This window comes from Tyto alba, unplaced genomic scaffold (genome assembly GCF_018691265.1).
Source record: "Tyto alba isolate M040663 unplaced genomic scaffold, T.alba_DEE_v4.0 Super-Scaffold_21, whole genome shotgun sequence".
Taxonomy (NCBI): domain Eukaryota; kingdom Metazoa; phylum Chordata; class Aves; order Strigiformes; family Tytonidae; genus Tyto; species Tyto alba.
Window position 1 is genome coordinate 19671747 of NW_024881295.1, and position 72089 is coordinate 19743835.

The 72089-nt window shown below is 38.5% G+C and overlaps 1 protein-coding gene and 1 long non-coding RNA gene across 2 annotated transcripts; one reads left to right on the top strand and one right to left on the bottom strand.

The window, feature by feature from the left end:
* Positions 1-2250: 2250 nt before the first annotated feature.
* On the bottom strand, positions 2251-43415 carry MTPN (myotrophin). The gene is made up of 4 exons (XM_042795492.1): positions 43199-43415; positions 18523-18636; positions 17276-17359; positions 2251-5556 (listed from the first exon to the last, which is right to left on the bottom strand). Exons 1-4 carry the CDS (start codon positions 43268-43270, stop codon positions 5470-5472), a joined length of 357 nt encoding a protein of 118 aa, XP_042651426.1. The 5' UTR covers positions 43271-43415; the 3' UTR covers positions 2251-5469.
* Positions 43416-43874: 459 nt separating this feature from the next.
* LOC116960028 lies at positions 43875-50481 on the top strand. Its single transcript, XR_004406154.2, has 3 exons — positions 43875-44524; positions 44979-45544; positions 46233-50481. It is a non-coding gene; the product is annotated as an uncharacterized LOC116960028 (long non-coding RNA).
* Positions 50482-72089: the final 21608 nt, after the last annotated feature.

The following is a 72089-nucleotide window of genomic DNA, read 5'->3' on the forward strand; positions in this document are numbered from 1 at the left end:
AGCTTACAGCACAAGCTTCTCATAACACTAAGTTTCTCATGTTACTATTTCTGATTCCTGTTGACTTGTTTTCGATACACGACAGTACCGTAACACAATGTTTCTCAGACCACCGTTACCATAACACTGGGTTTCTCAGACCACTATTCCTAATTCCCCTTAACCTGTTTTCGACACACCACAGTACACAGGGCTGAAGCGTCCTTGACATTCCTCCTGTATCAGCAGCTGCAGGCAAACCCTAGTGAGGCCCAGCATCAGCAGCTAGAGCAGGCTCTGATCATACAATTGCTCGGGGGGCTCAGGACCCTTGTCTCTGAGCCATTCTCCAACAGAAAAGTATTAGAAACACATACAAAGGAATGTTTCAAAGGTAAATAATTTTATATATGTACCAAACTTGAGTTTACTGTAGGTCATGAAATTATTTTTGAGTCTGAGTTTTGGATCTTTCAAATTTATGGTCAGCTTGAAACAACTGAAATATATTTTCTTTTAATGAATTCTAAGTTTGATGGATGAATTGAGACATGCATTCTGTTGTGGTTTTGGCTCACTGTCCTGCCTCTCAACCTTAATGGCCATGAGATGAACCTCAGGAAGAACCTGCAGAACACAGGAGAATGATGTGCACACGGGTGCTTACCAAATGCACGTTGAAGAGTGAAGCAGCAAGAGATTCCAGAACTTCTGTTTGAAGGAAGGCTCTCCAAATTGACATTAGATCACAGTAGCAAGCAGTGGCACCTAACTTTTCCTAGTATAAAATTATTAGAAACATTGTTCTGACTGCTAAGGCAGGGAGAGGGGAGTGCTGCTCCTAGGAAAAAAAAAAAAAGCTCATTCACTTCCCGAGCAGGCAAGCACTACATGCTTCTGAAGCCTTTCAATGCACCCCATGAAACAGTGGCTTTGCAAACCATGCATCGAGGAAAGTTATGGCATAACTCAGCTGAAAGCTGTTCTGAGATGTCAGATTATGAATAAAACAAAAATATACCGATGAGAGCTTTGAGAATGTTTGTCTTTGTTTTGAGAAAATGATAATCAAGTGATGCAATTCAACAAATTGCTTTCTTGGGCCAACTTCCTTTTCGAAGGGAGCTAAGAAATCCATTTGTTCCAGAAGATCACCCTCAGACAAATATTAGGAAAAGTCTTTGGCTGTATAGATGAATTTGGCTAGCCAGTCTGTGAGGAATGCAAGTGAAAGAAACCTGCATTCTGAACCTTAGCTAGTATTTCTTCCTACAGAAAAGCTGTCCGTTAAAAAAAAAAAAAACAAACAAACAAAAAAAACCCACAACAAAAAAAAAAACAACAAAAAAACAAACAAAAACAACAAAAAACAAACAACAACAACAAAAAACAACCAAACAAAAAAAAAAACAAAAACAAAAAACAAACAAAAAAGCCCCAGTAAGATGAACACAGGAACAGAAGTACACACAACAGCTGCCAGTGGCCATTGCACTATTTGAACTGCTTTGGTATTTACGATGAACATGTCCTTTTCTCCAATATTTGACTGAAAGGTTGTGCATACAGCATTAGAAGACCCTGTTTTCAAATTTTAGCACAGGAAAACAGAAAAATTATTTTTCTTTGGAAATATTTTTTCCATAAATACAGTTTTCCCACTGTGACAAAACACCTTCCTGTACTTTCTTCTTTAGAAGTGTATATTTTAAAATAAATCATAGCAAACAATTCAAGCAATTGGATCTAAATATCTACTGACAAGCAAAGTTATAAAAGGAAGTTCTGACAAAGTCACTGTAAAGATGCAACAAGAAAAATAAATACATGTTTCCATACAATTTTATTTCTATTTCAGCTGTGCTTTCTGTAAATAACTGTTTCAAATTCTTTGTTGAAGTAAAGGAGAGAATAAATTGCTTTAGTCTTCACAGGTAATGGGAGGAACATTCCCCTACCTACAAACTGTCTCTGAGAATTTAACATGAATACGAGATCTTCAATGTTATGCATTGCCATTTAAGCACGAAATGCAGACTGCAAGACCACAGAATTAATAAAAAACTCTTTTAAATTAATGTAATTTAAAAACTCAAACAACTTCACATATTTAGTTCTCAAAACAGCTTCCATTCCACATTTAAGTCTTAAGTATCTGAACATTTTAATCACTGTACATGTGAGCTGGAGCTTAGATTCCTTCCAGGCAAATAAAAAGTTGTAGCCAGGAATTAATAAAACACAGGAGGCAAAGGGAAATAAAACTCTACATTCTCGTATCGCACAATTCAAGTTTATTCCATTCATTCTTGCAACACAAACTTAAAAATACAGTATCATTTAGCATTCTGATGTCTATGAACCATGATAACAATGAACCCAACTGTGTCAAAACAGTTAACAATGGTGAAGTCTAATATATCAAAATGCACAGAGCACTAGTTTTCTTCTGTCACTGCGTAGAAAGATGATTGTTTATCCATTTACAAAATAGAATTAAGACAAGTTCGTTTTGAAATTTTGCATGCAACACTGCAATTGCTTGATCTAGGACACTCCATTCTTACCAGCCTCTTCTACAAATAATTCAATGTTATGTTCAAGGATAAAGTTCCATTTAACTATCGTACTGCTTTTCCCATTTGCTCCCCCTTAAGAAAAGGGAGTAGAGGGTACAAAATCCAAAGTATACTTAAGGTTATAACTTATTCAGCACAAATTTCAAAGGAAAAGGTTTAAGAACAGAGTGGACATCCAAGTATATGTGATTCCAGTCTGACAAAGTATTTAAATTCTGTTTATAGAATGTAAAATAATTTACAGTTTGGTATTTTCATCTAGTTAGGACATACTCAAAGATAGAGGCAGCCACCCATTATTTTTTCCACAATATAGCTAACAAGGGAACAAGCCCAGTTTCTAGACAATTACAAAAGCATAAGCTTTTATTATTATTATTATTATTTTTTAAATCCTGGGCAAAATGATCAAATCACCTCTTATGTAGTGCAAAAAGCAAAAAAGTATTTCTTCTTTATGAGCCAAACATTAAATGCCATCTTTTAACTATCTCAAAAGGCAGCTTGGGTATATATTACAGCCAAATTAACACTTGTCTCACTGAAGTTTGTTTGCATTTTTTTTTTCTCCCCTCAAGTGAAGTAAGAAAAAATAAGGTGTCCACATAACTGTAGAAAAAGGGAGGCAAAACCGCCTCAGTGAATCACCAGAAGAGTTAGTACAAAGATGATGTTTCTTTACTTTGATAATGCTCACTTAAATGAGAATTGAAGGGAAGGGCAGAAAAGGACGTGGAGAAAAAACCTCAGAAACCAAAAAGACTATGGCCAGACAACTCGAGACTAATCAACACAAGAACTTGAATAATCAGGTTTTTCACATAAAAACACATTGCAGTTTTCTAGACTAGTAGTTTATTAGCTAAGTATTCAATAGCATAATATGGAGGCAAATTTATGCCAAAGATGGTTACTTTCATAGCTGAATAAAGAGTTAAACCTATAGTCTGTGTTCACACTATTACAATAACATGACAATCCAGCACTGATCATAGATAAGATTAAAGAGTTCTCTTTAAATAGTCATTAAAAGCACTGTTCACCAAACATGCTTGTTCTTTTATCAGCAGCTCATCAATTGATTTATCACTGATTTCCAACCTTTCTGTTCTTCCTTGCCACCCATCTCCAACAATCAAAGAGTAATTGCACTGTACAGTTTATGGCCAGAACTGATTGTTGTTCTTCATTGCTTTTCTTATGGGATGTGTACATGTAAATCAGTTTCTGCTCTCATTTTACAGTCTAAATGCAAGGCTTTTTATAGCTGCGATATTCAATCACAATATGCAACATGATTCAAGTAAAACTAAGTCTCCATTAAATATGAGTGGTAGTCACCAGCCTACTTCTACATATTCTCTCAATTTCAACAGTGATATCAAAATAATATCAGCTATTTTTGTTTAAGAATTCAGCATGAGACAATATATACATTTGTTTGCTGTACTGTGTGTGTTATCAGAAAGTTTGAAATCAGTATTCCAAAAGAGGCAGATGTATAGTTTGTGGTATACACTCTTCTGTTACAAAACCTGTTACTTGGTTTTCGGTGAATCAGCAATCTAATGAAAATTTTCAAGATGAAAGCCAGAAGCTCAGACATTCCTGAGGACCATAAGATGTGACGGGAATCCCTACAACGTCATTAAATACCTTCCCATGACTTATCAAAGCTGTCATAGTAGTCATACATACTGGTATAATAAATCTCATCTAAAAGTCAACAATGTGGGATGGTTGCACTGGAAACTTTCAGAATAAGCCCCATGCCTTAATGAAATTTAAGAGGTTCATCTAGCCAACAATGAAACACTGACTCAAAGATATGCACAATTGAAAGTTGGGGGGTTTTTTTGGTTGGTTGGTTGTTTTTTTTCCCCTCCAGTAGTTAGAGCAAGTTAAGACTTCTACATGTACATCTTCCTGTTCCTAACACCTGAACTTAGAAAGCTTACATATACTTCAAAAGTTTACCAGAAAAGTTTAGCAACAATATGCGCCTGATATGAATGTCTGAATAATTACTGTTCATTTTCCACATTTGACTTGACTGTCCTTGCGTAGCAAACAGCCTATAGCTTTCGCACGTGTCTATAAATTTTATGCTGACATAGTGAGTGAAGAAATTCCATTTTACAATAATTTTGGAAATAACCACAGTGACTTTTTGAACTCTTCAAAAAACAGTTGCTTAAAACATCTGTCCTGGACTAGAATAAACATGGGAAAGAAACCTCAAATTCAAGCATCCAAAAGTACCTTGGCAGATGTACGGGAGTATAATACCACCATGCCTCAACTGATCTTTCCTGATTTACTCAAAAGTCAGAAAAACATTAGTGTGACATCCAATTAGTCAATATAAAGAACAGCTCCAATAACTAGTATCAAAAGTCCTCAAAACTGCAACGTAAGCTTTAGGCAGAAGAAGAATAAAGCTACCCACTGAGATAGAAGAGAGAAAAGCAACCCAGCCACCTACATTACTACACTTCAGATTATGGCAGACACTAATAGCACGGGACTATTGTCTCCTTCACAATTAGTTTCAGGTACATAGCACAGTACTTCCATCTAAAGGAATCTTTCAACAAAAAAAGTCTTAGTACTAACCTAGGAGGCTTACAAGCCAAAAATTCAAGATCATGGTCTGTCTTCCTTCTTCCATTTTCATTAGAAATGGGAAGAGATTGTGCACTGAAAAGAAGTCCTAGAGGGACACTGTTCATAATAGTTTTCAACCCTCTCCAAACAGATTATCTTTGATACAAGCCCCTAACTAGTCTGATTCATAAAGAATTTCCCTCCCCCCAAAGTATTTAGCTGAAGAAGCTGGAAGATGCAGAGAGTGACAGACAGGCAGCAGTGTGAGGCCACAGGAGAGACACTTAAGATATCAGTCCATCCGTCACTGAAGAAGAGTTTTGATTGCCTGGTTGTCAGTGGCTTCAAAGGCAGTTAGTCCATCTGGGCCTTTCACAGTCTTATCAGCACCCTGTAAAGATATTGAGAAGGACTGTCAATTCATAAAACCAGGCCGAATTAGTATTACGTACGTCACAACGGTTACTTACCTTGGATAATCATATTGATTACATATAGCTTTTTCGTGCAGCGCATTGGTTTTGTTTAGAAACCAAGCAGGCGAGATTTATGTACAGAACTATTCAGCACGCAGCTAATCTAAGTTTCAAGCTTTATAATTCAGAACTAGAAAAAATGTCATGTAACTTGTCACTAGCAAGTTGCAAGATCAACAAATTATCGATTGAACTTGGATAGAAGCAGAAAGATTTTACTTGTTTCCAGCATCTATTCTTATGAATGCAAGAATTCAGTTTTATACACTTCTATGAAATCTATGATGCATCAGGCCTTTTCACATGCTAAATTATACAGGTAGTGCCTGCATAGAGCTTACTTCCTAATAAAATCATGTTATTTTCTTTCTATATTATTAAAGACTACAACCAGCTAGGATTATTGCTTCTCTTTCTTTTTGAAAAAATCCCTATTGCTACCTAGAAAAAAAAAAAAAAACAAAAAAAAAACCAACCACAGAATCATTCCAAGTCCAAAACTGATTGCGTTTGTTTTGAATGAGCTATACATACACCTAAAAGGCAACCAAACAGAACTGGAAGGCAACAGGTGGATAGAGGATAACAGAAATGCACCAACTAGACAAACCGCAGAATAGCAAGCACAAAACCAGCCTCAGTGCCAGAATTACGGAGGGAGAGCAAAACAAGAGAAGCAAAGAGTGATTAACTAGTCATGTTTGTTTTGAGCACTGTGTAGTTACATACATAAAAGGGAAAACCCAGACTATATTTAACTACCCTATTTACAATTAAGGGATAAAAGTTATTAGAGAACCCAGGACTGACTACAGAGAGATGTTTCCTTAAAACAAGATTAGATTCCAGAACAAGACTTCTTGAGAAGATATGCACCTCTCACTTTGAAAGATGTGTATTTGCTCAATCAAGTGACAGGAAAAATACTGTGGGTACAGACACACTTTATCAAAAGCATGTACTGCAGAGGTTTGTCTTTGGTTCATGTATAAACTCTCTATAGAGTAAGTACAAATCTCTTCTCAATTACATTAAAAGGAAGTGCACAGATTAACAGTTACTATTAAGGACAACCAATACTTTTCTAAGAATATAATGGACTTTGAATTACCAGAGCTTCTTTACCAATAAACGTTTATACACACGACCCCCCAGTAAACTTCCATACATAATACCATGTCTGTTTCCAAGACAACTCTCAGCCCACTAAAATTCCCACTGTAACTGTTTCTAACAATCGAATAAACCGTACCCGGTATTACGGTGATTTGCTGCCAATGCTACTTTTCTCAACATAGAATATTTCCCTCTCTGAAACCTCAACTCTCTTTACTTGTAACTATTCAATCTGCCATTCTAAATAGATGGTTTTACAGTGTGTTTTTAAGGTAGCAGTGCCCACCTCGTGGTCCGCTGGCCAAACTGACCCTGTTGGAACTGTTCATTTTCCTTGCAGCCCCTAGAGACCCTGAGTGCAAGACATCAGCTGAACCGACTGTACTGTTCAGTGGCAGTCAGCTGTGGGGCAGGGAGACAGGCTTCTGCTGTCAGGGAAAGAGCCTGGGAAAACAAAATTATCTTGAGAACTCAGTAAAGAATTCAGAGATGGGTACTTGTGACTGAAGTAACTCCTTCCAGGCAGCCCATTTTCTTTAGTACTTTTCAGGTAGCAGAAAAGAGGCACACGTTTTGCGCCTATGCAGTGAATTCACTCCAGTGACAGGAGCAATCATAACATTTACCTCTCTCCTGTCACTATGTAATATCCTTGGCCCAAACAGTTCACAGTATACTGCAGTATCAGTGTTCTGCTGGGTATGAACGTGCGCTGGATCAGTCTGTTCCCAAGAAGTGAGTAATTGCAAACACAAGCTGAAACCACTGAAACCCATTGCTTGTGAAACATTTATTTTTCCCCTAAAAAAAACCTGAGAGATTTAGCACATTACCTGACAGTTATAATCTTAGTAGTTCTGGGAGAAGAAAGGCAACCATGAAGGCAGTAATGTCTCCTTTTGCAGGCACTAATTATTTCTACTGAGTAGACAGCACTCTCAGACTAGAATCCACACGAAACTCAAAAGGGCTTCAAAGCTGTTGTTTGATGTTATGCTCAGAAAACCTGAAGGAACTTAGACTTGAAGAGAAATGGAACTATGCAGTAACTGACCCGCCAGTATTCATCTTGAATCAGCTTAAAGACTTTAAAACTCTCCATCAGTGTATCAGCATTTAGGGTGTAAAGGATATAACTGTTAACTGAAGTAATTTAATGTATAAAGAGAACTGTCTGTTTAGACATAGGACTGCTTTCCACCCTCATGCACATTTGTACTTCAGAAAAGTTACAGACATGCAAGACCAGAGTTTCTAAAACAGCTTTACTGAATGTAAAGGATAAGAGGGTCATGATTACCTAAGGAAGACACTGTTTAATAAACTCAGTGTTAATAAATTAGGAGAATGGCCCCTTAGCTAGGCAGGAAGATTCCTGCCTGCATTCAATAGAACGAGAAGGAAATAATGAAGTTCAGGTCAAAAGGACTTCAATTTTCAGAAGCACAACACTGCCTGGAAGCAAGTTTAATGAAAAGTTCATAAAAGTACAATGATTCCACAGTATTCTCTACTTTCCCGAAGTAAAAAGCTATTAACATTTTATGTTTGTGTTATGTTCTTTTCTTAAAATATACACAAATATATAAACTCTCTTTCTTTGGCAGGGTAATAACAAAGAAGGATGTTTGCCCTCTTAAGCCGCCGGGCAAAGCACAAATGTTAAACGTGCTCTGAAGGCAGCACAATAGCTACTAGAGTACAATTGCAGTTCAGAATAAAACCCCAAAGCCTTGAAAGCAGCAGGTAAAGGCAATGCAGAGCTGTCACCAAACCCTGTGAAACTGGAATTGTGGCACTTAATGAAGCTGGTAGAAGACTGGTTTACACAGCAAACAGCAAACTTCCAGAACGAGTTGCTAGATGAAGTTACGGAGACAGATGTCAGCTTGTTCAAAAAGGATATGGATGAATTCATGGCCAACCAATCTATAAACACTTAAAGAGGATAGATGTGTATGTACCTCTAAAATCCCCAATACAACAACTAGGAATGAGGTGAATAAGTGCACAGAAGTGTTCATACTCAACAACTCTTCCCAAATGGCATCCAGGGGAGGAAAAAAAAAGTGTTAAATTGCCTAACTCAATAGGATTTTTCTTCTAACACATTTGTGGTAGAAGGAAGATATCAAATTGCATTAGGTATTTTACAAAAAGCAGAACTATTTTGAAAGTTGAATAAATGGATGAGGTGTGGCACATCTTTCACAACAAACTGCAGCCTTCCTTAGAAGCATTCAAAACTGTTTGTCTATTGTAACATGATATTGGTTTTTCCCCACACGACACCAAATTTTTTTTTTTTTTACACTACAAAATCTTTACGATTCTTAAAGAAAAACATGTAACAATTTGAATTTTATGTATCTTTCTGCTTTTCAAATAGATATTCCCTAAATCCACTGTCCCTGAAAAAACTAAAAGCAAACTGAAATACAGGAACTGATGTTGCTTCAGTCCAGTTCTTAGGACTCATTACTTTAGCTGTTATTTTGTTTTGTAGAAGGTTGGTACATAATGAGCAAAATAAAACCCTGGTATTTTGGAAGACAACTCAGTTCCAATTTTGTCAAAAGCTACTAAAATTTCATTTCCTTCCTAATAGTAGGATATTTCCCAATATGCTATTTAACATTATTAATAGTACTGAAAAGGCAGAAGTGAAAAAAAATTAACACAAGATACGACATTTCTCCTTCACTTTGAGGTCACAACATGCTGCAAACAACTTCACTGTTTAAAATTACAAAGGCTATTTTCATATGCCTCCAATTCCTAGAAAAATATTTTAAGATTAATAAAAAAGATTAACTACTGCTAATGGAGTAGTGAGAAAATAAACCCTCTGAACTTTAAGCAGGAAGTACTCTTTAGACCAAACCCAATTACTTTCATGTATTAGATTAAGTCAGTGCAAAACAACATTTTCAACTGAAACTCTGATGCTGATAGAACAGTTTAGGTACCCCTCTGCAAACCTCCATAGGTCTGCTCTTTGGGATGTCTACAGTATGATACTCCATACCTTTTCATAAACTGGAAAGATATACTAAGAATTCCCAATACTATTTCTAGACTATACACACTGTGTAAGTAAAGCTTGATAGCTTAAAAAGGATTACAAAAAAGGGCAGTTTTGTCGGAATAGGCAAAATTAATTCTTCAAAAGATACTGTTTAAGGATACAGTATTTTGACCTCTAGTCAGACCAAAAAAAAGTGCTTATTAGAAAAGCATGTTTCAACTGACCAAGAGGGTTTACACTACTTCTGGTAGCCATAATATCTTAATATTTAACTCATTCTACTTTAGTAAATTCGCCTATCCCTTGTTGAAGGCAGTAAAAGCCATCTTCATACTGTGTATTTCAGTACTTGGAGTCTTTCCTTTTTTGAGAATTAATATGATTCTGTATTATTACCTACTGGTTACAGTAGGTTAATTAAGCTGATCCAACACACATGTAGGAGCTGTTTATTAATCTAAACATTAAAATCTTGTGCCCAAGTGGAAGGTAAAGTGTTTTCTAATGTACAGAAAAGTTTCAAGTATAAATTCTCACATTTTAATTTTCTTCCCCACTTAACGTTTTACAGTTTTATAACAAATTGACAATTTCAGACCAACACTGGAGCTTTAATCCCTATAGGTTTGGAAGGAGGGACAGTATTTGAACATTTTAAACATGCCAACAAAAACTTTAGTTTTGACTTTTAAGTTTAAATTACCACATTGTCAATATTTTGGTTTAGTTCATATTGGGCAGGCCTGGACCATCAGAGATGACCACAGCTGTACTACGGTGAAAACCATCTAACGAATTCAATCTGTGAAAATCACTACAGCAATTGATGATGGCTGATCACTATGATTAGCACAACAGCAGTGCTTGAAAACTACCATTAGTAATATCAACTTCTGAAGTTTTCAAACTCGACATAAGTTTCTTATAATGTAAGAAATCAAATTTTTTGACAAAATTGCTGATTCCAAAATTAAAACATCTGAACAAGGCATCAGGAACTTATGAAACTGCACTGAAATGCTAACTGCACAAGAAAGTGTGTAACAAAGGCCCTTTTGAGAAACTACCTTTGGAAGACTATAATATATTTACTCTTATGTTAGGTGTTTATCAGTAAATTCTATGTATGCACTGTAATTATGAGAACAAAGTCATACAGCTATTTCATTTTGCATAAATAAACCAACTTTTTTGTTTGTTTTGGTGGTTTGAATGTTTTTTGTTTTTTTTTTTTTTTTTAACATTAGAAGAAATGTCTAAACTTGAATAATCAACACAAATGATGGTAATATGCAAAGCTACAGTTCAAAGTACTTTCATCATAAACCCATCATTAAACAAAATGGTTTCTGCTGTGATTCATGAATATAAAAACAAAATATTGGGAGTTAAGTCCATGCAGACATTACATTAGGTGAAAACTTGGGAAAAACTCCTAACACACTGTCAACGACTTCCATACTGAACAAAGGATTGACAAAAGAGTAAAAGCAGCATTATAGATTTGTTTGCTTTCTAAAGCTGCAAAATTACTGCTTAAGCCTGCTGGAATACTCATTGGCAACCACTAATGAGTATTAAAATCACATTTCAAATACTTCCTATAAAACCCACCAGGAAGTTCCATCAAATGATTTTTCTTCACAGTACTTAATTCACCATTTCTGATGAATGTACTTTCCAAGGTCAAAGCATGTGTCATAGGATTAGCTGCCTTTCACAGTATATCACACTTTAAATGCCTGCAGGCATTCTAACAATAAACTCAGAGCTAAATCACTTGGTTTAGGGAGCTCTTACCACCCCTCCAGAGACAGCAATTTGAAAAGCTGAAATAAGTGTTCTAACACACATGATATTAAGGAAGGAGCACTCCTGCAGTTTTTGTATCACTCCAGTTTTAATACGTAGCCAAATGCTACCGCATCACCAGGTAGTTTAGAAAATGTTAACTATGTCATAATTTGGAGCCATGGTTGACTCAAGGCAGAATTTAATATATTCTTCAGGGCATACTGAGAGGGAAGAGGCGGGAAATAAGATCTGTGAAATCTAAACTTATCCAGAAGTAGTCAGTTCCAGTTTCCTGAAACTGCACAAGAGTAGCAGCAGCACAGTATACTTTGTTTTGGCAGGCACAATATTCTTGACTTTGTTACTTCTACCAGTGAAACTCCTTCTCAGTGAGCATGCAGCTACATCTCCTTTTTCAAGGATCTATTTCACTTCACTTCTGACCTCCTTAAGTCTCATCCCATCCACAATTATAGCTGACTGCTACTTTCCATACAAAGGTCAGAACCATTGTTATTAACCCAAATTAGTATTTTGGATTTTGCCCGGCCTATTTCTTCATAAACATCTTTAGTATTTTTATTTTCATTGCTGAAATGAAGCAATACAAAGCTTTTCTTAGAAAATGCATATATTTAATTACAAATACATTTCCCAGGAAATCCAAACAACACAATTTCCAGTGATCAGGTACTTCCAAACAGGTGCCTCCTACCACAAGCTTCTAGCCAAATTTAAATTTTCACAGATCTTACACTGCACGGCTGAGGAATACAGACCTGCATGGAAACATACAAAAAAAAAAAAAAAAAGGAATGCAGCTGTGGCAAAAGTTAGGCAGGGGTTAGATAACCTTTAGCCTTGACTATTTTTTTTCTGTATTAAAGAAGTTGTAACCATGCATTAATCCTTCCTATCTGACTATATCCCAGGCATCTGCTGTCAAATTACAATAGCTGGTGTTTCTTTAGCTTATTAGAACTAATAAAATCAAAGCAGGCTTTCAAGATGATGATGACAGATAGGCTTACAAAAATATTTCCCTCATAGTTCTTCAAGAATAAATATGAAGTAAGGTAATGGAGAGAAAAAGACCACTTGTGCCTTTGCAACCAATGGTATAAGGCAAGTGTGGGCGTAAGGGACACTACAGACCCAGCTAAAGGGACTTCAGCTTCATCCTTCCCATCTGTTCCATGTCTCATTCTCAAATTTAATCTGAAAATCATCCATCCCCTACAAAAACAGTGTCACAACAGAGACAGCTGAGCAAGCATTTAGTACGTGGCAACAAGCAAACACCATCTGCCATTTACAAAGGAACACCACAAACTAGGTGAGCAGTAAAACAGAGAAACTGGGTTCTATTGTACATCTGCAAAAACTGTAGTCAAATCCAGGAGACTACCCCCTGGAACAGGTGGGTCACACCACAAAAAACACTGAAAAAATTCCCAAGGCAGCAGCTGAAGTAAAGCTGGAGATACCTCAGTTCTGTCTCTCAATTAGGCACATCATTGTTTCTCCGGTTCCACAAAAACAAGGAAATAAATCTGCAACAGAACTTTAATTTGAAGGCCTCAATTGGCAGGAAACTAACTACTTGCAATAGGGACAAATGGACGGGGCAAATGCCAGCCCTGCTGCAAGGAAGCAGTGGGAATATGCAGGGTAGAACATTAAAAGACTGAACAGAATCTCACCGGTTCTGCAGGCAACTAACCTTTGCACTGGCTTAGCTGTAACAGCAGCCTGCAGCCTAATGTTGGCAGACAGCATGCTCATCTCGCACACTAAAAGGGAGAGTACGGCAAGAAAGCCTGCATACAAACACTCCTTCACTCTTGTGAGATTAAAACTGCCATAGACCACCACAAATTAAACTTCTGAAGACAACTCAAGCACCTGGCTGGGCAGATTTAAATGTGACTCCACGTTGGCTGTAACATCACAAAACATCCAGTGTTAGGTTTACAGCTGGATGCTCTTAAGGGTCTTTTCCAACGTAAATGATTCTACGGTTCTATCAGGTCAGCTGTATATGGGCTGCTAGTGATTCCTAGCTAAACCACCAGCCTACACTATTCCAAAAAGTCATTTGTATTTTAGACGCGATGTCATCATAGCATCAGCTTCCATGTGTGATAAGCATTGGTTAGAACCCCAAAACAGTCCTTTCTGAGGTATAGCAAGAGTAACAAACTGTGCTTTATCATCGGAAAGCCTTGTTGAAACTTAATTGAAATTCCGTAAAACAAGCTGCTGCTTTTTGAGGGACAGCAGTTGGTGTAATGGCTTCAACTATTCATATCATCCACAAAAAATTCTATTACTCATGTGACACGTACACTAGAAACTTCTGAAGCGGCTGAACTGACAAAAGCCAGCGAAGGTCCCCTAGCACTTTTCAAATTAAGCTCTTACAAAGGTAAACTGTGTCTAGTATGAGCTTAGAAGAAGCTTATCTGTGTTTCATCGTGCAGCTGCGTGATCACCGGTATCAACAACGGAAAGCATAGGTTTGCAGCAGCCCAGGCTACTTCAGCTTAAGATCGAGTGGCCACTCTAATCATTCTAGTCTGTTTAAGAGGTTAGAATCTTGATTCAGTGTCTCTACTATTTACATGTATTTACTATCCTCTGAAAGTGAATTATGCCCAAATACTTTTAATGCTTTTAGTACTTTCAGTGGAAGATTGTTTAAAGAATGCTGTGGCCACACTACATGAAAGAGGAACCAGCTTACTTCCAGCAGATGAACAGATCTTCTGCAGTAACAGAAAGTTTACAAAAATCGTAGAGGTCTCCTTGATTATGCTAACCTTTTTCATATTCTGTACTTCTATTAAGGTACATTTTTTGCATTTTATGTGCAATTAATGTCTGAAAGATTTCTTGGATCACCCCTCCTCAATAGCTCAGGAGTCTTACAGGAAAGGTTTATGAACATCCCCACAATTCATATGCTGTACAAGGCAGTACGGAATGTTCACTTAAAACAGTTAAATTTCCAAATCAACAACTGTATCCAACATAGAATTATTTATATTAAATCTAATCTTAGCAGGTGAAGAGGAACAATCTCTTATTCCTTACATAATTTTAACTTGATCAAACTGATATTTTTTTTTATATTTGTGGCATGCAAACAGACTAAGGAGATATGCATCACTGCTCATCAGTTCTCAAAACTTGTGAAAGTACAAAAAAAAAATATTCATGATTTTTGTTTTCCTATTTAAAAATATGTTAAGGAGGTTATTGACTTCTAGTCCAACAGCTTAATGTCTACGGACAGAGGCCACGTATACAAGAGATGAACCAATAGGGTAAACAAAGGCAGGTGAAAGTAGCAACGTGTAAAATAATGAAGATTCTTAGCAGTAAGTAGAAGTGTAATATTTACAAAACCAAGAAAGAACAGCTTTGAAGAAAAATCTTAACTATAGTGGTCCATCATTTGTAGTTTCACTGTTTACATACACTAGCATCAGACATTCAATATTTGTCATGCATTTGGAGTAACGATAAAATACACCCACTCCAAAAGTAACTAGGAAGAACATTAAACAAAGTTAAATAGTAAGTAATTTTTAAAATTTTCATGAAAGATTGAACTACCTGGTCTCCCAAGGTATCTGCTATCAAAGAACATATGAAAACAGACTATGTTACAAACAAGGTGTGACAACAGATGTTAAAAATAAGGGTCATATCTGTATTAAGAACAACCTCTTAATATAAGATCTGCCTCCAAGTGAGCTGATAAGCAAAGTTCCAGTTCATAAATATTTCATCGACTCGCCTATGTGAATGGAAGCAAAGAGATGTGGTACAACATGTGGTGAGGACTCCACCTGGAGTACTGTGTTCAGCTCTGGGGCTCCCAAATTAAGAAGGACATAGACCTGCTCGAGCGGGGCCAGAGGAGGCCACGGAGATGCTGGGGGGGCTGGAGCAGCTCCCCTGGGGGGCCGGGCTGAGAGAGCTGGGGGGGTTCAGCCTGGAGAAGAGAAGGGTCCGGGGAGCCCTTCGAGCGGCCTCCCAGGGCTTAAAGGGGGGGCAGGAGAGGTGGGGAGGGACTCTGGGTCAGGGGGTGCAGGGACAGGATGAGGGGTGATGGTTTTAAACTGAAAGAGGGAAGATTTAGGTTAGATATAAGGAAGAAAATTTTACTGTGAGGGTGGTGAGACTCTGGCCCAGGTTGCCTAGAGAGATTGTGGCTGCCCCCTCCCTGGAAGGGTTCAAGGCCAGGTTAGATGAGGCTTTGAGCAACCTGGTCTGGTGGAAGGTGTCCCTGCCCGGGGCAGGGGGGTGGAAACAGGTGATTTAAGATCCCTTCCGACCCAAGCTATTCTACGATTTGCTCTGCATGAAGAAATCTGAAAACAATAAAAGCTCTCCCAAACTATCCAACTGCAGTAACATTTTTCTAACCTCATCTCCTAGTCCAAGTTCACTTTCTTATAACATTCTGCACATCTTTGTAAGATTGCCTCATCTTTATGACTGTTGAACGTAGCGCCATTCAAACTGTACCGAGTATAGAGATCAATACATTCTTACCGCCTGTGTGAAAAATAGCTGGTTCAGGAAGGACCTTCATGCCCTTGCTGACAGAGACTACAATGAATGCACAACCCTTACTAGTTGACAGACAATTCACGTGTGAACTCAAGTTTTGAGGCATCTTATTTATTATTTAAGCAACTTATTTAGAATGCAAAACACTTCCAAAGAGAAATGGAAAGAAATACAACGTGGAACAAAGGATACCTTTTTAAATGTGTATATAATGATACTAAATGAAGGATCGGTCCTCACAACAAATGTAAGCAAGTTGGATGTACCATTTGAATCCTAAATTAACAATCACAGCATTTCTTCACATAAAGGCATATCCAGCATTAGATAGGATTGGAGAAGAAAAGTGAAATTAATGCAGCATTAACGCAGTTAAGGAAAACTTTATCTTGGAAGCAGCATATGAAATCTTTACACAGAATTAAATCCTTCAGCCAAATGTGGGTTTAAGTGGGTTCATACACTGAAAATGCATTGTTAATCTCCTCTTTCCAAAGTAAATGAGGTGTAACAAGAAGGAGCACATATGAATGGAGACAAAACATTGAATTAACTACTGCTTTGTAAAACGGATCACCTTTGTAATGTGAATCAAATGGAGAGCAGAAACAGATTAAGCTCATTCTCCCCAGGACAAAATTTACAAACTCTGTAACAGAGAAAGCTTGTCTTCCTAATTTTACTTCCCCTTACTGCCAACCCAGATGGGTTTTCAGTCATCTGGCAAAAGCAGAGGGAAACCACACCTCTGAGCAACTTCACAGTGGAGACTCCATCACATGAAAACACTTAAGCAGCTGCCAAAGCTAAATCCCACTCCTCCCTGTCTGCTGAAGGAATGCATTCTTTTTCTTGCCTGATTTGCTGTTAATTGCTCTCTAGCTGGAGCTCACAATACTTAGTGGTCACTACTACTGCAGAAGTCCTAGAACTTTCTCCTTCAACTATCTTCTCCATAATCAGAGTACTCACTCTGGTTCAACAACATAAACAGCATTTGTTTGATGTTCTGAACTTACCTGAAGCATCATAATCTTATTGGGAAAAAAAAAAAAAAGTCACAGCAATATACTTTGCTAACAGATAGCTTGTTCTAAACATTTCTATCTCACCTTTGACAGAAGCAACTTCACACAGGAAACATGGCCCTCATAGACTGCTGATAGGAGTGGGGTGATGTTATGTTTGTCTGGAGCCTGTAAATTGAGACACAGTTATTTGAAGCACAATTTCACACAGCATTAAAAGGTTTCACTTTACTGTTGACAAAACAAAATTTAAAAGTTAAGTGAAGGATTTAAGAATATTATCCAGAAATGCATTCTCTCAGTATTTTTTACTCTTCTTTTTAAAAACTCACTGTTTAAAAACCACCTAACAGCAAGATATGTCTTCCATAAGACTTCTAGGTATCCCAAAGTTTGTCTGTTTTTTTTTTTAGGCCAATTATAGGAATTGTGAGGTTTCAGCTGACAAATTTTGCCCAATTTAGAAATATTATTCCTAATTCTCTTATTTCTCATCCAGCCTGACTTTAGAAACCACTTTTAGCTGAAACATTTTTTGGGCTGTCTCCTCCTCTCTAAACTGTAGTCCTGGAAAGCATGAGAAATAGAGCAACCAAAATGTTGTTGTTGTTTCTGCCCCCCCCTTTCATTTTTACTCCCTCTCCAGCTAGGGGAACTCCTGAGGAAGAGATAAACTTTCCAGACACCAAGGAAAAAATCCAAACCATTTTGTTAAGGACTAAAGCAAAGATGTCTTATATATTAGCTTTCAGACCACTATTCTAAAGCACAGCATTTGGGGTATATGGTTAAAATGTTTATAAACTTTACTTCATGGAGAACTACACTATTTTGAAGTGCCAGTACAGTCCAGCCAAGACTTTTCATGACAGTCATGCATATCAAGATACAGCAAAATGACTAAGTTCGTACAAATAAATCTCTCCAAAAGAAAGAAGCACACCAATTTAAACAAAGTTGATCCTGCCCTGGCCAAGGATGCACTGAAGTGTCTTCTGAAGTCCCTTCCAACAAACGTAACGTGTATTTCATGCAAACTTGATTCAGATGAGATTACGGGATTTGTTCTTCTAATCATGGTCAAATTAAATTTAAACTTTTTATAGCTACAAATAACTTTTTCTAGTGTGTCCAAAAAGAATAAAAACATTTAATAAACATAATTTTAAGCTTCTAACCTCTAGGAGACCACCTCTCAAATATTTTTAAATGCATCAAATTGTTTAGTTTGATCTAAGTCTTTCAGTAACCTCTTAAACACTTATACCAATCCCTTATATGTGTATGTGTGGGCAAGACCCTAACATCTGTTTACAAAAGGATGTACATACATTAATATCAGCTCCTTTCAATAGCAGAAATTCCAGGATCTCAAGCTGTCCACAGTCTGCTGCATAGTGAAGAGGCTTCCTCCCACCTTCAAGTGTCCGGTTGACATCTTCACCCTTCAATGTAAGCATAATCTAATAAGCAAAATTTTAAAGCTAACACAACAAGACGACCTTAAAAAAAATCCAACACCCTCAAATATGCTGAAGGATGTTCAATCCACATGTTTAAGTCATTGTGCAAGAAAAATTAAAATTAAGTTGTTCAATTTCCTTTCCCTTATTTAAGCATTTAAGTCTGTAAGACCACCTTGATCCCTCCTTTCACATTGAATTTCAAGAGTAGTGAGTACCCAAATATACTAAGTAACTCAATATGACTTAAAAAAAGTGAAAAAATAATAAGAGCTTGTAACAAATGCTCATTTTTAGCTCATTGTGCTCATTTTCTTTTTCTTTTTTCCTATTTTGGCTCATTTTGCTTCTCCTTCCCCAACTGTCATCCTAGTTATCTGGCTAAGTTACTTTACTTGCTTCTATACATACTGAAGTTTTGCACACTGAGAAACCAGATGCATAGAAATAAGTCAGCATCATAACTATTCGTGAGTACAGACCATCCACTTAGGAAACTGTCCATTCTGTTTCATAAATAGCACCTGCCAATTCTACATGACACAAAGTCTGAAGACAGTAAACCAAATCAGGACACAAGTTGTATTCTAATGCCACTTGTACTAGTGGATTGAGACATCAAGGTGTAAACAAAATTTAATTTAGTGAATGCCTAATCAGCTTTATTTCTTCACCTTGGGTTGTGCAACTAAAGATAAACTGATTTGCTGCAGTTCAGTAGTGATGAGAAGTTACTGGAAACCAAGTAATGCTAAGCTATATGGTAAGTGACTTCTTATTTGTGCAAATAATGTTAGTGTTTTAAGGGAATGGCTAAATTAAGCATCATACCTCAAGCCCTGCATCTCCACAGAAAAACAAATCAAAAGAATTCCAGATGTAGCACCAATTCATACTTCTCTACAGCTTCCCTCACTCCTGCCCCAAATCTCTAGAAAGTTCACAGAATAGAGGGGCTTGACATATATCTTCCAGATATTACCTCCATTCTAAGAATGGAAGAGAAGATTGTCAGAAGGAAATCTTATTCTGCATCTGATGTTCTATAGTATGTTTTATACTATTGCCTAAATAACAAGACGACCTCAGAGTTCTCTCCTATCAACAGGATAGTCAATTCTTCTCATAATATATCCTGCTGAAAGTCAAAGCAACACAACAGTGTTTATGTATTTCACTAAAACACTGTACATTCCGTGGTCTCAGGTCAGGACCTGGTTCTCACACTATTGACTGACCCTGAAATACAGCTATGGCTTCTGAAACGTGTTGGACACCTGAAAATCATAGATAAAGGTAAAAAAAATCTTTTTCCTGAACTGCAACAAATTGTACTTCCAAAGTCCACCACAACTTTAGCTATGTGGACTGTCAACACTGTACAATAGTTTATAATGTAAAATTCCAATGTGACTAACTGAAGGTCTAACTCCTTCTTTACCAGAAAAGTTGTTGCAGACAGTCTTGTGTTGCAAGTTCTCTTTTGCCGAATTTCAGTACAAAACATCAGTGGGGATATGTTAACAACTGTGTTCCAAAAAAAAAAAAAAAAAAAAAAAAAAAACCAACATCAACCTACAAATCATCCAGACCACAGCACACAAATAGCCACATTGGTCTGAAAAGCATATAAGGAAGCAACATATACTTAGCTGAATGTAGAAAGTTAAGCTGAATCCATGTTCTTATTTTCACCCTGACACTTCCAATCAATTTTAAAACAGCTGGCAATTAAATAACACAAGATGTTTGTAGATATATTAAAGATTGGGATGCACATGTTTAGAAAGCCAGCCGTGTAAAAGGCACACAATCACTACCTCAAAACAGGCTTTAAGAACTCCTGTAATGCTTGACACATGCTAAGGCATGGTTAAGTAGGGGGGTAAAGGAGAAGGACAAGCAAGCCAACTCGTGGGACAGGCACATGGTAAAGCTACAAAATTCACATTCAAAAAGAAATTTAGAATCATCTTGTCTTATGATAAGGATGGTCGAGCAAAGCTCTCCCTTCCTTAAGCTTATAAATATTTGGCTCATAGGCTTACACTAGAAGATTTTTTTCTTTTTTTCTTTTTAAAGAATACACCATGGATCCCCCTGGTCTCTTCTAAACTGGTTATGGAATAAATTCCTGCTGAACAACAAACTTTTGGAAGGAAAAAACAACATCCGAACACTGAGTTTTCTCAGTTTCCCTTAAAGATGATGAAAGCTTGTTTATAGGGGAGTACCTAGCAAAAAGTCTGCAAAGATGTCCCAAACACAAGATTAAGCGGATTTGAATATTAGCACTGAGAAAAGGTATCAGCAGCTCTCCGAGTCAAACAGCAGAACGTTTTAGTCCAGATTAACAGAAGCAAGATCGAGTATAAATTACAAAAATAAAAAAAGTACTTTGCAATTCTGCAATAGATGAAGACAAATATCCAGCTGTTTCGTGGGTGTGAATAGCCCCTGTAAAAAAGACCACTTAATATTATAAACCTTCATTTGACCTTTCCTACTCCCAGTCCAAGACACATAGAAGTAGGAAGGGAAGACAAAACAATTCATTTCATATACAGGGATCAAACTCTGGCATAAGCACCTGCTGTAAATGCAGTCTCTAACACATGTAAGTCAGAACAGTTGCAGGACTCTTCATCGGTAATTTCTCTCCGGCCTTTAGATCTCCTATTTACATTGCCTGGTGCATCTCCCCCCAGGAAGAGCAGTGTTCTCCAAAGTGGGGTGCAAAAACCTGGAGAGGTATCCAAGACAATCCATTTGGGTGTGAGAAGAAAGTACTTTTTGCAGTGTTAATAAAGTGTAAAAATAGCATTTATTTAATCTTTATCTCACCTTTAATTTCAATTTCTGGATATGTTTTATAATCTGCACAATACAGAGTAGAGTAGCACATGTATATAACTTATAAAGAAATATACAGATATTGGTGGTGCATGCTCAAATATATTGTTTTTTTTTTTTTACTGGTAAGAGTGCACAATCAAAAAAGGCTTGGAGGTGACTTGTCTAGAGCTCTATGGGTATCCATGGAAACAATAAATGAATTTTTTCAGATGGAGTTTCATGCTGGAAGACTAAACAGTTTCAGTGTAAGTTTTACAGGTAAACTAAAAAACCCCTTAAACCTTACTCCTACATACAAATTAAAGACCAATAGTTGTAAAACTCAATAATATCCTTATAGTTTCACTTTTGCGAAGAGGAAGTACCTTTTTAGACATGAAAATATTGACTTTAGATCTTTAATTTTAATTCTATTAAAAGTTTTAGTCGTTTATCTATACCAGCTGCCACGTATGTGCTTAAATAAATCTCCAAGATACAAATTTCATATAAAATCACCTATAAAATGTGAAAATCTGAAAACTGCTTGAACCCTCATGATCTAAACTGGTAGTACAAAGACAGCAGTTACCACAGCTGCAGCAATAAGCCTTTTACTTGGCTAGACATGATGTGAAACACATTTAACATCCTAGATAAGGTTGTCAAAGATTATCTAAACAAGCTGCTCTTCTCCTTTAAACATAGGACATACAATCCTGTGCGTGTTGATTTTTGTCTTCACTAGATGAGCACTCCAAGTTAGATTCTCTTGCTCTTCCACTTGAAATATTCTGTTCAGCTAAGCCAGGGAGAGATGTTGATTTACATGGGCAGTTGGGTTCTTTAGACAGACTGGCCAGCCCTGACAGACCACATTTTGTAGAGAAAATGCATCTTCTCTAAATGGTAACATTTAAAAAGTGATTGACTATGCACTAGAGAATTCAAGAATTTAGATTAGCAAAGAAATTATATATTCTAGCTATGGCAACAAGCTTCAAATGCCAATTCACATCTTCACATGATAAAAGAAAATCTAAGCATAAGGTCAAGTCTTGAGCCCCCTCTCATAAATATGGCAAGCTCTGTTGAGGATGTGGTTAATTGTGTTGGCAGAATGAGACAACGTGGTCTCTCAAGCCCTGTAACAGGCTGAGGCAGGAAAAAGCACAGGAAGCGAAGATTCAAAGAAGAGAGTCATGTCTATATAAAGTTTTCTGAAATTACTGTGGTTTTGGATAATATTGGCCAAAGGCATAATATTGAATGTTACGAACTTGTGTATCAGCAATCTTATCAGGTGACAATTCTCCATATTGACTGATCAGAGACAGCAAAGTAACCAGTATTTTGGTAGGCTGACACCAAGACCATACTAAACATCTGCTAAAGGTTTTCTTTAAAAAAAGACCATATTCTACACAGGCATATGGACAGAACCCACATGAACTGCCAAAGAGCAGCATGATTTTTCCTTTACGCCCACAGAAACAAAATACTATGTATATGATACAAAAAGTGACAGAATAATTCCTCCGGAAAGTTTTACGGGACTTTTATCATCTTCTAGATTCTGAGAGCATCAATGATAATAGTTATGAGGGTTCTTTGAAGGAGATGTAATTAAGCCAGAATCAAAGAATCATATAAACTTAAAAATATACCTTTAATCGAAGGCCACACCTCTCCTGAAAGATTATTTCTTTTTACTTTCTAGAGTTGACCTACAAATTCACTAACAATTGCACAAATGTTTGTGCAAAGCCTCAGAAAAGAATTTGCCCTTCCAAAAGGGAAGACATGATCATCTCTAATGACCTTCCAGAATACAATGAGTTTACTTAGACATTTAAGGTTAAGCCTGGCATAAACCACTTCAATAATGTTTTCCTTTGCAGATCAAAGACCTAGGGCACCAGCTGTGAAATAACATTAAAAACCAGTTCAACAAATGAAACATCAGAACCAGCAGTTAGCAGGTGTCTGCTTTAATCCCCTCTACTAAAATCTGATTACAGGTGAAGAAAAGCCTCTCTGTGAATCTCCAGTTACTAAACAAGACAGCATGAAAGAAGATTTTTATAACACGTTGATCTTATGTCCTACTTAGGAAAGTCACATACATGGATAAGAGCAGAATATTAAATTAGAAAGACTTGAAATATCAGCTTCGGCTGAAAGCTGGCTATTAACTTCTCACTGAAGGATAGGAAAATAAAAACTTGAAGCTCAGTTCTAAATACTTTCAAGAATTTTCTCTTCTTTTTAAATAACTAATAGTAGGGTTCATTATAGCATCCTCTGAATGCAACTATCACCCACTTTCTGTAATGGAGTAATTCAGTTCATAGAAAGATCTGTTCTAACCAATTTCTTGAGTACTGTCAAAATTAGTCACTTTTGAACTTAACTTTCCCACTACCCTCTATCTCACACATTTTCCTTGCTCTACCTTTTCTTGCCAATATACCTACATGAAACCCCTGGTTGTATCTCATGTCCTTTTCAGTTCAACTCCAGTCAAGCTTTGGCTTTTTTTATTTCCAGCCCTGCAGACCCTGGGAAAGTGCCTGCATTCTTCTTGGGTAGCCACCCCCAATTCCACTTTTCATGCTCCCACTCTTTGCATTTTTGCTCAGAGAGGAGTTCCCCAAAAGCCAAGCTGCCCTCCTGTCGCACCTGCTGGAAGTCCCAGAGGAATCTGGAAGGATCTGCACCTTAGCAGCTGCCTTGAATAAATTCTGACAAATTTAATTCCTTATTCTTTTGCAGCCCTAGTTAAAAGAATGAATCAGATTTCATTGACTTGGTCTCTAATGCACACTATGACATCAGCTCATTGAAAATGTTGAATGAACAAGTTAGTCATAAATTACAAGTTCTAAAGCTCATTATTTTCCAGGCAGATGATTTAGCCACACCAAACTGACACTGTCCTTGAACAGCTCCTGCCTTTTCTGTAGTCTCTATTACACAGACAGTATTCCATGCCTCCCTCGGTCTAGCTTTCTTTACCTGCTAACTCCCTCCTTTCCAAGTTCCTGCCAGTTTCAAAATCATCAGCACTTCAAGTCAAATGAGCTAAACTAAACTCATCCAGAGCCACCCTAGCATTCCCACTGCATGCTCCGTGTGCTTCAGTGACAGGCTTACTTTGCAGTGTACACCGACTGAAACCGAATCTGAGCCAGCTATTCACTTGGGCTTGCCAGGGGTATTGCTCTAGAACTTTCCTGCCATAGCTCACCCATCAGTTTAACACAGGTTTTCTCCTGTGTAGCAGTTACAGTATCGCTACTCCCAGCCACAGTTTGATCTTCCCTCCTCCTCCCCCTGCCATTGCATCAGAATTAGTAGCTAAACAATTAATCCAATGAGGGAACTAATCAGTCTGAGAATTAACTTGATCTCTTTTTTTACCTCTCCAGCTAAATCTGCTCCATCTGATTCACCATGTGGCACCAGAACAGACCCGAAAAAAGTAGATGGGATTTACACTGCAGTTCTACCACAGGAATAGAAACTGAAAATTGTAAGCTCGTTAAATCCTGTTGCATAGGTTAACTGTATTAGTAGAGCAGTATCTGTAATACTGGTGGCATTAAAATGCTCTTTCAGATTTAGAAACAACTGCGTATCCCCGTCTGTATTTATCCTATCATACAGAAATAACTTCATCTCCAGTTTTAATGAAGGAAACGAGATTTCATGCAGTCAGATGCCCTTAGAGCGCAGGGAAGCATCCTACAGGAGCTACACTACAGCGTAATTCCTGTCTCCATTATTCTGGAAAAAGATGAACTGACTGTATAGTCTGTTGCATTACTTCCATCTCTTCAATACAAAGGATGGCCATTCTTAAACAGTATTAAATAACTCTGTCATTTTTATATAGCAATAACTTTATTGCTGTCTGAGAAGGAAAGAGTAGAAACTTTTCTTTCTTTAAAGAGGATTTAAGTCCTACAGAGATATTTGAAATATCTTACTGCCTATTGAGAATATTACTTCTGAACACTTCATATTTTACCATCTTCCATGCAGGCCTTTGTTCACATTGGTTGCATTTGTTTTTAAAAATTCAAAGAGATTAAGCGAGATAGTTTATCCAACCAATTTCATTATGCAGATCTATAGCAAAAGATGTTAAGAATTCAGCTTGTGGAAAGCAAGAGCATCTCAGATCTTAAGCATTTATATTCCTCAGGTGTGGGAACAACAGGCAAATACATGCGGATGACAGAGAAAAGTATAATTCAGGTATCGTATCGTTTTGTTTCTTTGTCACATCACAGTGCATGGCCTTCATATCAGAAGGATCACATGTAAAATTCCTCTATGCAACATTAGCAACATTCTTCACTTTAAAGTGCATGATGTAACAACAAAAAAACATCCTCCTGGGATTCTATGCCAGAAGAAACATTTGAAAACAAACAGGTGAAATTCAGTGTAGCATCTGCTTTCTATGTTCACCTTCACGAGATGTCTTTAAAATAACTAATGACTCCTAAGAGACAGCTAGGTAAGCTTTGATACACCTCCATCATTGCTATCGGGTGTAACTGAAATGTAAAATCTTTCTTACATTGTAATATTCTGACTGCAGAGATCCCCCCCTCTGATTGAAAGTATCACGGTCAGGTGTCCCAGTTTAATTTTAACTGGCAGAAACTGAGAAAAGTAAATGGCAATTTATACAGTTGTAGACAATCTGAGGACATATTTTGCCACAATAGAAACTATATTGGTATCCACTGAAATCTTTCTTTCCAATCTAACTCATTTTTAATTTTTACACATAACTGATTGACTGAAACAGTAAATTTTATGTTTTTTAAGTGGAACATAGATAACCTGAGCTATGTATTCCTTAGTCTTCTGAAAGGAAAGCAAGCTTGCACAAATCACACCCTGAAAAAAATTTATCCATATACTCAAACAGGGTTTAGCAGACACGCATTTCCACAACAGGGGTGTGGGGGTTATGGAGGAATTAATGTGTATTAATCTTCCTTTAATACTGTCCTTCCTTTTCTCAAAGTCCGAGTCAGCTCACACCCCTTCAATCAGATCTCCAGTATAACTTTTTCCAGATTCATCCATCTCTGGACTTTTTTTTTTTTTTTTAAAAAAAAAGCCAAAACAAAACCAACATAAGTACTCTGAAGATAAAAATACATTTAAGTATTTTTGTCATTCTGCTTGTATTCTTGAAATGGTTTTATTTTAAGTATGTAAGCCAAAGTTCACTGCTGAACCTGTATTTGTTTCAGTTATATGTTCATAGACTTTTCAACTGTATACTGCTGTCACAAGTCAGCTCTGGGGCTCATCTAATCCAGAAGGTACCTCTCTAGCACTTTAGATCTAAACACCTTCAGAGAGAATCCTTAAAAACAATACAGCAGAAACAACTGAAAAAACCCTATTTTCTACATACTTTTATTCTTCAAGGTCAATTATTTTACAATTTCTAAAATAATTGTGAGCTTATGAATATTTTAAGTCAAACAAAATCTTCTAGCCTTATTCTACTTGCTATAACAGTGAAAACATAAGATGATGTTTTTTACATAACTAATCCATTGGTCATAAACACTGGCGGTAATGAGGGAAAATTCAAATACCACGCTCCCTGAAACCTGACTAATAATCTAAAAATAAGGACATTTTAATTCTGCAAGCTCATAAGTCTACTGACTCATGGAATCACAGACTATTTAAGGCTGAAAGGGAACTCTGGAGGTTATCTAGCCCAACATCTTCTCAAAGTAGGTCTAATCAGATCAGGCTTTTCAGGACATTGCCCAGCTGAGTTCCATCCACCTCTGAGGACAAAGAATTCCACAAGCTCTCTAGGCACAAGCACTTCCAAGGGCTTGATCATCCTCACAGTGAAATATTTCTCTCTTATATCTAACTGGAATTCCTCACATTCCAACTGGAACTGCTGCCCCCTACACTTTCACTGCGGACCTCTAAGCAAACTTCTCTATATTCTATAGAAAGGCAATAATAAAATCTTCCTTTTATCTTACTTTCTTCAGGAAAACAAGTAAGCAAACAAACAAACAAAAAACAGAAAAGAAACCAAACCAAACCACCACAATTCTAAGAGCATCTGCTTGTATGTCCTCATCAATCCTGATGGCCTGCAAACTCTTGACTCTGAACATGTTCCAGTATGTCAATGCCTTCCTCATACTAGGAAGCCCAGAACAGCACACAGTACTCATATGCAGCCTCAGAAGTGGAAAGAAGGGAAGAATTTTTCAGTCTGCTGGCTGTTTTCTTGCTAATACAGCCTGGTATGCTGCTGGCTTTCAATAATGCAAGGGCACACTGCAGACTCATCTGCAGCTTGATGTCCACCAGGACCCTAAAGTCTTTCTAAAAAGCTCCTACATAGCCAATTAGTCCCCAACTTTTTCAGGTGCATAGGTTTACTTCTTCCTATCCTATTGTCCTGACTGGTAAAGACACATCTAAGTCACCAGTAAAAATATTAAGCAGTACTACCAATACCAACCCCGAAAGATGCTACTGGTAACCAGGCACCACTTAGAAGTAATGTTGCTGACCACAACCCTGAGTCCAACAGCCCAGTCAATTTTCCACCAACCTTACAGTTTGGTTACCCCAGTCCATATACCACAAACTTCAGCGTGGTCTCTCACTGTATCCTTACAGTGTCAAATGGGTTTGAGGAGGATTTGCTCCACAGCCTTCCCAGAAACTGAGGCTAAGTTGACCTACCTACAGTTCCCAAGATCTTCCTTCTCACAGTTCTTGAATGTGATGTTTGCTTTCTCAGATTCATCAGAAACATTCTCTTTTCTTCCTTTGCCTTCCTTTCACTATCAATGCACTAGCCCCTTCTACTGCCCTTGAGATTCCCTGCTAGTTTCAACTTCAGTTGAACTTTGGCTGTCATACCTCCATCCCTGCACATTTGTGCAATGGTTCTACACTTCCAGCTGAAGATTTTGTTTTCACATTGTGTGTAACTCTGTGTATTGGTTACAGATTCCTCAAAATATATGACCAGGAACATAAGTTGTATGTCCAAGTAACAGCCAACTCAACATTTCTGATGCTGTCATGAGCGAGACCCAGAAGGCAACAAAAGGCCTCTGAATCATCTTAACCTTCTTTACTTTAGACAGGCTGCAGTATCACCTCATTTATATTTAAATAACACCAAAAAAGGCAATCTGATCTTCTACCATAGAAACAGAATTTTATAGCTCGCCCTCCCTGAATTCTTCCACCTATCAGTTGCTTAAACACAGAACTGAAGCCTCAAATACCCTGGTTTTCAATTCAACTTTCTTTAAAGACTCGAGGAGAACTAAAATTGAACTTTAGGAGTTCAAACACAAAAAATATCCCATTTTTTATTCTTGCCAGCACAAGAAACTAAGCTGAGGTTTACTGCTGAAAAATCAAGTGCTACTACCTCAGTTTTCTTACTACTGAAATTTTCTCAATATTGAAACATTCCTTGGGCTTATGTGCAAAGTGTTCAGATTCCCCACATGGCCTGATGGAGAGTGCTTTCATCCTCCTCAGTCTGCCTCTGGAGTGGTTCCATATGTATTCCCTTCTGTAACCCTAGTTCTCACCTTATGACCGCCAAAGAGCTGATTCATGTACTGCTAACCTGAACTCAAAGCTGGATTTGTAGGTGCCTCTTGTTCCAATATATGTATTTCTGTAAAATACGTTGAAGAAATCTGACAGCATTATAGAACATCAGATCTTAACGAGAGAGCTCACTGTATGAAAGCATTCAGCTGGCACTTTAGGCCTTCAGTTCAATGATCCCACAACATCACAGTCTTCGGAAGCGGTGCTGTAGTTCAACTGAGTTTCCTCCACACACACCCCCCCACCCCACCCCCCTTCCCAACCCAGAATAGTCTCAGGGTCTAAAAAGCAGCACTGACTTTGAACAAGTAGTTTTCATTCCTGCCAAGATATAAACTGATTTAGCCAACAAAAATCCACACTAGCATTTTCACAGGTCCTTGGAGATTACTGATAAAAATGCCCTTAAAGTGAATTCAGTAATTCAGGCCTAATAGCTTTTCTTAAAAAACATATTTCTAGTTTTCAAGTTAATTTTCAAAATTAACACTACTTAAAACACCTTCAAGTATTGGGGACAATAAATTAATCCCTTTTTCCAAGCTGTTTATACAATTTTCTCTAGAAATTTTGTCATGGTAACTGAAACGAAGCACTAGCCTGAAGCAATTTCTGCTGGGTAGAGCAGGGAGGTTAAACGTCTGTATGCATTACTGAAACCAACTCAGTTTTAAATTGCTACAGTACACATACCCTCATATCAGCTATCTTAATACAAGCCTGAAGTTAACTTAATCACTAGTCTAGTACTTTAGACAAGGAAATCAGCTTTATAGGCTTCTGGGTATTTCATCACAACCCTAGGCTAACATTCCATCATTTCCACATTCCTGTCCATTTTTTATTAACTAGAAACAAGAACAACTCAAATGATCAGCCTGTAACACAAGTCAGTGCAACATATTATTTAAACTTTTGTACATTTTTTTTTTCCCATAAGAGTCAAAAACCCTTGACATATGGTGCTTGGGACTTTACAGAACTAAGAATTGGGCAGAGTAGATGAAAAAGATAAATTCCACATTTGCACTCAACCTGATGCATTAAAAAAAACCTATCAAACAGTGCAGGAGGCCTAAGGAAAAGCAACAGTTTTCTACATATTCTGCTCAGCAAGATTGAGTCTCAAGTGTTCTTGTCTCTATCTTCTGAGTCACAAGAAAAATGACCCTGTTGCCCCGGTCAATATTCAACCTAAAAGCAAGAGTGGAACACAGTGAAGTAACTAAGAACTCAAGGGCTGCTTCAAGTACAAAGAGCAGAAAGGAAAGGAAAACGATTAAGTGTTGTAACTTGTGAATTGTTTATGATTTTGAAGCATATTTCTTCAGTTAAAAACCAGCAGTAAGTTCCTGCCAAAGCTGAGAAATCAACTCATTGTAACTGCAAGTAGGCAGTTTCCCATGGCAACTGCAAAAATTTTGTGCAGGATCCAAGTTTTCATTTAAATCCTCTGTATTTTCAAAAATCACTTACTTTCAGACCACTAAATAAATTAACATAACCCTGTCTCATTCAGCCTGTCAGAGAGACTACTGCTGCTGTTGCTCAGTGGTTCAGCAAATTCTGACCATTCCAGTAGTTTTCCAACTGCAGCCCGAGTGGAACGCAGTTGTCTGTGGAAAACTGAATAGAAGCAAATGACCTAGATTTATTGTATGGGACAACTACTTTCCTCTTCGAGAATTTCAGAAGATCTAGAAGTCTTTGGTTTTTGCTTAATGGCTGGGAGTAACTGAATTCGACAAGCCTTTCTACTGATTATCTTTGTGTTCATGGTAAGAGATATTTAATAACACTTTTTTGACACTTTTTTTTTATTCCACATTCTCTAAATTTCATAACCTGGAGCAACAAGGAATTTTCTCCCAGATGTCATCTTTCTACCTTGTATGCTTTGTAGAATATTTGGGACAAGACGTCTTCACATCTTCCTCTTACCATGTTTTACTGAAACAAACGGAAATAGAAAGAAAAAAAAAAAAAAAATCACAAGAAATCCTGTAGCTGATGATTAAAAAAAAAAAAAAAATCAAGTTAATAGATGTTGAGAAGGAAGCTTCTTGAATACAGGAAGTTAAATCTCTGTGGAAGAGGCTGCAGACATCAGGAGCAAGTTTTCACTGCTCTTCTGGATCCATATGTAGTCTTTGCTATTAGTTTTGCTTGCCACATCCATCTGAGCTTCAGTATTTAAAAAGCTGAAAAAAGGTTATTCAAAGAATTTCAGCATAACACTCCCATTCAAATACCCTCACCAGTTTATCAAAAGAGGCATCTGTTCTGACGATATCACAAGTCTCTCCAGTTGGCATTTTGCAGCAAGTTCTACAACCAGAGCAGGCATGTGTAGATGTCCATGTATGTTTAAAATGGGTATCTACTCTCATAGAAGCCTCAACTCCTAACGATAACACTAGTCTATACAAGTTAAGAAAATTAATCATGAATCTGATGTTCGATTTTGCCTGTCTTGATCTAGTATTTACAGTACTCTGAAAAGCTTTTATAAGCACTCCTACACTTGTTTTGGCTTAAGCCAACAAAGAAGGTACTTAACAAGCATACTTTTCAGGTTTTGTTAGCGGTAAACAAGTATCTGGCTTATCCACCATAATCAAATGCAATCTGAAGTCCTTTGTCTCAGTCAAAAGAATACTGTTCCAGAAACAACTGCTAAATAAACTGAACTACTGAGCCATCTGTGCTTCAGTTGTTGTATCAGCGTTTTTAGAGACAAACAAACCTGACACATGAGTTGTTCTGTAGAACAGTAATGAACCTACTGTTTCCTAGCTACAGCTTCTAGAAACTTGTGCTACAATCCCAGCTTCAGAGATGTGTGAAATACGTGCATCATTGAAGACAGCTATTCACCACCCCACCCCCCCCCCCATCATTAGTTAGATTAAGACTTGAGTGAGAAATAGTGGAAACTACTCACTATTTGCATTAGCAAGTGATGAAACAGGAATGAAGGGATCAGTTTTGCAGCTTCTTTTAGCTGTTATGATTTCCTATTTAAAAGTTTTGTCCAAAAGCACTCACTTCTCAGGCAACAGCTCACAGTAACGGTAGCAACTAGTTTTGACAGAATAAGCTGTTGCAGACACAGGTATTATTACTTCTACCAAGAGACTCTCTGTCCAGACTACTACTTTAATTGATGAATGTTAGTGCGCTAAATATTCTAGATCATGAACCGAAAGAGTCCATCATCAGACACACTTTATAAGCTACCTCTGCTTAGGAGAATTGTTAGTATTTGGAATTAAATTTGAAATGCTTCAGTTATAGCGCCAGGCCTTGTCTACCAGCCCTGATACACAAAACCAAAACCATTTAACCACTAATTCATAAGGAATCATGAATCACAGACAGACTTAATGACTGTATGCCTTAACTTGACATAAAACTAATGTTCACTCTAAAGAGGTATGTTAAGTAATGTATCCATTGAACACAGCGCAGCGTCCATTTTCACAAGCAACACTGAGCTGGCCTAAAAGGATTTTTCCTCCAGAAGTGATTGGCCAAACTCCATGTTTTAACAGTGCTTCATTTTGATCGCATTTGGATGATACCCACTCTAAAGGTACACCAAGCAGAAACTATTCCAGACCACATGGGTGCCAGTTGATTGCTAAGCAGCAGACACTGACCATACTTAAACCAGCAATCAGACAGGGTCTCAGTACCATACCACCAGCAGACTGACAACAGATGACACTATCAGAACAAAAATCCACAAAATGCCTGTTCATGTAGTTTCGCACAAACTCAAGTTTAACATGTCAGATCATCTAGTCATGGAATTCTGAAAGCGAGTTTGGACAGACAAAAATACACTGTACTGTGTTTCACTTCCTTGGTGCCACTAAGTTTGTGCTACAGTAAAATATTAAATTCAAGGATAAAGCAATCCAAAGGTTTAGTAATAGGATTTAGGCTATTTCCATCATTAGATCATTGCTCCAAAAGTTAACCAGCTGAATAAAGAATAAAAGCTATTATCATATAATCTCCATTTATTTGCTAGCTCTGATTTAAAGCATTTTCAGGTACTGTTAAGAGCCCCAATATCAACATCTGTATTATAATTCTCAGCACGCGCTGTCCAAGGAATGCACAGGAAGTGACTGTTTTCCTTCTAGGAGAACAGTAGGTGCCAGACATTGGGTTTCAGTTTCAACAGATGCCAGCTTGATATTTTGACTTCTATGCATGATCTAAAAACTAACAATACTAAAAAAACCCACACCACTCAATAATAAATGAGTTTTCAAAGTTAAGGTTGTACTCTGTCATGAAGATGAAAGGATAAACTGGAAGATGAGTATATCTTTCAAATAGTACAACTATAGTTAAAAAAAAAAAAATACTGAATTTAAGTGTTACAATTGGGGCTTAACATTGTAAGCATGATTTACTTTTCTAGAATCTTAATAAAGGATATGTCCAAGGCAAGATCAAGTGTTCTGTCAAACCCAAAGCAATGAAGCTTAGCTTCTAAGTAAGTTTTTTTATAAGATTAACAGGCATTACTTTCCTGTGCACACTGAGTTTACATTTTCTTCACACAGCAATGCATAACAAGATATGAAATATCAAAAGCAGTATTAATGAGTTCTGGAGGTTTTGTGCCCTAATGCAGATTTTTGTTGACATGCTGAAGCAGTTGATGATTAGAATCATGCAAAAACAAAACATGGGAGCAAAAAATTTGATCAGAAAAGCTATTTTTAAATCCATAAAATATGTGCTTCTTTCTAAGCAGTATATATGTAAAAAAAAAAAAAAAAAAAAAAAGCATTAACATGCATAGAATGGCTCTGTAAGCCTATTACATACACTCATTCAGCTTCACTGAAATACTTCAATTAAACCTTACCAATATTGATATTGCACTTTTATAATTTAAATAATCCATCTACAAAAGTTAAGCTATTTTCTCCAGATTTCACCAGCAATTACTGTTGAAAATGCTTTAGTAAATACAGTCTACTAGCTTGTCACAAGAACAGAACTAAAGACTGAATTTTATGTTATGTGCTAATTAAAGGAACATACTTCGAAATTATATGTATTTACTGTTGAGTTACCACCTCCGAGACAAATACATTTAACAGATAATTAATGCTTTATTAGAGGCCAAATTCAAGGTTTTTAAGCCATGCTAAATATCCATCCCTTTAGCCAAGGAAGAGTTAATACTATTATTGAAGTTTCTGAGAAGTCAACAATCCAAGAAATAAAGATTCTCCCAAAGGCGTCACTTGAATAAAAAGGATCCTGTGAAATTTTTTATATAGGGCATACAAAGAAATGCAGATTTCACTTCACAGGAACATTCCTGACCCATCTTTTTTATGCAATGACTTGAAAACTCCTCCTCTCAATTGCATCACCTGAATCAAGTACTGGAATTGGTTTTGAACAGCCATAAAAATAATTTTTAAACATTTATTGCCTATGGTATTTGCATTCATAGCATCATTAACAAATCAGTTTAGAAGAGATATGCTGTTGGTAACTGTTCTATGGACAGCTCTCTATCTTTTGTCTCAAATGGCCTTCCAGCTCATCTTTCCTCCTTGAAGCTAATCATTAATTTATAGGCCACAAGTGTGTTAAAAAGCAAGTTCATAAAACTGGAGTTTGGGGAAAGAAAGTATCAGTCATTCAAAAATAATTATCAAGACTTGATCTTCACCCATAAGAAACTTTGAGCACACAGTTCTGTTTTATAAACTGACTCCATAATTAAATATACTTCAGAATATTCTTTGAACTTTGGCTGGAAGTATAACAGGCAAATGTCCAGAATACCTTTCTAGTGATATTTCGGTCTGTTCAGCTTATTAGCCACTGCATGTAATTACTCTACTTGATTTTCAAAGTATAGCTGAAGGCTAAGTAAAATGATTTCACCATTTCCCTTTTGGCCTGTAACCGGTGGGGAAGGCAGCAAAGTATATAAGCAAAGACAAAAATCTAGACCATATTCTAATTCTTGTTGCAGCAAGAAGGTTACAAAAAGTCTTTCTTTGGAGAAATGCAATAACCCTTGGCATATTATGTAGCTGTATTGAACTACAGAATTACACTGCATACAAAAGACTAATAAAGACCATAAAAACTGGCAAAGTGTGTAAGACCACCAACACCCAAGTCCCCCAACCTACTTCAAAGTCTTATTCGTGTGCCTATGCATTATGAGTTAGAAGACCATATTTCTCTTTCCCATACCACTCTCCCTCATCCAGATTTCAACTGCTTTCACAATAACATCAAATTATTTGCTGTCCTTTATTAAAAAAAGAACAAACCAAACAAAAAAAAAACACACCAAAAAAAGCCCAACATACACTAGTACATTGCAGCCAAACTGAGAATTAAGAACTGTAGCCTGTTCAATAGGACTTATTAATAGTGATTGCTCTCCAAGTCAGAGAGCTACAGATCTTCACTGTGTGAGACAGCAACACAGATACTAGTCCCTGAAATATTTAAAGCAAACTATTGTTTCCTTCCCTATCTCTAGGATGCGATTGCAGAATTTGCCATTGGTGGTCCCAATCAACATAGGCTTTAGCATCGATTTGCAGTAAAAAGAGACAACAGCATATCCAGCATCCAGTAAAGTTTTCGAGCTCTTTTTAATATGAGCAGTGCTAATTTGTGCCTGCCCTTCGACATAACAAGCTAAAGCAGAAACATATCTAATGGTACAAAACTGCTGAATCTGCAACTTGTAAGAAAAACAGTTGTTGTATAACTGACTGGTCAGTTATGGGCACTTATTAATTCCAGCAAATGCTTTTGTCCTAGTAATATGAGATGTGTCTACACAAGTGAAAACTGCCTCTTTCCACAGAATTCTATTGGCTGGTAAATACAACATTCAAGGTGGAGCTTTTGCTGGGTGGGGTGGGGGCAGAGAAAGAAGGGGGAGAAATTAAAAGTAACTTAATACAAACCTTCAACTTCAGAAGTGTGCAAATTAGCTACAAAGAAGTAACTTTGTTCACACTTTTGTCTGGGTGCATATTCAGAAGTAAACAAAGCCATAAAAAAAGCTGCTAAGAACACTTGGCTGGGGATGAATATATATATATAAAAAAAAAAAAAAATGTGTGACTGTGACTTAAGGAATACAATTTTATACATCCCCTGGCTTTCTGCATCTTTCCTAAATTTTCTCTTCCAGTCTTTCATCTACACCTTCAAAGTGTCATTCAGTCTCAAAAATTCTTGGACTTGAGAATCCTGCATTTATGAGTCCACTGTGTTCTGCTTAAACCAGGGTACAATATTTGACCTTCAAGTCCTGATACCTTAACAGCTATGCATATACTCCTTCAGAGTATACATATGGAAGTTGCTTGGTTTATTGTGAACTGTCCAGGAGATTCCTTATTTATGCCTTTTGACACTACTACAAGATCCATTCATTCAGTATTTTTACTTATGTGGCCTGTATGACTCACCAGTTCCACAGTACCCAAGTCAACACTCAATGCATAATCTTCACAACTAACACAACTTTCCACATATCGTTCCAAATGGAGACAGAATACAAACCACTGCAGAACTGTTCTCTTTGACTTTTAGAAAGTTTAGCTCACCTTCCGTATCGTATGCCCTCCTGTTGAAATCAAAATTAACTGCATTGGAAGACAAGAGCTAAGCTTGAAAAACAATGATTTAGTAAAGATAAAATGATACAAGAGGCAAAACTGAGTTTAGAATAAGGGAGGGTGGGAAAGTAAAAAACAGTACTAGAAGTAAATATTTTCTTCACAGCACTGAATTCTCTGCTTGTTATTCATAACCTATTCCTAAGTTTGTACTGTCATACTTAGTAATGCATATGCTAAAGACCACCAACTCAGACAAAACAGGATATATTCACAGCAGAAATAAAACTCACTTTCAATTTAGGGAATGGAATACATTAGTAAAAATTTCAGCAGCAAAAGTTTAAATTCAATGTCTTATTTAAATCTGATTTTGATCTCACTATTTTTTCCAGCAAACACTGATTAGATACAGGCCAAATCAGCACAATAAGAACAGCTCAAACAGAAACAAGTACTTCTTTATGCTTAAATAAAAAATTAAGACAAACATGAGTCACACCCTTAAGCAATCTCTTAAAGCCACCAAGAGTTTCAGAACACAAAAGCCAAATGAATGAGTGAAGTGATCAAAGGCCTGACATCAACATCTCAGAAAGATCCTACTACATTTAGCAGTTCCAGATTCATGATCAGACTTATGAACTCCATTTATATTCCAGATGAAAATTGCCTCAGAATCAGTTATAATTGTACCTCCACAAAAAGGACAGATTTGAGAATTCTGGGATGTTCATTCAGTCGGCGAGTCATACATTCCACTACAATGCCAGGTTTACAGGTGAGCTTGTTACTCCATGATGTTCCTATAAACTACTCCAAGAACTGACGCACAAACTATTAATTGTGAGCAATTCTTTGCCATGTGTCCTCAGACTCTTTTGAATCAGACTGGGGAAATTAATGAGCCATCCTGAATAGGAGTTTCTCATCAACCTCATACATCTTATTGTACCCACGATTAAAAAGTTGCTTCCATGATGTGGTGTTCTGCATGGTTTTCTAGGACATTCACGGCATTTTAGTCAAGAGTAACTCTACCATGGATATTGAATCTCTTAACAGCAGGTTATAGTAGGAAGCAACTGTCTTGTTTCTTAAAATAAGGGTTTAGGTCATCACGTTCAAATTTACAAAATCTAAATTGAACACCAAGTTTAAGTAGAACTAAGCAGTAAAACAGAACTGTATCGTTAGGAATCACACTCCAGCACATCCAACAATAATAAAGAGGAAAGTAACAGAAGGCCTAGAATACTCCAGATAAAGAAAACCCCATGTAGTACATGTATTGGCATAACACTGAGGAATTACAATACAGGGACATCCAAGGGGTTCCACAGAGGATAAACACAGTTCAGCAGCTCCCAGGTCAGTGCTAGTCCCAATATGCTCCCGGAAAAAGTACTGAGGTATACTTATACTGCACCATAATCCAGCAAGGCTTCCAAGCTCCCTGTCACTTAAGAGAAAGAAAACTGCTTCTGAACCAAAGGCAATCCAGTTATCAATGTAGCCATAACAATGAAGTGCACTCCAGCATTGGACAGAGCAAGACAAGGTGAATTTCAATGCATCCATGGTATGGTTAATCTGTAACTCAAGTAATCCGCATATATATGATGGCCATTTTAAGTGTTCATTTTCATGTAGTTTGTTGCTGAAGGAGTAGAAGTCATTTCAATGGACACTCAAAGGAATAGAGGTTACCCCTCAACAGTTAAAAGCTATTTATTTCTCCATTCTAAGCATTCTTCTTGCAGACATTTTTAAGTCTCTTCTTTCTTAACACAGACCTTAATTTTACCCCTGATGACTGCTATCTCTATTTCAAAAAGGTATTTCTAAACAATGCTTTTGTTTTAGTCCCTCCAGTTAGTTTTGCAGTAGTCAAGTTTTCCTGAATTTCACAAGACGTATTCAAATACCATTATATCCCAAAGAACTGCAATACTATTTGTAGTATCACAGTTTTGTGAAGGAGGCATAGGTAGTTGCTGTTTTCTAGCTGAGTTATTGAAGGTCTTCTAGGGATTTGGTTTTGTTTGCTTTGTTTGTTTGTTCTGTTATTTAACAAAAAAACCAAAAAACAACTCTACACCAGAAATGTCTACTAGGCAAGCACAGCATATACATACTTTCTAAAAACAACATTTGTTTCACAGCCTACCATCACTTCAACCTCCTTGTTCTCTCAGCAGTAAAAATGTAGTGCTTTCGGTTTGGTTGACTGTCCTATCTTCTTATACTATTAGGCAGGTTGATTCACCAAACATAACTGTAAACACTGGTATGTTCAGGAAGCAACACTGTAGGGGATTACAGCAGCTCATGAAGTGAGGAATTCTCAGTTAAACTATGGGAGATTAAATTACATTAGAAAAAAAAAAAAAAAACAAAAAAAAAAACAAAACCCACCACATTTATTGTAACCTCTTCCTTACAAATCCAAGTTTATCTTGCAAAAAACTTTGTGCCTAGTGACTGAACAGGAATTGCACTTTGCCTAATAAATCTACTGCTGGTTGGAAACCTTACATGTACAAGTTGATAGAGAAGTCTTTTTCAGCAACTGTACAGCTTATCTCATTCCACAGGGAAAGGACGATCAAGAAAAGGAAAGAGAGCAAACACCATTCATGTTAAGAAGTTCTGCAGGCTTAATATACCTTGCTCTTCTTCTAACCCCCAGCTTCTCCCCTTGAGGGAACTGAATCTCTCCAATCTGCGTGGGTCCTCCTCACCCATTTAACTGCACATTTGATTCATCTGTTCCTATGAAAGCTTCTGCTTTCTTAAGGAATTTTAAAAATTTGAGTGGATGTACGTGGGAAGAGTGCAGAATTCCTTCAATCCCTTCAATTCCTGCAAAGACACCTCTGAAGCCAACATATGCTGGTTATATTCAAAAGGAAGACATCAAAGAAAGAAACAGTAAAAACTACTTTTTAATCTAGTCATCATAAAAATAGATGACACCATACTTAACTGCCAGCATAACACACTGACTGCAGTAGTTCAATAGAAATTAACATTTACCATAAAGGAAAAGTTGACACAATTACAAGTCAAGAAATGTAGAGACTAATACGATGTTTCTTACAAAAAAAAATAAAGAAGTCTTATAGGACTGTTCAAACTATACAAATAACCTTTCACACTTCTATTGAGTAGAAGCCAACAATGTCTTCCAAATGCATAGGCTGGCAGCAAGCTCTTTGCTAAGCAACAAAGCACTACCACCATTTGGCATTTGTCTGTTTCGTTGCCACCCCTCAGAACTACTGTTTCTATGCAAGATTTTCTGAAGAAAGTATCTTTAGAAGAATGCAAGATCTCCTTACATAGAAATAGATATAACGCAAATGGAGCCTCTTCCTTCTGCCTCTCTCCTTTCTTTGTCCAAGAACTGCTGAAGTGGCAGAAAAATTCTCTACTTAAAGCGGGTAAACCATGTCATTGACAAGCAAGGCTTTCACATTATACTTTTAAGTTTCACCTGCTCTTTAAATCAAAGTCTGAGAGCCATTAAGCTAGCTTCCTCTTGGTACCCACTAACCAAACCTGAGATGGAAAGAGAGATACAAATGACTCCAAAGACAGAACCTCCACGGCTTATTACTCAAAAGTGAAGAAAAGTCATGACTGATTATCAGAGTTGAACTCCTGTAGCCCCACTTTATACAATTATTTTTTAAGTGCCCACAGTCGTCCAGTCAGCATTTCAAGCCCTGCCATTCAGATATGAAACAAAATCAGAGGTCAAACCCTTTATGTTTGAATTGGCAGCAAAACTGCAAGATTATAGTTAAAAGCTGTATTGTTTCCCGTCAACTAATGAGGAAACAAGACTACAGCAAGTAACAAAACAAATGAGAAGTTGGAAACCAAAAGTTTCAGGAAGACAGACAAGAAAGAATCTTATGAAGACTGTAAGATATACAAGACTGCCTCCCACACTCCAGGGAGAGGAAATTTCTACTATTGCAAAGTTTATATAAGTAAAATTCCTGAACATTAAATCATACTTAGAACAGGAAAGCAGCAGGGAGCAGAAGCCATATAACTGATAAGGAAGACAGTCAAAAGAGAACATGCAGCATTGAAAAGATACTCTTCTGAGAACTGTAACTATCAAAGCATGATTTGCCCTCACGTATTTCTTTACTTTAGGAACCAAGAATGTGAAGTTTCAACTGAGGCTTGTCCTGAGTCAGGACTTACAGGAGTTCTCTTGCCCCTCCTCAACGCACATTTCCTGTTGTGCAGGAAAATATCAGCTCATTCTTGTACTCTTTTCTTCCCTGAAGGTACCTCCTTCTACATCATTTAGTTTCACAAAACCCCCCAGGATCCACCTGTACCCCTGTAAATCTTACCAAAAATTAGCCAAAAAATTAACAACCCGTTAGGAAGGAAGAAGGTCAGTCAAAACTTGCTCATATAAGCTTTGTTTCCACAGGAAACCAGGCTAAAAGTTTACTAGCCTACAATCTGTCAAGAAAATGTAATGGACTGAAAAGAAAACATTACATTTCTTGTGTTACTGGCAAGTACAATGCTTAACAGCTGATGATAGAAAGCATATTTGCAAGTGGGGGAAAAGAATGAACAAGATTAGGTCACAAATAAGCAGAAAATTCCCATAGTTTATTCATCTTCTATGTTACAAGCAGTTCTAAAATCTAAGACTGTAGGCCTCCCTTACTGTATTCATCTAACCACATACAGTATCTCTCTTTTAAGGATTTCTATATCATTAGTGCAGTTAGATGATGCCCTTCAACCTCTTTACTACAGCACCATCCAGGCTGGCTCAAGCCTCTTTCAGTAGCAGATGGAACTACGTATTTGACTTTGTGCTGAAGCACATGAAGAGTGATCACATAAATCCATTTGCTACATAAATTGCAGTGCCACTCAGGAAGAGTGGGAATATAGAAAAAGCTTTATAATTAGTACTGCAGTAATCTCGTAGATATAAACTGGCTTAAGATGGTTACTGCCAAAGTTTTTGCTTCAGCAATAGATACAACAAGGATCCATCAATCACTACTATGCAGTAAGGTCTCTAGATATATATATATATATATGGAATTCCTGTAAAAGCTGTAGCAAGAATCCAAATCTGCTGCTGAAATGCTCTGGAGGCCCCAGAAGCTGAGAAGAAGGCACATCAATGTAGTATCCAACTTTAATACACAGACATAGGTACACAACCTGTAACAAAAAGCTGAAGTGGGATAATTATGTTATCCCCAGTTATTATCTCTAGCACTTTACAGACACAGCAGAGCATGTGAGTGCACAGTTACGTCGATGCAAAGTCCACCAGCATAGCTGAAACTGTCAGAGAAGACTATTCAAGTTAAGATGTTGGACTTTGTACTAAAGCAGCTGGTAGTGCTTGTACACATTTCTTTTTGCCAAGGGCACTACAAGTCTGGGTAACTTTCAACCAACATTGACAACTGGAGTAGGAAGAACTTAACTCAGTGCAGCAAGATATGTCAGCATGTGTCAAGCTTGCAAAGACAATTATTATCTTGTTTCTAGATCTAAATAATTACAGCTAAATTACATATAAGCCTCTGCTCTGATGTAACAGTTTCTAGACAGTGTTCCTGAACACTAAGGATTCATCGAAGCAGAATCTTGCCCTTGTGCACACGCACTTTTCCCACAAACCTCATTTGACAACCGAAGACAAAATGAGGACAGAATCCAGCCTCCAAATAGTACAACGTACCTGAAGACTTTTCACCCATTATACAGGTTTCTGCTATTTCTGCAGCATTTGCCCTACCCAGATATCAGAACACTTCACAGAAGGTTAATGAACAAAGCCTCAACACAGCCGGTACCTCAGCATCACCCTATATTAAGGATGAGCCCTGAGGCGCAGAGGATAATCAAACCGTGGCCACACATACGCATGTACATGTAAGATGAGCGATGCAGGATTAGGATAGTGGCTGTCAATCCAGAAAGTTTCACGTACTGACACATAATAACTTCACCAGCACGCATGAGGGTCGGCCGGGGGGCGGGAGAGGCGCAGGGCGGCGGGTGTGAGGAGGAGGAGGAGGAGGAGGAGGAGGAGGAGGAGAAGGAGGATGAGGAGGAGAAGGAGGAGGAGGAGGAGAAGGAGGAGGAGGAGGATGAGGAAGCCCCGGAGCCGAGCTGGCCGCGAGGAGGGGGAGGGGAAGCGCGCCCCACACCCCGGACCCTCACCCCCGCGGGAAGTTCCTCAAGAGCCTGTCCCCAGGCAGGTCGCGGCTCCCGCCACCCACTCCCGCACCCCCAGCCCCACTCGGCCGAGCCCCCGAGGGGGTGCTCGGTGGACCGCCCTCCCTCCTCAGCCCGCAGCGCCGCCTCGCCCACCCCAGGCCCCCGCCGCCGCCGCCGCCTACCTTGGCCACATAGTCCTTCACCTCATCCAGGTCTCCGTTCTTGAGGGCCCACATGAATTCCTTGTCCGACATCGCGGCCGCCTGGCAGAGACGCGGGCGGGCGAGGCGGCGAGGGGCCGGCAGCACCTCCACGGGGCGAGGGCGGCGGCGCGGAGGGCGGGAGCCCCTCCCCCGGCTGGCGGCAGCTCGCTCGGGGCCGGCCGGCGGTGGGGCGGGGCCGCGGGCCGGCGGCAGCTCGCGCGGGCGGGGGCCGAGCGCCGCGGGCGGCGCTGGGCCGACCGGAGCCGGGGGAGAAGGGCGGGGGGGCGGGAGAGGGGTAAAGGAGAAGGGAGGAAGAGGGGGGGAAAAAAAAAGGAAAAAAAAAAAAAAAAAAAAAAGCGGTTTACTCGCGCGCGGCGCTTCCGCTTCCGGTTGCCACTCCGCTCCCCCGCGGTACCGACACCCCCACGCGGGAGCGGGGCGCGGGGGTCTCAGGGCGCATGCGCTGCCCGCAGGCGGCCGCCGGAGCCGCTGTGCGCATGCGCCCCCACTCTAAGCGTCGCCGGCATCCTGGAGATATCGGGGGGGGGGGGGAAAGGGGCGACAGCGCATGCGCCCGGAGATCCCGCGGCCTCGCCTCGGCGGCGGCCCCGCCCCCGGCTGCCCGCCGGTTGCCATGGTGCCGCGGCCTGCGGCGGGGCCCGCCAGCCGCCTCGCCCGCGGGGCGCCGTGGGCTGGGAGGGGAGCCCTGTGAGGCTCAGCCTGACGGTCACCTCACCCGGTGCCCAGGATCTTGCCGAAGATGTCCGTGGGGCGTTGTGTCTCCGCCCGGGAGGCTGCGGGCGGGACGCGCTGGGCACCGGGGGGAGCTGGCGGCGGCGGCGGGCCGCTGGCTTCTGCCTCCAAACCGGCTGAGTTGGACTGTGTTGAAGTATCTGTTCCCCCTGAAGGCACCAAGTGTCTAAATAGCTGTTCTACAAAACCCGAGGCACTGAATCACGCTGTGAATAATTATCATAATGCTTCCAAAACATGAGCGGGGAGACATGAAAGGAAGTATGTGATAATTAATTAATATGATGTTGGCACTCAGTGGTTGCATCTGGTTTTCGAAACCGCATGATTTGGGTACGGACCATGCAGCCTGTTGTGTGAATCACGCTCGACTGCAAACAGGCAGCAGCTCTTCCTACACCCCCTCTGGCAGGCAGCGGGGCTAGAGCTGCTCTGCTGTGACTGTACCCAGCCTGGCAACAGTGGGAAAATGGCCAGACACTCTGCAAGGCCAGCAATGCTCTTACGGATGAGAAGGAGGGGGGCACTCCGCCATACAGCCAAAGAAAATAGGTAAGGGGGGGTTTGTGGTGCCCTCGTCACTACAGCTCGTGATTTTTTTCTGTGTTTCCTTTGTATTTCCGAAACACAGAAATGTTAAGTACGTAGGGATTTGCAGATTTTTGTCGGATTACATGGTACTTAATTGAAATAGTTAGAATGTTACCTCCAAGGAGATAAAAATCTACAACCTTTCGGGTTGTATTGATTACTGATTTCACTTATAATCAGAAGTTTTGGAACACATGAGTTTGCCCTTGTTCCTTTTCCTAATGTCATTACAGAAAAAGAAAACAAAAAACTGTGAAAGTCAAACCATCAATTGCCCTTGCAATGTTTTGTAAATGTTGCCAGTACGTGCATAAATACAATTTTTTTCAGTGCTTAATTTTCAATCTGCAGAAATGATAAGTGAGTTCAGATTTTTTTAATAAACTGAATCCAATTTCTTTTTTTTTTTTTTTAGGGAGAACAAATAATCCTGAGTTAAGTCTGATGAAAACATATTTTAAATTCTGGATACTTACTTAAGTATTTGAATATGCATCAAGGAGCCAAGATGTGACCATATTTTTTAAAACACTGCTGGACACTTCTGTTGCCATATTTGTACTTGCTAGCCTGTGAATCCAATCCTTCAATTTTACCAACAATTTGCTTGTATTATCCTTACTCCTATCTCAGCACTGAAGCAGAACAACTTTCATACTTCCCTCTTTCTCCACAAGTTCTGTTTCCTAAAGTACATGCTTTAGTCAGACATTTCTCCCCTTCTACCTGATACGTGCTCTTTGTAGAGGTACACTCATCAGTTAGCTTCACACCCAAATTCTAAATGGCTTTTGTCTGCTTGGTGACTAACACTGGATCCCTCAGGCATGCATCCAAAAAGAAAACCCCATACCTGATACCATTTTCTAACTGTGGGATGCTGTCATGCATGCCTTAAAAGCTGCATGTACTGCCTTAGCCCTTTTTTTTTCCTTCTACTTTTTTCAAGCTTAATTCCAACTCCCCGAAGTCTGTTTGCAGGTAAGAACTTTGGTTCTTAGGCGTACTAATCAGAAAAAAAAAAAAAAAAAAGTGAAAGAAATGTAGTGAATAAACGTTTAGCAAAGGAATTTCTTAAATAGAATTTTTTTTCTCTTGCTAGGAATATAAAGTTACAGTTATGTGAAAAGAAATGGAGTACTAAACATACAATGTCTGTAAGACTTGTGTTTGATTCTAATCCTTAAACTAGGAATGGCTTTTATACCTTGTCTGTCTTGTAAGCAGTAGTAGAAACACTTTCCATTTGTGGAAAGGATCTTTGTACTGTCTTCAACCATACTAGCCAAAGCTCTAGGCCGGCTGCAATTTCACTGTTTGGAGAATTAGTACATCATCGAGAGAGAGTCCTAATTGTTAGCCGTAGAGTTTACTCTGGCTTCTTGGATATAAGCCTTTACCTGGTGACATTCCACACTTCAGAATAGTAATTTAGTCTCATCAGCAGAAGTTTCAACACAACATACAAGTCACACTCCTGAACAGTTACAGTATAAAGGAGACCCCTAAATAAAATGCCATTTGTATTTTGATAGAGATATAAGCCAAAGGTATTACAAGCAAGAACGAATATTATCCTGGCCAGCATAGCCTACCTTTGTATGTTCTCTATGAATCTGTGCTTCATTTTCTGGTTAAAACCTGGTTATTTCTATTCTGCATCCTCCAGAAAATTTGAGAAGAAGCATGAGGTGCATTGCCTTGTCATTCGAACAGCTGGAGGAGACGGGGAGTGATGAGTTAAGGTGTAAGAAGACTGCTAGATCAGTGAACTGTGCCTTCTCTAGCCCAGTTACTCCCACTGAGAAGAAATTCATTTATCTGCTTACTGGTCAAGCTCTGTTTTGAAGGCCTATGTAAATGCTAAAGTGTCCCATAGACTCAGGCTGACTGGAGCTTCACTTCCGTAAGGGAATCTCACTTGTGGAATATAAACATCATTATTTTTTGCACATATCTTCATATATTTGCCCACATACTTTTTCATATAAATGTTGTTTTGCACTTATCTCTTTCAACAAATAAATCGTAACTCTCTGTATTCAGTTATATAATGTTACTATTATGTAATGCATATGCCTGTAGAAATCATAAATGCAGTACACAAATAGCCTAGAATACCACACAATGCAATGAATTTAGAGATCCAAAATTTTTAAAAAAGAACAACGTAAAAATCCAAGAAGGAGACTTGAATACATACTGGTACCCTTGCAGGTTTTATTTGCAGACGTGTTTGATCTTATATTTACTATATTCCTTTTGTGTCACGCCAAACAAGACATACACAACAGCTTCTAGTTCAGCAACAATAACCAAGCAGTAATACTAAATATCATCACATAGAATGCCTTCTATTGAGGAGAAAACAATAACAGCAGACTAGATAAAGTTATGGAACTGACACAAGAAATACAGGAATAGCAGGTAAAAATTGGAGAATTAATTGGCCTTCTGTTTATTAGTTGGTTATATTTATCCTATTTGATGCAGTTGTTGAGATTACCAGAGAAGAAATGCTAATATCTCTCCCTTCGTTTTTGAATCCAGCAGCAGTTTTACTTCATCTTAACCAAAAAAGTTTTGGGCTTTGGTGCCTGCATCTCACACCTTATTGTATAGGATATGAGAGACAAGGATCTCCTAACTCCCTGAGTTCTTTCTTTACCTGTGTGACTCTTTGGTGAAATAGTTTAGTATTTGCTGACATTACTGCAAATAAATTTCTTCCTAACCTTTAGAAAACCTCTGTAAATATTTGAAAAGTAGATATATATATATAGGGCCAGGTTTTGTTTTGCCTGTGATACGAAGTGTTTCAAGGAAGGACTGGAAAGGAAAAGGAAATAATGGTTATTTTTTCTCTCCCGAGGTCAAGCAAGGCTTGCAGACAGGGAAACCCAACAATTGTTGAACATACTCGTTGTGGTACTTGAATAGCAGGGGAAGCAGACAAAGTCAGACAGATAGCTCCAGTTCTTTGGTACTTATTCATGAATGCCAATGGGGATGGACCTCGGAAGGTAATGCAGTAACTTGGGTGCCAGCCATTGGTAGTGAGAAAGGGCAGCATCTGTGGAAAGGCATCTTTCCATGGAGTGGAACTGCCTTTTCCTTAAAGGACACTATTTAGTAAACACAACCTAGCAGTCAGTTTAACACTTACTAAACAAGGGGCTGGCTCTGAAAACTGAAGCAAGGAGCGTATCAGTGTTGACAAGCACTCTCAGCAAGATCAGAAGGTGAATAATGGTTTGCAGGTTTGACCCATAAATAACGAGGCTGGGCTTATTTATTAACACAGAGTACAAATCTCCTTTTGGCTGCAGGACTCCTCTCTTTCGGTATGATTTGTAGATGCCAGTAGGTTTTTATAGTTTTCTTTGTTTAAATACCGTACCTCCTTTTATTTACAAGAGTGTGGGTATAAGTCATTATTACTGTCTTCATGACACGAACTAAAATCTTTGTGCCTTCATGCAAGAGAAGATAGCTGTTTTCTATAACCTTATTTCTCTCTTCAGGAGCAGTTCATATGAAATGGAAGTTCAAGCAATTATGTCATGATAATTTCAGTTATTTCTCTAAATTAAGATCATAAAATTATAGAAACACAGAATAATTTCAGTTGGGAGGAACCTCTGGAGTTCATCTGCTCTAATCCCTGCTCAAAGCAGGGCTAAGTTAGATGAGGTTGCTCAGGCCATTTTCCAGTCCAGTTCAGAATATCTCAGTGTGATGAAACCACAACTTTCCCTGGTAACTTGTTCCGATGTTTGACTGCTTTCATAAAACAAACAAAAAATCTGTGTATCTAATCGCAGTCTCCCTGTTGTAAATTTATATTTGTTACCTCTTATCCTACACCTACCTCTTGAAGAAGAATTTGGCTCTGTCTTCTCTCTGTATTCTCATGAGGTTAGTTGAAGACAGCAGAAAAATCTCCCTCCCCTCACCTTAACCTTGTCATCTCAGTGATGAACAAGCCAATGTCTTTGAGCTTTTTGTCATCTGTCATGTGCCTGAGTCAGTTTATCATCATGGTCATTTTCTGATGGAGTAACTCCAGTATGTCAGTGTCTTTGTAACTCTGGGGAGCCCAAAACTGGAAGCAGTACTCCCATCTTCAGCCTCACAAGTGATGACTAGAAAGGATCAATCAGTGGTTACTGATTATTCCTTTGAAGACTGAAACTACCTTTAAGCAAACTGTTGCCATGAAGGGTTAAAGACGGGCCAGTTCACCCTGGCCTGAGTGACAAGGCAGTCTCTGTTCCAAAGCAAGGGACTGTTCAGGATAGCTGAGCATCACAATCAGGAGAATTTAGCCCAAAGCTTTGCTGATGGTGCAAGAGTCTGAATAGGTTGCAGTTTGCTTTTTCACAACAGTATGGGCTTTGCAGTGCTGACAAAGGTGAAATCTTTTGCTAGTAAGCAAATGAGAGTTGGGCGCATTAGGGACTGCTACAAACAAAGAGGAAACATAAGCAACATCATTTTTCTCACAGTACTTGTTGTTAAAGTAATAAACAACAGACTGCTAAAAGTGATACCAATGTGATTTTCTGGTTAAATGAAAATAAATGATTATTGAACCTGCTCAGATGCGTAGAGATAATTCTAAATTATAATATTGTAGGTGAAATTCTGGGATTTTAGAAAAAGTTAGAAAGCTTAAATTGTCCAGCTTTATAGAGAAGAATGGCAGATAGCAAAATTCTGCCTTTTGTATAAATGACAGCTATGGAGAAAAAAAATGACGTCTATTCCTGCATTTTTACTCTAATTCAGATAAGGTGTCTGTGTGAAAGTTACAGTTCAGAAAGTGAGTCTAAATTGGTGTAACTTGTATGTTGGGTGAATGAACAACTGGAGATGTTGGGCAATACCAGAAATAAAGAAACAAAAAATGTTTACAAGTTTCAAGAGAAGCCAAAATAAAGCATTTTTTACTTAAACGTTTCTTTGTTGCCATTTGCAGTTCCATCCAGATCAATGCCTTGAGATAGCAGGCAGTTGTGTGCAATCTTCCAGTTTTTTATTTAGAGAACAGTCATAGGTCTGCTTTTAGTAGGAAACATCTCTCTCTGAAAAACCTACAAAGATGCTGCTGAACCCTTTGAGTGTCTACACAGAGAGAAAGCTGCCTCTGGAGCTTTTGCTTGTTAGACCTGCAATTTTCCACTCATGGACTGTGTACTTCAACATGTGTTAGGGTTTCCTTGCCTAAGGTGAGAACTTCCTTGGGACCCCCTTTTTTCACGGTGGCAAGATTTTGCAACCAGGAGAGATATTGACTACTGGCTTCCAAATCTTGTTTATTTTGGAACAGTCTCATCATTTTCTTTGTGCTTTAAGCACTGTCTGAAACCCTCCACTTTCAACTCAAATCACAAAATGAACAACCTTTGTTCAGCATCCCAAGCTGCAAAATGAAACTTAAACATGAGCATTTATATCACCCGCATAAAAAAGGTGAAATATGCTGTATTTCTGCTCTTTGAATGTTTTATGGAACAGTATTTATGGGTGTCGCTGTAAGCGGTAGAAGCAAATGCAACTGCCTGAGTATTGTACACAGATTTTACAGTGTATATAGTCTGTACTGTAAGCTGTCATTGTTCTAGGAAATACATAGGTTGTGATTACAAAGTATGGAATAAACCTTCTCTCATCAAAACCACAGTTTTCAAGTTTGGAATGTCCAAATCAATCATACAAACTATATATAGGGATTTTAGTGTTTGAACATTTGAAAACACTGATGAAACATGTATGTTAATATTCCGTTCAGTACCATAATAGAATTAGGACCACTGATTCCACCCTGAGATGTACCATTTCAGACCAGTATGGTCCTGGCTTTCTGTAGGTTCTTTGCAGGTTCACTGGTTGTCCTGTGAGCATGAGAGGATAAACAAAAGACCTTCAATATAATAGAGCAAAACTCATTCAGTTATGTATGTTTGTGTTGATTTAAATACTCTAATACTTTGAGGAATATTTTATATATTCTAATGTGTTTGTTAGACCAAGTCTCTGATTATAAATATAAGGGCAAGGACAATAACTTCCTTATTTTCTTGGGTTTTGCACTGTTCACTGATGATGTTTAACGAACAAGCAATAACAGTAACAGTCACGGTGCCACAGGGAGACACTGTTGTCCAAACCATCATTTCCTGTGCCTTCATTTTCGCCATCCATAATCCAATACATTTCTACAGTTCTGAGAGCCTTGAAAATCTCAGATGAAGGATGCTATATCAGTGAAAAAAATATTATAAATATATGGTTAATGGAGTTGTTCATGACAATCATTTGCTGTAAGGAATCAATTATGACTGTTATTACTTGTCTTTGGAGAAGAATTAAAAAAAAAATAGTTAGGATACTTTGTTGAAAGATAAATTTCTTCACAAAAATGGAACATGTCCTGCTTTTGCAGACTGCATCAAAAAATAAACGTGTTTGGAAACAAGCAGGAAAAGCCATAGCCGCATTACAGATACTTGTTCCATCCACAGCACTGAAAAAATTTGGTTTTCTACATTAAAAAAAAATGTTCGTTCACAACAATTATCCATATTTTTACATCATTTACATTGCAGTCATGTCTCCAGTTGTGCCTTTCTTGTAAAAATATGGACAGGGTATATCAACTAAAAATGCCGTGCTTGAGATCTCTTTTCAGTGTTTTTCAGATATCCATGTGACTTGGTGTTCAGTTTTAATCAGCAACCTTTTCCTTAATTTGAAGCAACAACTGCATTTATTTTAGATTTATCCTTTTCATTACTGATTTATTTCTTTCCTTCTTTCTTTCTTTCCATATTTTTCTCTTTCTCTGGTACATTTGCTGTTTAGTACGTTGACTATCCCTTCATATTGACAGAGGCAGAACTGTGGTAATGCTCTTACCATAATCTATTTATATAGCGGTTTGGGCTGGGTTCTCCTCCTTTTGCAAAAGGGAATAGCTTCCTTGAGTGGGTGTATATCTCTTCTTGTTACATAGATTGTATGGATTATAAAACATTTTGCTCTCAATTTGGTGAGGATCTCCAGTACAGTACAGTGTGGAGAGGTGTTGTGTTGCAATGCTGCCCCTTCCATCCTCTCAAGGCACATTTTTGCTGTATCCTCCATGGTCTTAGCGGATGGTGGGAGGAATAAATGACATCCTAACTTGAAACAGCTTAAAACTGTATCTTTCACCTTAGTGGCGCAGTCACAGAAGGCCCTGGCATACCTGTAACAGGCATTATTCCAGCACTGTGTGTGGGAATAGTGCAGGAGCCTTACGATAGTCTCGACGGGATAGCTAAGTAATGTTCAGTGTGTTCTGTCAGATTGCTTATGTCCTGTATATGTCACACTTCAGAAACATAGCTGCTAACGTTTGTGATGATAGATACAGTGACATAGTGTACAGCCATCACTGCTGTTAACAGGCTGGTAACTCTCCCGTTACCCGCATACCCTTTACACAAAAATGTTTGTGTTGCTCTTTCTCACCCTCGGAGACGCTTTGCTGGAGCGGTGGATCCAGCCCAGGTGCCTCCTCACCACGCTCACCAGTGCCTCCCAAAGCGTCTGCATTACTCTCGGTAATGGGGAAGACTGTGTGCTGTAGCCCCTCCTGGTTCTGCCACTCACATTTTATCTGTATTTTTAATTAGCCGTGCAGGTGCTAATGAACACCTTCGTTCAATTTCATAGCAGATTCGTGATGTTATCAAGTTTCACGTAACACCGAAAAGGGAAGAGTCCGCTGCCCAGAATATTTCTGCAGCTAGAGCTATTTATAAAGCTTTGTGCTCATCCACCGTGAGTTTACATAGCCACTTGTTATCCACGCTTTGCTCCACTCGGTCCATGTGCTGAGGAGCTCTGTCACTATTCTGGTGAAGATACATACCCTGTTTCTGCCAAAGGGGATGGAGTGTGGAGGCAGCGTGTCGATATACAGCCTCTCTGGATAAACTGACACATGCTGACCGCACACCGTGTGTGCCTCATTCCATATCTGTCCTCTGTTTCTGGCATGGTCTTTGTTAACTTGCAGAATCACTAATGGCACCTTATTGAGGATTTAGAGTGTTTTCTCACAATTCCCATTCAATAGGCAATTTCAGATTACATTGTGTACATGCTAATAATAAAGCTTGTATTTGTCCTACGCACAGAGCTGTGACATTTATTTCTCTCTCCGTCCACCAGGTGTTACTCTCCAATTTCTAACTGCTATGCGAAGTGAAATTCAGGGCTTTGCAGTGGAGGTAGAAATAAAAACAAGAGGCAAACAGTGAATTTTCCTGTGTCTTTCTTTTTCCTTGTTCCTCTCCATGGAAACTGATGAGTACTTAGCCCTCTCTGTTTTTATTTTTTTTGGAGGAGTCTAAGGAAACTGAAGGATACATAGGTATTTGTCTATGCCTGTATGTCTTATTAAACAACAATGTCACATAAATAAAATGTGTAAGGACACAGGAACCAGAACAGACTTTCATGCCACTGTTCATTTTACTTCTGTAGCCCCTAGTCATAGTGATTGGAGGTAGATCACTCCTATTAGAAATAAGCAAGCCAGTATGAGCCACAGTTGCAGAAAGAAGTCTGCACCATTACAGGTAACAATTAGACATTATTTTTTGTTTATCTGTTCAGATACAAATCTAGAACAGAAGGGTTCCTAGTTTTTCCCATTTTGTGTGAGGCCAGTGAAGCAGCTGCATAGGAGATGTAGGACTTATTTTTTAATATCTGTTAAAGATGACATTGGCTGTTGTAGGAGGAAAAGGTTTATCAGAACTCAGCAAGTATTAAAAGATTTGCAGATTCTCTTTTAACTGGTAACACATACTATGTATTTCCTTTTTTATTTCCTATCATATTGTGGCAAGTCTAAATTTTTTGTATCTCTTTTTGCCTAATGCCACTAAGAACTTACATAGTTAACACAACTATCTCCCAGTCCAGTAGATGGCAAGTACCTATACAGATTTTGGCTAACCCAAATAAAGTGATGCTTCTGGTGGGTGTGCTGGTTTTGCCAGAGCTATCAGAGACAGGTATAGATCTGTACCGCATTAGGAATGTAGGAAATAGTTAGATGTGAGGCTTAGTAACTGTTACCGTATTTTCAATCATGTCTTCTGTTCACTCTGGGTTTAGTATCTGATAAAAAAGCCATTTGCAAGTGAATAAGCAAGCCAAAGACACTGTAGCTTTTTTTTTTTTTGGGGGGGGGGGGATAACTGAGCCTACCTTAATGTCAGTGTTGGAATTATTTTATATGCCTCCAACAAAATGAGCTTCCAAGAAATATAGAAGTGCATCAGAGCACTCAGCTGCCAAACAGGCAGGATGATGAGTGTACCAGGTAGTGAAGTGGCATATGGAAAAAGAAACACGACTGTTTTGAGGAAGTTCTCTAAAACACACTGCGAAGCACAAATTGCTGCCTAACCTTTGAGCTTATAGGCCTATGCAGGCTGCAAGCGAATATGAGCACGTGTATTGGTGGGGAGAGGCGTTTTGGTCAGAAGTAGCACTTTTGTGGACAGGAAGGACCTGTGAGGCAAGGGAGGCCCTGGCAGCTGCAGATCGGCTCTCCCACTGAGCAGCGCTACTGGTTTGGTGACCAGAACCTGTCATCTGGGCACCCACTGAGCTTAACTCAGCCAGTTCCACTGAAGGAATAGGTGTTCCTTAGGAGCTCCCCAAAACAGTGACACCTGAGAAGGGTGATGCAGGGAAGTAGCTGCTAAACTATTTTGAATATTTTGGTATGATGTTCCGCATGTATTTCCAGGCTGGGACTCCATTTCTCACTCAGCCAAGAAAAACGGAGCATTATATTGTTTTTCTACTTCATATTCTCTTCCCTACACACACTTTTGTGTAGTGAGAACAATGTGGGAAAACTGCTTCGGGTGGCAACGGAAGATCCAGTAAACAAGTAAGCTTTGGGTAGATTTGAACACTTACTGAGTGAAACGTTTACTACGACCAACTTCTATTTATATAGAATGTCCATATTTAGCCGCACACCTGTTTTCTATCCAATAAAACTATTTCCTCACCGTTACCTTCACACCAGTGCATATATCATTGAATATACCAGTTTTTAAGAGCACAGTTTTGCTTCCTGATATGAAAAGTAGCGAATATTTAAATCTTCCTATGTAAGTGTCACTTTGGTCACTCATTTCTCTTGCTAACAGCACTCTTAGAAAAATCTCCTCTTTATGGCCGTGAATTACATCCTGCCTGACCTCTAGCGGCTACCTTCCCGAATTGAGTCTCCTCCTGCCTACAGACAGACAAAATTCCCTTACGTTTGGCAGTCACGGAAAGGGCGAGCACAGATTGAAGACTATCTCAGGTTTAAGAGGATGCAACACAAAGAGAAACTAAAACGGATTTCAGGACCAGATCTCTATTAGGCTTGTTGCATGAAGGCTGGCAAGATTAGTTGCATGTGGTTAAAGACTTTAAGCTTACTGCGTGAGTTTAGGCATATCTTCTACACATCTGTGAGTTGAAATACTACCTAGCCATCTTTATAAAGTGCTTCGAGATCTATGAATAAGTTTTTAATGAATTTAGGTAGACTTGATCTACCAGTGGTGAAGAGGTAGGGCACAAAAGAGATGCTATCCTGACCTGATGTTATGAAGCAGCAATGACATCTTGTGGATCTATGTAAGGGTGTGTACCCTCAATGCATTATTCTGTATGTATTCATCATATATCAGTGCCTATATACTCAAAGGTTATCTCTATTGCTTGTAAAATGAATGAAGACATCACTGTAGTTATATATCTTACTTCTTTGCAGGTAATTATGAAGCATGCCCACATGCGTGCATGTACATGTAGATTATGCAGATATGTGTGTGTATGTATTTCTGGATGCTGAATCTGCATGCAGATTTCTGTGTGCTGTAATCCTATTTCAGTGGGTGCAAAATCAAGCTGATGTCCCCAAACCTGTTTTTCCTTTGAGCATTAGTCATGTTCCTATTCTGTGCATTTAAACATTTCATAACTGTCTGCTTACTTAACAATTGTAGTAACAAACTATGGATGAAGCATAAATAATTCATAATCACCAGAGCAGAGATGGAAATAGCCACAGTTACCTGATAATTGAATGGGCATGTATTCACACTGCTTGTCCAGTGATTTGTATCTCAGCAGATCAGCTCCACCAAATTCCCAGATGCTGCCGCAGTTTTCCATCCAGAATCTTTTTGGATGCATTTGCTATGATAATAGAAAAAAAAAAAAATCTTGCTGTTAAATATACATCTACTTCTGAAAAATTATCTACTATATACAGTTTTTCTCCTGGAAGAATGAATGTGTCTTTAGAATGTTTAATGTTGGTGCATACACCAATTTCTCTTGGTAATGATTTTAACACAGGTTCTGCTTCAATATGTTGACATTACCGATTTTCTTCAGCCTGATATTTATGTTTCCTGTCTGTATTACAGATACTAAAATTGGTAGAAGAAGCCTCCCTGTATTTGAGAAGGGGTTTCCGTTTAAAAGACCCACCAGATTGGGTAATGACATAAAACCTCAGTGCAACAATAACTGAACGTCTGAGAAGGAAATAAGGTTTTCTATGGAAGTGGCAAGAGCGAATAGGAGAAAGTATGAGAATGTACTCTGAGTAACAGTAAACAGATTTTGTTTGTTTGTTTGCTTTTCTCTGGAGCCTGTCACTGTTGTACCTAACTATTGCTTTAATCGATTAAATTTTAGATTAAATTTGCTGTTATTGCACCTTGTGTGGTCGATGAACCAGCCATGGTATTTGAAACATTAACTTAGTTAACTGCAGTTTTGGAGTTGAACTGAAAGTCCTGGGTAATATTCCACACTAACATCAACAACTAAGTGTTCCATTTGCTTATGGTTAGGGAAATTTTACTCTGTGATCATCTGACATAAAAATAAGCAGTAACTAGTATTTCAAGTCAGTATTATAGTATATCAAGAGAATAGTATCTGAATTAAACTCTATTTAATAAATATTATTAGTGGATTAATCATGAGATTGGAGGCAAGAAAATTCTGTAATCCATTGGCAGTTTTGATATTATCTGCTTTTATAGCCTTGGGCTAGTAATTTTAAACATACTCTGTCAAGATTTTCTGAATCAGGGAATTATGTAATTTAAATATATAGTATCTGTGCAGAGTTTTGACCATGATAAGTAAGTTTTACCTGCTCAAGATTATTATTAATGAAAGTAGATCACAAGGTCAAGCACTTCTAAATTCACATGTACCAGACTGATTATTGTCCACTTTGCCTTTATTAACCACTGGCTAAAATTTAACAAAATTAAGAGGAATTAGGATGATGGGCAGGCAGCTTTAATTAAAATCACCATTCATGGCTCTTCTTAGAAAAAGAATTAGATACAGAAAGAGGGTAAACTACGTTTTAGCCTTGCTAGCAGAGATAGGTATCCAAACAGTTGGGTTTGACGATACTGTATCTTCACTTTGTAATAATCTAAGAACTGGATTTAGTCTGCCCCGATGTTTTGAAATGATTTATTATTTTACTAGTGAACTTCAACTAAAACATGTTATTCCCTGCCCATTATTTATTACGCATCTAAAAGGATACAGGGCAACTTTATTTGGGAGTCGTATATTTTTCACTGCTGTCCTTAATGGAGCGATTCCAGCTGAAGGAAACAGAAAGAGTTAATTTATAGATGTCAGCGCAGCACCTGTAATGGAATGCAGATGGAAGGTTTGTACTGGTATCCTGCCAGCAAACTGCCTGTGCCTTCTTCAAATAAATAGAGCCAGTATTGCCTTCCTGTCAGCGCGGATGGAGGCAGCAGTTAGCCCATATTCCCATCCTTAATGCAGTGTTAGTGTTAATTTTGGAGGAGCCATCAGCGGGAGGAAAGCTTGGAGATATTTTTGGGGAGCGGCATAGTGATTTTGTACCTTTTTAAACGAGCTGATATGACACTGACTTCAGCTGGAAGCTGTTCTGCACCGGGGTGGGAAGGTGAGGGAAGAGAGGGATGGTGCAGGGTCCTGTCTGAGCCTCCATAAGAAAGACCCTACGACAAATGGCTTCATAAAAGAACTGCTTTAACAAGACAGAATAATAAGAAGAATATAGAAAGTGAGTAAATCCTGGGCAGACAATGCTCACAGAGTGTCGGATGAAGCCTGGATAGATTTTAACCACAGCATGCTGCGCAGAGTAGAGCAGCTCCAGTCTGTGGAGAAAATCTCTCCCGGCTGGTCACTGGAGCTAATGTAGAACTTCCTTACGAGAAATCAGCTCTGTTGCTACGGGGTGTTCTCTTGAGAACTTCTCCCTGCACTTTGAGGCCAGGGCAGGGCCAGGCAGGCGGTGCCGGTGCCGGGCGGGAGCTGTCGGTTGCGAGGATCTGGCCGAGGTTAAGCTGCAGCCGAGGACATCGTGCAGCACCACCCCTGCCCCCCAAACTTGGCAGCGGTTTCTCGGTCAGGATGGATACAGAAGAATGGAAAAAAATAGGTTGAATCTCTCGTCGCCGTACCTTCTTCTCTAACTTGCATCCCTCTGCAGGGACCACGGACAAATTAACACGACACGGCTTTATGCAGAGTTTTGCTAGCACAAGGACTGAGTAACTATCCCTAAAGGATTCTCATTTCTTTCCCTGTTTTAATTCTGGCACTCCAGTAAGAAAATTTTCATTTACTTCACATATAAATTCACATTTTCTCCTGTTGCCAGCCTTTGCTCTATTAGTTTTTTCTATGTAAACTGTGTCTAAAGCATGTTTCCCTGACTGAGCCATTCAGATGCAGGAGACAGTGCAGGAATCTGTAGAAATGATGCATTTGCATTAAGCCCTTTAGATCTGATGAGCTATAGGGTGTTCATGCAGTTTTGTATACAGTTTTAATATTTGTTATTGCCAGATCAGAATCTAGGATTTCAGTCCATGTGTTACAAAAAAACTCTAACAAAACTTGAGGCATGAGCATTTGAATGGATAGAACATTTAAATTTTTGTCTTGAATATACTCATGTCCAAGGAGTTAATTATGCTGAAAAATCAAGTGAAAAAGTGATTTAGAAAAAGAAATCTGGGAAATCTGCATGTGCTCAAGCAGCAGAATGGCTGAAGACATTTACCAAACCTGGTTTCTAGCGTTCATTTGCTTAACAAAAGCATTTGTTTGTGCTTCCAAACTGGCATCTCAATATAGATGTTCTCATAATCTGGAAAGTTCCACATCTTGCTTCTGGACTGTGGTTGGAACCACCTCTTGTCTCTACAGATCTTTAGTCTGTGAGGATTTTTTTCCTCAAGTGTTACAGCTATGTGATGTGATAGCTGTTAAAGTCCAATGTAGAAAACAAAGCTCAGTTTATAAAGAAGATCTGTGAAGGGGCTATAAAATATATAATGTTATTCTGTGAGTAAATTTTTAATTTAATACAACATTTTATATACTGACTAGCTTCCTTTGATCTATATTCGTTATCTGCCACTTGCCTTGGAATGAGAAATGTGACTACTTTGACAAATGGATTTGAAAGGTTATCTATTTTCATGGCAGCTTCCCTAAGTTACCATTACAAGATTTGCTGAAATATTATTTGGTAACTTTCTGAAGGAATACTTCAGTGCTCTGGGGTAGTGATAGCTCTCTCTTTTTCCCTGTATGGATATACATGAGTGGACATGTGGGAGGCAGGAACTGTTTCACTTTCCTCTGTGCAGATAATCATTAAAATAGTCCAATACTCTCTTCTCTGGCATGTGGAAGTCACTTATTTAAACCCATTCTTCAGACCTTTAAAAACCACCCTAATTCATTTTGTTCTTAAATGTGAAGTGATCCATGACATTTAGTTTTATCTAGTGATCCATGACATTTAGTTTTATCTTGAACTGAACTTCTTAAACAAAAGATAAACTTACATTCTTGTTGATTTGCTTATTACATGATATACTTCAGAGATTTTTAAAAACAGTAATCCTTTTTACTTAGATAAGAAATGTTCCTTTATGGTGGATCATCAGCTCAGCAGCAGAATTTGTTGCTTCTGCTAATACAGAGTTACTCAGTGAAGGTTTTTCAGTCTCCGTATTTATGTTTGTTAGAGACTCATCTACCACAGAGGGATCACACCACAGATGAGAAGGTCTTGCGGGGCCAGCGTTGAGCTGAGGAAGCACAAGCCAGCTAAAGGACAGCCTCTCCATGGGATTCTTCCTCTCTGCACCTAGTGAGGACTTGCCTGGGGACTCCAGCAGCTGCAGGCTCCAGCTTGGGATGAAATCGCCTGAGAAGGTTCCATGTGCAGGATATGACCCTAGTTACATCTTGGTGTATCCAGACACTTTCACCTGTCAATTAATTTATAAGAGAGCATTCTTGCTCCTTACGTGCTGTTACTCCTTCTGCCTACTCCCTGTCAGGAGGTAAAGAGTTGGAAAAGTGAAACACTTATCTGGGGAAACAGTGCAAAAAAGCAATGCTTTCAGGCGCTTTCTGTACTTTTCTTTCAGCCAAAGGCACACTGTGCTCTTGCTACCCGGTGAGAAAGAACCATCCCGTTTTTCACCATTGCAAATAAAATTCTCTAACGCTGACCCACTATTTATCTTATGCAGATAATTAACATATGCATTAATATATTGCAACTTTTGTCAGCACAATTTATTCTTCACTATGGTTTCTTTGATCTCTTTTTCTTCCTCCCTTTTCACCAACAGCTCTTGTACAATCACTGGCTAATACATCTCTCTCTATTAATCACAGTTAGATGTACAGATTTATAGTGCATCAGTTATACGCTGTTTTACGGTACCTGTTTTATGTTTAAATTATCCATCTCAAGATAAAGGACTGAATCAGGACAAAATAAAAATATAAGTACCATTTCAAGCACTCTACAACTTAAATAATCTCTTTTAAAACATGCTGAAGGAGAATGGCAAGGATATGGCAATGAAATATAAGTGCTTATTCATCATAATAGAATGAGCTAGTAGGGGAAAAAATCTGCCTTGTGTGGGTGCATTCATATACAACAGGTAGGAGAGGAAGCCAGACTTCATAAACTGAAAACAATAAGCCTTTTTTTTTTTTTTTTTTTTTTTTTTCCTGAATAGGTCAAGCAGAGAAAAAGGTTCAAATTTTGGACCTAAGTTTTTCAAAAGAATGTATAGTAGGCATTTCACATACTTTTTTTACTGCTTCTCTACATTTCCTTTCCAGTAGGTAAGGTTATTCTCTCTCGTCTTTTGTTTTGCTTGCCTGCAATATTTCTTTGAAGGCTACTTACTCGACCATTTCTTCAATGTCAAATATTTAAATGCGAGGAGAAAGGACTGCGCTCTAGTGGGCTGTTAAGTTACTGCAGATTAAAGGGAGACAATAGCGGGGCCTTTGTCAGACGCTGACTGTGCTTAGATTAACTGACAATAGTATTTGCCTTTGGAATGTAAAGTTCAGGCTAGCTAGAAAAAATGCCAATGTGTCAGTTCAGCAGGGGAAATAAGCGTATCCTTCACCATACATTCTTTTTTTTCTGTTATTTTAAGATCTTTCTTCAGCCTTGCTTGACTATGGGCAAGGACCTTGAAATCTGCTGAATCAGGGTCTGTATGTGAAAAGTAAAGTTATAAACTTAATATGGAGGAAGGCAATTTAAAAACAGGAGGAAAAGGTAACAAAGTCCTTTTGTTACTGTTACATTGCTAACTGTCATACAAAGCCCTTTTTGCTAAGAACAGCAAATGTGTTGCAGCTCCCCCGGAGCAAATCTGATGACAAGGAGTCACAGGTTTCCATTGTATTTGCCTGAAAGAGTAGCAATTTAGACCCAAGTGAATAATTCACAGCAAACAATTTATCTGATGAGTTTGGCATTCTTCTTAGATCATAAAATATCCATGAGCAAATTGTAGATTCCTTACATGTACCCATTTTTTCGGTTAGATGAGTACATTTTTGAATTTTTCTCTTTCAAGACTGTGATTGACAGAAGTGCTGCAAATACAGACAGTGTTGTAATTGGTCATGTAAGTCAGTCATTTTTGTGCTTTCTGATTATTTGGGATGCTCTTTTACCTCCATTGTCTCATTCTAAATGTGATGGGGACACTCAGCAGACCTAGAGCTTTGGGATTTCTCACCCACAATTCCTCCTCCATCTCCTGCCTTTTAAAACTAAATAGACTAATGTTAGTATTGGTGTATATATATGAAGAAAACACAGAAAAAAACGTGAAGAGAAATCACGTGGGTAGGAAAATTACCAGAGGGATGAGCGAGACAATTGTTGAGAGAAGGCTGATTTGAGTTTCTGGGTATCCTATTCACCTGCCTGTTAGGTTACATTTAATTGTTCTGCTTTGAAGAGATCTTTTCTGCTTGTCAGTCTCTCTCTTTTTTTCCCCCTTTTTTTCTTTCCCCCTCCACCACTCAGTCATCAATGCCAGTAAATTGGCTGGCTAAACACAACCAAGTAACTCAAAACCAAGAAGAGGCACAAACATTACTGAGGCGAATTTCATTAAAACTATGAATGAACATCAGTGGATATTTATCTTTCACTCATTTGTTCAGTTCTTGTGGTAACATCAAAGAGCTGCATACATGTGACAGCTGAGGAAAGCATGGAAAGATGCTAGCTTATTAAAAGCTTTTTGTGTAAAAAGCTATTCCATCACAGTGCTAGCAAGCTCCTGTTATAGTTTTCTGTGTCAGCTAATCCTTGGAGATGGAGAGATGAAACTTTTCTACAAAAGGAAGAAATCACCAGCTAGGGAAACAAGAAAAGGAGCAGAAGGAAAGGAAAGCAGGAAGATTATTATGCCAGATGCTCACTCGCAGCTGATTGATTGTATAGAGTCATTCTAACACAATGTATTAACTTGTCCAGATGGGTATGTCCCTGCCTAATATGACAATATTACTGTTAACAGGAAAGATGTCCTGGGCTTGAGGTTTCATATAAGGATTCAGAAATCTACAGATCTGTCCCTAGTTCTGGCTGAGACACCTGTGCTATTTTAGACAAGTCTTTTATCATCCCATATTTGTCTTCTCCATGTGTAAAATGGATGTCTATCCCTTTTTCTTACCCTCTGTCATACCCTTTTACAGTGGGTAAAGTTAATTACTTAGCGGCACGCATCAGACTTCATACTCAAAGCCTGGCTGTCAGCAGTGCCAGCTGAAAAACATCTTCAGCCACTTTCAGCTCAGTAAGGGCATTATCTTCCCCACCCTACTGCCTCTGGCTTCTCACCATCACCTGGTTCTACACGGGATCATGTTTATCCCCTACCCTCAGACCAGATCTAGCCTTCATTGCCCAGTACATGCTCTGAGTTTCCTGGCAAGCAGAGATCCTGGTGCTCATTGTCCATCTGAGGCAATAACAATAGTTCATACGGTGGTCAAGGTCTCTCCTAAAAACCATACAATACTTACTTAAACTAAAACGTTTTCAAGGAAAGTATCACAAAACCAGTAAATCCAAAATGTGTGTTTTCTTGCTCTTTTTCCCGTCTTACCTTCTGGATCCAAGAAGACTGAATATCCTTAGGCTCCCTCCAGACTCTGCATGTCAGCCTGGCAGCAATTCTGGTAACTGACCTTCCTTCCCTTCTTCAGAAGTGCTTTAGACCACGTTACAGTTCTTTTGATCTGCAGCCTGCTGACTTCGTTAGGAGAGTGATTGCTATCTGCTGGAGCTAGGGTGCTTGAAGCTGACAGCCCGCTTGCCATGTTCTCACTGGAGAGTGTGCTGTGTGGCTCCTGTGCCCTCTAGATATGTTGTGTAGCTTTCCTGCATGCATTCCCCAAACCCCAAACCAGTTTTTAATCAGAAAGTTCCTGTAAGGCACGGTGATACCTCACTATAAGTACACAGTGACTAACCACCTGGGCAACATTCCTACTGTAACCTGCAATATTTATGCTGTGACTGCATATAAGTAGTCCTATATATTAACCCAGAAGTTCCATATATGAGACTATAAGGACGTGAGAAATGTCTTACTAACTCAGGCTGATGGTCCATCAAGCCCAGTGTTGTGTTTCAGACAGTGGCACTAGGAGATGTTGGGAGTATGTCAGTCTTGGTGCTTTCTTCAGTACGTTCCCTTTATATTCCACCCATCCAGGATTATGGTACTGGGGTTGTTAGAGGTATTGGCTTAGAGACCTGTTGTCCATGACTTTGTCTAACCATTTTTTAGCCTACTGATACACGACCTATATCCACAATTTCCTTTGATGGTAAATTCCAGAGGTTCATTATCTTCTGTGTTAAGAATGACTTTCTTTTATCCATTTTAAATTGATTTGTGAATGGTTTTTATGGGTATCCTCTAGGTCCTGTGTTGTGGTATGGTGAATAACAGTTCTTTATCCTCTTTATCCACCGCTTTAATTATTTTGTAAATCTTTATCTCATCTTCCATCATCCTTCTTTGAATTGAAGAGTTCCAGCCTTTTCAGTGTCTTCTCATAAAGTGGCTGCTCCACCACCATAATCATCTTAGCTTCCCTTCTCTGTCCCGTCTCTAACTCTACTACATCCTTTGTGGGTTGCAGAGACCAGAACCTCACACAGGACTCAAGATGTGGGCAAACAAAGGTTTTAAACAGCAAAAAAAAAATAATGCCCTTTGTCTTGTTCTCAGTACCTTTCCAAATGACGTCAAACACTTTTCGGATATGTTGACAGCTGTTGCATACTGAAGTGATGGTCTCAGCTGTTTCTGGGATCTTTTCAGTAAGCTACGTCCAACAGTTCTGAGTTTGGTATCCTCTAACCACGGCTCAGATTATTCTTGTCCTAGGTTCACTGTCTTACATTTGTTGCAAAACATGTATCTACACTCCTGCAAAACATTTTTCTACACTGTCACTCTACTTTGTGAAGTTCTTGAGGAGTTCTGCACTATTGACCTGTCCTTTGGCCACTTGCAAATCTCTCAGAACAACGTATAGCACTCCTTCAGAAAGAAGTGTTCCCGGGTCAGGTACAAAACCTGCGTTTCCTTACTGGCCGCAGAAGGGCAAGAGCAGATGGGAAGGCACATATGCCTTGTCTTTTCAAGTCCATGCTTTTGTGCAGGGCTTCAAAAGCATGGCTTCAGCAGTTTGATTTAACACAACTGCTAGGAAATGCAGCACAAAAGAAACTACACTTGTCCTCACTTCTTTCAATGGAGCCAAAGAAAATCTAATCACATCTATGTAACTTTACACTAATTCTGCTGACATATAATAATCTGAAAGGTAATCACAACACCTTTCAGTTAAGAGCCCTATTCCTGACGGTACTCTCAGCTCTGTTATTCTCTGGAGCCTAATTTTTGCCTTCATTATTAATATGTACAGAACTTCAACTTCTGCAGTTGCCTTCCTTTTGAAAATGAGTGAAGTACAGTTTTGTAAGTGTCAAGATGAGCAGGATCCCAGATGCCATTTTAGCTTCATTTGAAGGTTTCCATGAGCACATGTATTCCAGTTCTTGGACTACGTGGGCCTAATTCACCATGCCGTCTTGTATTTCTCCAAGTACACGTCAGATAGTGCAGAGAGAACACATTTTGATGTAATATCCTAACCTTCACTGATGGCTTTACAGTGGTTAGCCTAAGTCACCCCTGCTTTATGGGGATAAAGTGGTAAGGAAGGCAAGCCTATGATCGTGGGTAAAACCTTTGCTGTGTCCTAAAATGCAATAGCCTCATGTAGAAACTCTTTAAAATGTCCAGATGTCTCACAGCAGCTGTAAATTATGCCCCTTTATGCCTTTATGCACATGAACTGTCCTGTCTAATGGGTTTTTTTCTATGGTTTTAGGGGATGTATGTCTAATTTTTTCAACAATCAGCAGAAACCACAGCTTTTACACCACAATGGAATTAAACGTATGCACCAACTTAATGAATGCATTTCCAATGACATTTTTCTTTGATAAGCCTGCAACAGATGAGTAGTCCAAGATATCTTTTGTTCAGAATGACATGCTTTCTAATTTATTACAACATGCTACCATCCTGTGCTTTAAAATTAGCAGGTGGAGCTTTTCAAAGCCTCAGATGTCATTTACATGCCTAATCTCTACAGAAAGTAAATGGGAGCGAGATATACAGTTGTCATTCATGCCTTTGAATATCTTTGCTGCTCTTATGGGTCCTCATAAATTGTTTGGCTAAATCTGCTGTATTTTTAAAAAGAGGTCCCAGAAGCCTCCAGGAACTTCCCACGCAGATGGTTACCTCATGGGTGGCCAGAAACGCTTGGCAGGATTTTATGCTTCCACAAGCTGCACTAAACCGACAATCATGGCTTTAAATATGGGTCCTGAGTGCCCTGGAAGATGCTTTTCACACTGCAGTAGGGAGCTGGGCGTGCAAGTTTACTGTCAGCAAAGACAACGAAGCAGGTCTTAAGAGTGACCCTGGGTGTTGTGAGAAGACAGCACTAAGCGTACCCCTCGGAGCCGTTCCCTGCCCCATTTGTTATTGCTTTGTCATAAACATTTGTCAATGAAGACTGATTTTCAAAAGAACCATGTTTGGGAGTCTGGAAGTAAAGAGCTATAATATGAAACGTCTTTAAAGGTAAATCAATTTTGTGGCCTAATCAGCTGAACATCATCCCTTTAGCTTCAGCATTAGAAATGCTGCCAGGTATTAATCTGCAGAATTTTCCTTTTCTTTTTGTTCTTTCTCGGAGACAATGTGATCTTGAGTACTATTTATGTGGCAGGAAAGACAGACATGTATAATAACTGTCCACGTAGTGTTAATTTCTAATAAAAAGATAATAAAAAAGGTCCTCCAGAAACTCATTTTAACTCTTTATCCCAGTAGCTGCAAGAAAAAGCCTTAAATATAATAATGAAAGATGGATGTGTCTGTTTTGTTAAATGTACTTTTCCATTGTGTTGAGAAGCAAACAATAAGAAAATGTAATAATGAGGTAAAGAATAAATATAACATTCAGCCTTATCAGCTTTTGTTTATCTGTGTGTAATCTTAAAATGCATAACAAGTATACACGAAATAATGATTTAGCAATGGTTTAAGATACTCAGTTTGGTGAATTTAATTTTGAGGCAGATATTAACTCAAACTCTAAAGGCCTAGACCCATGAAAAGTGCTTGACTCCTATTCTTTCTATTCTATTCTATTCTATTCTATTCTATTCTATTCTATTCTATTCTATTCTATTCTATTCTATTCCATTCCATTCCATTCCATTCCATTCCATTCCATTCCATTCCATTCCATTCCATTCCTTATTTTGGTGCCTAAACACCTCTCTGGATTTGGTCTCCAGTGTCTTAATCTAAATTCTGTTGAACAAACAAAAGTCCTTCCATTTTCCTAGGAATTAATAGCCTTTCTTAAACAATACATTTGGACAAAACAAATGTATGGTTTACTTTAAATGCAAGCCTGAATCTCATTACATGTTTGGTTAATTGAAAAGATGAATTTAATTGAAGCCTAAAATAAATATGTGATTTATGATAACCAATGTCTATACTGGAGTAATGCTGTAAGAAAATGTACTGAAGAAGTCTGTTAGCATTTCTCACTAAGAAGCACAAGTGGAAAGAGAGATGGCAGAGAATTTGAGACACCTGCTTATCATTCCAGTAAGGAGCTAATCTAGTTTACAGGTTTGTTTTTTATCCCAGAACCACATTGTGCTGGAGAAAATGGCTCTTAACATTTACTAGTTTTGTTATTTCAACTTCATAACCTTATTTTTGTATTCATTTGGATGCACCTCATCAAAATTAGAACAACGTATCTACCGCAAATTAAGAAAAAAAATATTCACTGATCCACTGTAAGATTTTACAAGTTGTCATTTACAATTGTAAACATTGTTCTGAGTTACGTGATATTTTTTCCATGATGTACTAAAATGAAAATAAAATCTAAAATTTGGAATTAACCTTCTTATTGGAAGTATTAGAAGTCATTACAAGTCATCAGGACCAATTCTGCATTGCATTCAGTAGGTAGCCTGTAGAAATTTAGCCCATTATGTTTATTGTATTAGTCTTTCTCCCCTTTCCTATCTCTCACCCCTCAAAGGAATATAAACACTTCAGAGATAGGATTACTGAGTACTTAATGAATAAGTTCACCCTTATTTCACCATTGAGAAAATTTACTTGGAGGAAAGTGAAGCAAAATGCCTGTGTGTGTTAATCACACTGAAACTGTCAAAAAATAATGGGTCTTCAGTGGTGCACAGGATTCTACGTACTCTGTTGCATAAGTATCAAAAAGTGTCTAAATTTAGGCGTCTACATGTAAGCTCCCCTGACAGTTTTGTGATTTTATCCCTTGGTTTCCTTGGCTTTTGTTTTAACTATTTGGAAACAGTATTTTGTTTGAACATTTCAATGGGGGAAGAAAAAATCATCAGCCAGCTAAGAGGAAAAGAGGACAGCCCAGGTTATTAAGCATTGAAAAATCCTACTTCTGTCCTGTTCTACTTTTACAATTTTAAATTTCTGCTGTGTATTCTGATAGCTGCACAGAACTTCAAGCCCAGTTCTTCCCTTTCCTACGGGTGCATCCCAGTCCAATATCCAATGGAGCCTTTTTATTAACTTCATTTAAGACTGATAATTGTATATTCTCTGGGACAGAGACAGTTTTATTTTCATAAATGCCTGAGCAGTGCAGCTTGCACCTAAACCACTTAAATAATGAATGTTGATCATTACAGTCACCTACTTGTGTTTTCTTCACAGGCTAAAAAAAAATAGGCTTTCTGCAGAAGGCTTTTTAACTACAATAACACACTACTTCATGTCATGAAGATATCTTTGCTATATGTAAAGATGAACAATTGTTACTTAATCTGCTTTTACAAAGAAGATTTATTACTTAATTCCCAAGGGATATGACAATTATTGAAATCTTAATAGTGGAATCCCCAGTTTCCAATTAACAGGACTTTTGTTACAGCAGGCAACAGTAGTAAAGCTTAAGACTCTTTTTTTGCATTGCAGATTTTCCTGGAGAAATATTATAGATCATAGCTGGGAACTAATAGTTTTTGAAGGGCAATTAGTCCAGCTACATAAATAAAAATAAAATAAAATATTATAATCCAGTAGTGTATAACTGCATGTGTGTAAATATAAAAATGACTGCATTGCCTTGCATATATATATGTGTGTACACGGAAGTACATACAGTTAAACAAAATATGATTATATATATTCTAAATATATTTAGAGAGAAAGAGGTAGAGATATTCAAAATTATATTAGCTAAATATTAAGGCTGCAAAGACTTCAGACTCGAAAGCGAAAGAAAACCTAATTTTTTTTTTTTTTCTTTCTTAAGTGTACATGCATTATTACATCATGCCCTGTTATGTAATCACTCCCTATTTTAATGTTAATTTTGATCTAAACAAAGCTTAGGAAATCACTCTACCAGGGTGTGATATCACCTCCTAAAAACTTTTATATCCAGTGGGGAATTTCAATCAGTTTCCAGACACAGAGGTTTCAAAAGCAATTCTGTTCTGCTAGATTTGCTGAGAAATGGGTGTTGGAGAATAAGAAATATTTTCCTTAAAAACACTTGTAACTTTGCCCTAGATAAGTTTCCATTCCCTTGGCTGTCACTGCTCATATACAAGCAGGTAGTGGGAGATAATATAGGGGAAACAGATTACTTTAGCCTAATACTTGAGATGCTTGAGTAGACAAAGAGATGGTTTCTTTTGTTCCTACTTTGCTGGAGGACAGTTGGAGGGGGGAGAGAAGGGAAAATGAGTTACCTTAGTTTCATAATCTGGTTATATATGGAGATAAAAGAAAATGTTGCTATAATTCAGTTAAAAAGTCAATCAAAAAAGAGACATAAATCCAGATGAAGCAAGGCTTCATCAATTTTGGTACTTGCAGAAGGATTTGTTTCCATGGGAAATGCTAAAGAAATAAAAAATTGCTTATTCAGTGGCTAGACCTAATACTAATTCAGTTTTTACTTTTTGTAGTTTGTTGCCTGATGAAATACTTTGAGTTCTTCCCTTCCTTCTTCCAATGTAAACAGAATTATTCATTTCCTCGGGGCATTTTTATGATGCCCTCACTCCATGAACTTCGGTCTTTACATTCCTTCGTGGATTTAGCTGTGTAACATCTCAGCAAGCTGAGGAGTGTTTATTATGCACATCTGACACATATGAAACTGAGGTGGAGGGATTAAACCCCTCAGTCATTAATTCATCTAAGGCAGGGCTGAAGTGAGTGTCTTCAGCTCTTTTAGGGCATGTTTTTCTCCTTAGAGTTTTTCTCTACCTGCCCTTTACAACTTCCCCAGGCTTCCCTGAGCCCTCACCTCAGTCCTTTCTGTCACCAGGGAAATATTTAAAGGCTGAGGCAAGGGACAGACTGCACAAGGGACAAATGTAGGTGACCATGGGGCACAGTAAGGAGTGTGGGAAGGAATGGAGAGCGGGCAACAATATCTTTTAAGCTCCATATGCTCTCCTTTCCCTTCACAGCTTTCTCACGTTATGGCTGCTGTTGTAGAGCAGTTCTCAAGCTGTTGCTCGTGGAATAGCAATGGACAGCAACAAAGTGAGCAAGGCTCTTCCCAAAAGTGCTAGGCCATCAATCATGAGAAGTTTTACTACCCCTTACCTCCTATTTCCATATCCGAATGTCCTGATAGCAGCATGTTTAAAATTTCCCCTAATATTTGGGAAGATTTGAAAAAGCAGAGTGGTTATATGTGTTTTTGGAGCCTTGTGCTTACTTGCTGACAATGCTTTTCACATTCTTTCTAGATGTTGCCAAATTGTTTTTTCTTGTAACATCAGTTTAAAGGAAATGTCTGATTCACTGAAGAAATTATGTATGTTTTAGTAGGTGATACAGTTTTTAGCAGTACTACAGTGTTTATCACTTTTTCATTTCCCACAGGAGAAGGAAATGTCACAAACCATTTTATGGCAGAATTGATTTCCCCTTTATTTAATGCTGACTGTCTGCCCCTTGCAAAAAAAATAGACTACGCCTCTTTCCTGTCCTCCACCCTGATGTACTCCTGTTTCCCTCCAAACCTGACCCCTATTTGTTACACCCAGAGATCAAATTATGAATATGTCTGCAAAAATGTTGAAGCAGTTGACCTTGGATCTTTACATTGCCATACAGTCTTAGTGCGACAAGGCTTCAGTTGTTTTTGTCTCAGTGCAGCAAATGAGATAAACTCTGCTGCCTCAAATCTGCTGTTTACTTTAATTAGCTACGCTTAATTAGAAGAGGATCTTATCTCTACAAAGAGTTTATAACAAAGCATATATTTAATGCATCCACCACCATGTCTCATCCCCAAATTCTATGAAAACCCTTAAACACATGCTCAACTTGAGCTATGCTTTAATTACAGTCATGTCTATGGATGCATCTCATCCTTTTCTAATGCTGAATTTTCTGACAATACTATCCCTTCCCACACACCTGGGCCTTGCTGAGTACAAGGACTGAAATAATGCATGTTTTGCCATAATTAAAGAAAAGCAGAACACAGATCCAGCTGAATTATTTTCTTGGTGGGTTAGGAGAAGCATCTTTGCTCTCCTTATTTGACTTGTATATATTTTTCACATTTTGACAGCTCTTGTGCTGAGAAGTACCAAATGGAGCAGTCCTTCATTAGTCAGTCACTGGAGATAGTTTCTTGGCCATGATGGAGAAACGGCAAGTGTATATCAGAGGGCAACAAGAGAGCAGTTAGCATGTGGTACCTAAGGATGGGGATAGGAGGCAGAGAAATGGGATGGGCAAAAAAGAGAGAAAAGGAGGAGCAAGGAAGAGAGATCATCCCAAAGGATGCAAGTGCAGGGAAGCAATACACAGAATATGGCATGTATAGGCCAGCCTATAGAAGGAAACAAAGACCACAACTTTGCTATTAACCATGACATCAAACTAGGTTCTACCTTCTCTTCTGCTGAAGAAAGAGGATAATCACAACTTTGTGAGGTCTGCGCTGAAATCCAATTTCCCCGAAGTTTTACTTCAATACTGTTGGACTTGGGTATTGAAAAAGACCAGCAGCACTTTCTCCTTCTCTAACAGCTTTGCACGTGTGTTAATCCACTCACTGTTATATTAAAGACTCACTGTGGTTTTAACCTGCAGTTGGCAGTGGTGGCTTGGCGAGCGCGATTCAGCACCCTGACAAGCGATGCGAAAAGCCGCTGCTCCATCCTCTGCACCGGCAGCTGGGGCCCCGCACTTCTCCCCTTCACCCCAGGGGACACACCAAACTCTGCTTCTCCTGCAGCCTAACTCTCCTTTTAGCTGTTACACAAACAACTCCTTTGATGGTGATATTCACTGCGACCACTTGGACACAGTCTCGCTGGGAAATGCTTTGTTTTGAAGGGGTTTTCAGACACTCTGTTGAGTGCTGCCAGGGAGGGAAGACTGAGAAG

Excerpts from the sequence above, each read along its gene's own strand:
- MTPN (XM_042795492.1), bottom strand. The coding sequence starts at position 43,270 with ATGTCGGACAAGGAATTCATGTGGGCCCTCAAGAACGGAGACCTGGAT. Across the intron at positions 18,637-43,198 it reads TGAAGGACTATGTGGCCAAG|GGTGAAGATGTCAACCGGAC; the intron begins GTAGGCGGCGGC and ends CTTACATTGAAG. Across the intron at positions 17,360-18,522 it reads TGAAAGGAGCTGATATTAAT|GCTCCAGACAAACATAACAT; the intron begins GTATGTACATCC and ends CTCAATTTACAG.